The sequence below is a fragment of the Lontra canadensis genome, unplaced genomic scaffold (assembly GCF_010015895.1).
Source record: "Lontra canadensis isolate GAN:19392208 unplaced genomic scaffold, GSC_riverotter_1.0 scaffold12, whole genome shotgun sequence".
Classification (NCBI taxonomy): domain Eukaryota; kingdom Metazoa; phylum Chordata; class Mammalia; order Carnivora; family Mustelidae; genus Lontra; species Lontra canadensis.
The window spans coordinates 5,495,555-5,567,643 of NW_022631006.1; the positions used below are offsets into that span (position 1 = coordinate 5,495,555).

The window sequence follows — 72,089 nt, forward strand, 5'->3', positions numbered from 1 at the left end:
GGAGGCGAAGAAGAAGGAAACCAGAGAGAACAGACAGGTAAGGTCTGTCTTTGCTTGACTGATAGTCATAATTATATCTGACAGCCTGTGTTTTCTAAGTAATAACAGCTTTGATTTTTCCAGAAACCTAGTGATATTATATGTTTACTACCCAGTCCATTAGAGAATTCTCTGCTGCTCTGCCTCCTTCAAGGCAGGAAAAATTCTCCTTTTGGAGGGAGTAGTCTTCTCACATCGAAGGCAATCCCCATCCTCTTAACACCCTCCCGTGGTTCTCTTAGACTGACTACTCCTATAGATTATATGCTCACCAGTGGGTGCATAGTGTCAGGGAGTGCCGCACCAGGCCTCCTTCCCCCACATGAGGGACAAGGAAGCGGAGGCTGCAGAAATGACTCACTCTCTTCTCACTGTTAGGGCTATTTGAGCTCAGGAAGGCTCTGGCTCTTTAGCTACCCTTCCAGACAAAATACATAGTGAATTTCTACCAAGTATGACATTTCTCTGCAGAGAGTCACTCCTTGGCCTGGATCAAATGGAAAACAGCAAGGAAAGCATAATATTAAAAAAATCTCTTTTTCAAGTTTTTATCCCCAGCCCTTGAGCTTCTTGCGGAGTAATTTAATTCATTCTTGAGTCAGGTACTGCTGCTTTGATGCCTTTGTCTTTAGATCCTCTGTTTGTAAATCTCCCCTAAGAATAGATCAAAAATGATGTTTACATCTGTTTCCAGAACTGAGGAAGTAAGGACAGAATAAGACTCTGTGACTACAGTTAACCCCTTCGGTTATTGCGCTGCATGTTACAGGGCTTGGGACTGGACTTAATCTCCTCAGTAGCCACCATGGCTCTCACCGCTCTAAGCCTCAGTGTCCTTAGCTTGGGCCTGTTAGCTCATTTGGCAGTTACATCACATCCGTCAGATGTGTTACACCCTCTCTGTATAAGGTGTGAAGTTGCAGTAGCTAGCGCCAGCCGGGGTTTATAATTCATTGTATGTTTACCCTTTACCGAAAATGCATGCAAATTGATTTTCTCCTCAAGTGGAGAAAAGTCTCAGGAAGCTAAAAAATCATGCACAATGGGAAATCTCGGATTGCTGAATCTCAAGCCCAAAATTGTGTTTTCAGGGAGGCTGAAGCAGACAGAATTGCTTACAAGAGAAGCTGCTAGAATAAGGATTGCAGGAAAAGAGATTTCTTAAGAAGTTTTAACCTAAAATTTATCTCCTTCTAGTGTCCTGATATTTCTCTAAGTTCTTGGTTTTTGCCATTTTCTCCGCTCTCCCTAGTTCTCAGGATACTCTTCTTTTCTAGTAAGAAGATAGTTCAAATCCCTTACAACTGTGGTTTGACCGTGAAACTGAACACTTGAACCTGAAATAAATTTATGTTTGATCCGTGATTTCTGGTGGGCTTAGGAGCTGTTCTTCCTCCCGTTGAAGAGCTGTTCGTTTGTTCACTCCTTCGTGTGTACATGCAGACATAAACCAGCGCTTTGTATGTCGATGTATAACACACAAGACAGCGTGGAACATGACGAGGACACTGTTGGTCTTGCAGTGGGGAGCACAAACCCTCTGGTGATTAAGCTTTCTTATATCCAGCTAAAGATATAACAGCCCAAGACCACCCATGGTGCACCTGAACCCCTCATAGTCATTGACTTGAAAAGTAGAATAGCCTGTAAAAAATTAAATATAATAAAAAATAAAAACTACATGTTTTACAATTTAAAAAAAGAAAGAAAGAACCAGGCAAAGAAGCTTAAAATTAGAAAGGATTACGTTTTAGAAATACCAATTAGATGTCATATTGACATGTGACATTGAAGTTGCATGTTCCAAAAGTAATGCCGTTTCCTTGTTGGTAATTTGCAAACATTGGAAACCTGGTAGAACTTTCTGCAAAGTTGATGCAGTTGGTGGGAGGTGGGGGGGTTGGTCGCTGGCTCTATTGATGTATAAGCTGTTAATACTCTCCATATAGTGCTCTACCTTCACACTTGGGCTTTTAAGCAGCCTTCTTAAGGAATGCTTGATGGGGGATGTTCTTATTCCCCTCCTTCTCCTGAAGGATTTCTCCAAATTTCTGTGCAAGAAGTTTCACATACAAATAGTCCCTTTTTCAGTATCCCTCTGGAAAAATTTCACGGGCTTTTGATCTCTTGGTCCTCCTTTTCCTTCTCCAGTTTGGAGGGGAGAATGTGATGTAAGGTACAGGCCCTGGAATTGATGATACCAAATAAGGAATCTTCGTGTGGAAACTTCTTTGTGATTTTCCCTACTGTAGACTAAGGGAGTCTGCCTTTAAGAACAAACCTCACAGCCCTTGTGCACTGATTCTCCCCTATCTTCCCCTTTAGGGTTAGTAGAGCAGGGACTGTTAAAGGCCATCCTACCTTCTTCCCCAGGGCTTGGTGCTCAAGACTGAATGTAACTGTTTTTGCTGTGATGGTTGTTTATTTGGATGAAAAATGCCTTCCTAGAAGCAGGCGGATTCAAGAATACTCTTTCAGGCCTGTTTGGGTCCTGTCAGGAATCTGGCCAGAGAGCCCTCAGGACCTTAGATAAGGAGGAGAGGCATCGGGCCCCAAAGACCAGCTTGGCGATTTCATGAATTGGTCTGGTTGGAGCCTGTGGAGTCTGAACATTTACCATGTCCTAAATGGGAACACACTCTGGGAAGTCAATGATCAACCCTGTGTAGAGCGCGCCATGCTCCATTTCCCACTAACTATAGCAATGATGGCGTTCCCTTGTTCTGAAAATATTTGAGGGAACAATCTCTATATTCTTGCTTCTCAGCTTTGTAAACATTCCGCTGTCTCACCAGATACTACTACAGATGCAGCCTCAGACCTGATACTCATTTCTCTGTAGGTACTGTGAAATCCACCTAAAACAATCATATATTAGAGTTTTGGGAGAACATTAAAGAAACCAGTTCCAGGTAATCATTTCTCACGTTGGTCTGTGAGCCCAGTTCTTTACCACATCAGCATCCAGGAGGTGTGCTCAATTTTGCTTTTACTTCTGGAACCACATTTCAGAGGATTTCTCCCTCTCTCTCTCTCTCTCTCTTTTTTACCTTCATGTCAGCCACCTCTGACAAAGAGCCGCCCTGATAAAATTCTGTGTGGACATCACTTTTATTCCTTGCTTCAAATTGTTTCTCACCAACAGTTTTGTTGAAATCCACATGTCTGGCCATTGGACCCCAGCAGAGCAGAGAGCTAAAGCATACCACGAGACACCAACTTTGACCTAACCATAAGGTCATGGTAAGAATATGATGAAGTTTTAAGGTATTTTTGGTATCAAGTTGTGGTAAGCTCTGCATTTTAACTACCTAGCCTCAATATCAAGCCATATTGTAGATACGATTTGTTCTTCAGCACCCTTTTTTTAAAAATAGTAATGATCACATAAAAATGTGAGATGATTCAGTTGGAATTTAATTTCTTTAATAAGAAATGTGTGTACACATTGGGGAAGGTATGTGCTGTGGTGAGTGCTGTGAAGTGTAAACCTGGCAATTCACAGATCTGTACCCCTGGGGCTAATAATACATTATATATTAATTTTTTTAAATTTTAAAATTTTTAAAAATTAAAAAAAATAAAGAAGAAATGTGTGTGTGAATGTTAGTGAATATACGAAAATACCTAGGAAAAATGAAATGGTAGAGGATATTGGTGATGAGGAATAATTTTATATGATGATTATTTGTTTCTTTTAAAATAATATTTTAAGACTGAAACTAGGTATTTTTTATCTTAAGCAAAATTGATTTTCCTGTTTGGAAAGACTGACAAGTGATGCTGTGTGAATAATGAGATTGCAGGGGAAGGCTATAACTCCTTAAAAAGTCTTTCAACCATTAGACCTTGAAATGGAAGATCAGCCTGTTAATCACTGGCAGACCAGGTCCCTTCTGCTGGTTTGCATAATATGCAAGCAACTTGCATTTCTGTCTTTCTTTCCTTATCAGGATTTGTCCCTTCCTCCACCAATTCCGGACTTACCATAAGACCAGGTTGGATCTAAGAAAGTGCTTTGCTGTTGTCTGGCTTGTTGGTTTCCAGTTAAATAGAATTTTCTGATTGGGAAGAAGCAAGGCTGGTGGTGTCTACCCTTTGACTGTAGCTAAGTGTTCTTATTTTGTATTTGAACAATCTTTCATGGAGGTCCCTCTTTTTTTCTTCCAAAAACCTTTTTTATGTCATTAGTTCATGAGGGAAAGATACTTAACCACCTGAATAATGATGGTAATGATATTCTAGACATGGTAATTCCTATCACTGCTTCTTAACTATAGCTGAGAGGTAAACAAAGTCTACACGAAGGCTAATGAGGAGGTGCGCCCCCATGAGAACCACACTTTTTTTTTTTATCAGAGTTGGTAGCAAAAGGACCTGGGTTTGGTTGGCCCCATGCTACTGTTTTCCTCTGATACCAACAGAAAACAATGGGTAATGGGATAAATGAAAAAGTGGTATTAGACCCAGATAGCTCCAAGACATGCCTTACTCAGTGAGTCCCAATGCCTATGACACGGTGCTCTTAGAGAAGCCATTCCCAGGTAAGTTTTATAATTATATCTAGGGAACATCTGTATTGTGATTGGCTTTAGCACCTGTCCACACTTGCTTATCACTACTTTACCTTCAAGTGGACCTCATATGCCAGACTTTCCGCTGACAACTCTCTAATTTGGAATTCGTAGCATTTATGTGTTAATTATATATTTTCTATTCCTTTTTAATGTAGGCAGAGCCATGTATCTATTTATGGCTTTAATATGCTCTATTCCTCATTAACTTCAGTGAAAAACCAAGTTTATTTAAAGGGAAATACTAAGGGAATAACAGTTCATGATATTGTCAAAATCACAACAGCATTATCATTATTAGAACAAAAAATTCAGTTAGCCCTTATTTAATGAGCTTCCCACATGCAATAAAACGTGGCATTTGACATTGCAGCAAAAAGCTTCAGTGAAAAGAGCAGTGAACCCTAAGCTCATTTGGTAAGTTGCAGTTTTCTCATTTATGAACAGCATTACTTTGGCAAGTCTGTGCTTTCCATGCCTCAGTTTGCTTATCTGTAAGTACAGTGATGATAACAGTAATGCTGCCTCTGTCACAGACCTGTGGTCAAGTACAAGAGAAAAAATCAGAAACTGTATTTTTAAAAGGTTTTCAAGAAATTTAATTGCCAGAGGGCACCTAAAAGGCTGGGTCGGTTAAGCATCAGACTGTTGATTTCAGCTTAGGTCATGATCTAGACCAAGCTCCATGATGGACTCTGTGCTCAGTGGGGAGTGTGCTTGGGACTCTCTCTCTCTCTCCTTCTGTCCCTTCCCCCACTCGCACATTTGTGCACATTCCCTCTCTCTCTTTCTGTAAAATAAATCTTAAAAAAAAAAAAAAACTTTAATTGCTGGAGAAAATGTCACTTGTTATTATGTCAATTTCTAGGATCCTACCTCACAAACTGGTAGGAGGGAGCTTGCAAGATCCACGTGGGGATTTATCTACCTCTTACATGTTTTAGGACTCGATAGTCATGATAGCAATTTGGGTTTTATTCTTTTCAAATATTCCAGAGGAGCAAATTTTGAGTACTTTATCCAGGTTTGAAATGAACCTGTTTCGCAAGGAGCAAAGTTCAGTGAAAGAAATAACATGGTGAGGGAAGTTTCTGTAGAAAAACGATTACCCAAGTTTTTTTCTATGGGGTTTTGACATGCAAACTGAAATCTGAATGGTGGATAAGAGACAATCATAAAAAAAAAAGAAAAAAAATGAAGGAAGGAGTATTTATATAAAGGAACAGCATTTGCGAAGGATAGAAGGGGGTTGCTATTTCCTGGAGCAAAAGATGGCAGGAGCCTGGTAGACAGAAGGGAGAATGGAATGGGATGGGAACAGAGAGGTACTCAAGAGCCAGATCATCTAGGGCTTTGCAGGTCATGGTAAGGGCCTTGGGTTTTATTCTAAGCATTAGGATGCCATTAAGAAGGTTTTAAAAGATGGTTCATGGAGCACTGGGTGTGGTGCATAAACAATGGATTCTGGTACACTGAAAAGAAATTTAAAAAATAAAAAATTTTAAAAAAAATAAAAGATGGTTCAGTCTTCGGTATTAACTTTGAATGGCTGGGCTGCTCAGAAAAAGCAGCGTGGGAGATATCATAGAAGTCTGGGCGAGGGCGCATCGTCTGTCAGCTGGAATGTGGCTGCTCCATGAAGCCTGCCTGACTTCCCCCAACTCTGCCCTGGTCCTCAAAGCCCCCTCCTTCCCCAACACCTCACTCAGATGACTCCTGCCATGCATGAGCGCTGTTCTGGATCATTCTGAATAGCCCCACCCCCCACCGCCCAAGTTCTTGACTTAGAACCATATCTTATTCAGTCTTTGAATTGCCCATAAAACTGACTTTCGTGTTTCCCATCTAATAAATGTCCCAGAAATATTTTTGAAATAAGTTAATACACTAGCAGTGATTTCAGCACTCCCTGCGTTCTAGAATCACCTAGGGAAGATGAAAATGTGGATGCCAGGCCACACCTCCAGAGATTCTAACTCATGTGGTTTGGTGTATTTGTTGTAAAAACTCCCAGATGATTCTGGTGTGCAGTTGGAGGGGAGACCCAGGGAACCAGGCTGGTTCTGAGTGGTCTTAGCTGGGAGTACCATGCTTACCCTGCCTCCTTTAAATGCCTGTATGTTTCCCTTGGCATCATGAACATTAAAGGCATGACAGAAATGCCCTGGTTATCTGCCCTTTAAAGTTATTCAAAATAGTGACTACAGAGTCTTGTATTGACGGAGTTGGACAGAGAGCACTCCAATATTACCGATGCAGGGTATGCTATCAATCAGCTGGCCTTTGGAGGGAGAAGAAAGATTCCTGATTTTCACTGAACGTCAGAATTTGAGTGACATATTTTTTTTTTATCAGCTTTGGACCCCAGAAGCACCAAAACACCAAAGGGGATAAAACAGGGCTCCTTCAAGCACAGAACTCAGAAAGTCTGGCAATGGTGTGTTTCTGCGGTTGTTTTGGATTTCAAGAAGGGGAAAGTCTTTATTTAACTCTATATAATGTGTATATAATAATATAATTTTAAGGCACCTGCTTCAAAATAGAAACTGGGATGTTGGAGATAATAACAATAAACAAAAATTAAACCAAACCGGGCTCGGTGCCCAGGAAAACTACCGAGATTCCAAGAACTGGGCAAAGAATAAGCAAGCAGAGAGAATGAGTCGGGCATGTCTGAGCTGTAAGTGCCTCGTGGAAAATGACCACTGACCGCTCTGCGGCGCGGTTCTTGTTAGCAGGTCTGTGGGGCATTTGCATGTGGGTGAGGTTCCTGCCCTTCTCGTTTCAGTGACAGACTTCCAGGGAACTTGCTTTGCTAAAATGTCAATCCTAAACATGCCAGTAATTACAGTGATGCTGCATTGTGTTCGAGTTTTTATAATGCTATGAACCACTTGGAAATAAGTGGACCAGAAGTAAAAATAAGCGTTCATAACGACTTTAAAGCTAAAAGGAAAGCCTTCATGTTTCCCAGGATGCCTCAGTGTCATGTAATTTACATAAACAAAGGAGGAAATCCTCTTTGTGTGTTTAGGGGTGTGTGTCTAATACAGGAACCCATGTTTTCCTGTTATTGAAAAGAATTCTTTAATCTTTTCAGCACATTTTAGGACCTGCCTGTATTCCAGGTATGTTGTTTCCTCTACCATGAAAACAGAAGAGCAGGGCATGGGTGTCAGAGAAACCTATTAGATCTCCTAAGAGACACCTGAAATAAATGCATTAAGTTAAATGGCTAGACAGAGCCCTGTGCAGACTGATACTGTTGCCTGAATTTAGTTCGGAGAATGGTTATTCCTAAGAGGACTTAACAGACTTACACACGGAGCCGTGAGCCAGACAGGCTGCATGTGAATAGGAGACTATAAAATTTCCACTGATCGCAGGTGTTAAGGAGATGATGACTTTTTAACCATGAAAGTAAACGCAATTGGTATGAGATGTTCAGAAGCTTTTAGCCAAATATAGCTGACATAGTAAGTAATAAACCTAAGCATTATTTGAAATTATGTTTTAAATGTTTGCTAAATTCTGGTTTGGAGCAAAGGGAGAAAAGTGTCATAAAAAGAGGTCTTTAGTCTTGGAAGCACAGGGCTCTCAGCGGAGGCAAAGGCAAGGCACCCACATCTCATTCTGCTCTAGGTCCCTGCGTTCCTGCTCTAACGACCTGAAACTGCCCTAAATTCTCCTGTGTGTGAGGGAGAGTCTTCTTACCAGCAACCATGACTGGAGTAGATAGATGCTTTCTGTCCTTCATCCCTCAAGGATTCTTTTTGCCATCTGTTGAATATCACATGGTCATCTGGAAATGTAGGACCTGCGGGGTTTCTGGAAACAAAGAATGTGCCACCTACGCACAAGCTTATTGGGATCACATTCATTACAAGTAGTACTTTCCACTTTTTCTAATTCCCTTGGTAGCATCCTTTCTGTGAAGTTTTACAACTCCTACAGCAAGGCCTCAGGAGGTTTCAGGAAAGCCCTTTGAAAACCCTTAATTACCGCCCCGCCCTGGAGGCTCTAAGTCTTGAAGTAAACAGATGTAGAAACATCCAGAGTGACTCTCTCCTAGTGGCTGGCACTTGGCCTCTGTCTGAGAGGCGACAGTGTCCATCCTCAGCAAAGGAAGAACTGAGTAAGGCTGGGAGAAGGAGCTGTCTCGGCCCTGCAGGTGTGGGGACCTCAGAAATTTGGGAGGGGGGCGGTGTGGGAATGCCAAATATAGTCAGAAACAGATGCACACTAGGTTGAAACTGGACCATAGTTTAAAGCCAAATCATCATTTTTAAGTGAGGCATTACTCCGTATCTTACCAGTGAAGCCTGATACATTTACACTGTCCTATCCCCTTCGAAATACGCGTTGCAGTTTCCGAGGGCAGCCAGTAACCTCTGCTTCCTTTCAAATGCAGCTTTCCCCAGTACCTCTACCCAATGCCCACCAACCCAGTGTGTTGCTTTCCCTGCAGCTGGTCATCGTGCCCTTGTGGCCTCCTTTAAAAGTGCTTGGTGTTCCTCGGTTGAGTTGTGTTTAGTCTGAAGGAATGAGGACATAAATGAAGCAGCCTTCGCAATTATAATTATATTGTAACTGCATGAGAGTGGAGAATATCACTATTTCTTTTGCGTTCACCCCTCATCAAAGACACACATGTTCATATTCTGTGTGTGTATGTGTGTGTGTGTACACACACGTAGGTGTAATGAGAAAACCAGTCTGCGTGCCCACTGATGGGAGTGGTCTTTTCTTGGCAGTGACCAACAAGAAACCCACCCAGGCGTCCATCACGAAGGTCAAACAGTTTGAAGGCTCCACGTCGTTCGTGCGGAGGTCCCAGTGGATGCTCGAGCAGCTTCGCCAGGTTAATGGCATCGATCCTAATCGGGTGAGTGAATGCCCCGTGTTGAGCAAAGGTGTTCTCCTCACACGGTGACTCTCTCGCTGGCCGTGGCAGTGGTGGTGGTTGTCTGAGTCATATCTAACAAAGCTGTTTCTCTGTCTCGGGGATGTGGCTAAGACTTTCGGATTTCTGCGTCCTCGTGGGGCACTACAGGTCTTTTCATCATGTTTGATGCAGAAACGTAAGGGGACGCATATGAAGAAATAAATGCTGTCTGCTGTATGCTTATCAGCCAAGTGCAAAGGGCAGAGTTCAGATACCACGTCCATGGTTATTAATATGAAAAACCATGTTTATCAAAGCTGCATTTATCTTCTCATAACACCAGTAATGAGGTGTGTTTTTTTTTTCACCGAAACAACAAATAGATGGCACCTTACAAATTAAGTATTTGGATTTAACATGAGAAACACTTTAAGGTAGAATTATTTATTTAAGTACTTTGCCTTTTGCTCACACACACTCACTATACAAAACCTCAATAATGAGGAAAAATAAAATATGAATTGTAACTATGTGCTAAAATAATAAGGGAGAATCTTTTCCTTACCGTGCTAAAATAATAAGGAGCAAGATCAATTGATAGGGCTGAGAACCTGAAGGAATCCTTTTGCAGGTCATTGGGAAGGCAGCATGTAGTCTAAATTCTGACAGATGCATGTGTGGTACGCGGAGGGGGCTTTTGTGATACTAGCCTGGGGACATCTTTAAATACTCTTAAGATTTGGGAGTTTGCTTGATAAACAGAGGAAAGGAAGATGGACCTTCTTTCCACACATCTAGGCGCAAATAAAGGTGAGCCTTGTGATTAAGAGCCAAGTTTTGAAAGGTGTTTTTGCCTTTACTAGTCTTTTGTCAGGAGTGAGCTGAAGGCAGCCGTTTTTATGGATTGAGATCAGTAGTTATCTCACTGTCTTTTCCAGGATTCTGCAGAGTTTGACTTGTTGTTTGAAAATGCATTTGACCAGTGGGTAGCCAGCACAGCCTCTGAAAAGTGCACCTTCTTCCAGATCCTCCACCACACCTGCCAGAGGTACCTCACGGACAGGAAGCCGGAGTTCATTAACTGCCAGTCCAAAATCATGGGAGGTGAGTGGGCACGTGTAGGGCTCTGCTCAGCCTGTCTCCTCAGACTCACTTTTATATAAAAACTTAGGTGTTCTACAGCATAATTAAAGACCGAAAAAAAGAATCAGGATGCTCAGAGCTAGGCAGCATGAGAACCATTCTAGGGAGCTCTTCACGTGCTAAACCCAGACACAGTGGTGTGTTTCACTCTTTACCAAAAGCCAGTCTCTTTAGAAGAATCAGCCACTTAGCTAAGATGACTTATACTAGGAGAACTAACCTGCCCCGTTATTGGGAAAATCTTTCAGTTTGGTTTCTTTACCACCATTCCTGTAATTTCATTGCAGAACACTGTTTTCTAGGCTGTTTTTTTCCTATGAGTTCTCAAGGTATTTTACAAATATTAACCTACAAACTCTTACAGATGTAGTCCCCTTTCTTTCAAATAGCAGCTAGCATTCCGTTTATCCCTTGGATGGCATACAGAGCAGAGTGAGGCTGAGCTCTCTAAGCCAGCCTTGAGGGGTGAGGACCAGTGTTGGCAACTTAAGGAGAAACATTTAGAGGGTGCCTAACACATTTCTTTTAGGTGGCATTTCTTTTTAGGGAATCAAAACTGAGCTAAAAATGTTTTTAAGAAGGCTTGCCAATCACTCTGTGAGTTGAGGAAGAGCATTTCTATGATTGCTCTTTTCACTGACCTATTCTCCTGGTTTGAGGGGGAAAAAAAATTATGCACCAACTTGGTTTTAATCAAATGTCAAATGAAGGTCACATTATAGACATTTCATCTTCTCCTTGGCCTGTACATGTCTTTCGTATGAACACGGCACGGAAGCCATTGTTCCCCACTAGCCCCTGACATACATGGTGCCATTTTGCCACTAGTCTGCTAGATGTCATTAGAGAAGACACTAGCCAGCGCTTTGTTGTTATCTCCCAATGTGTTGGTGTTCCTCTTGAATGGGAGGTTGCTTGCATCCTAAGAACCTAGAAAGGTCTTCCTTAGGCGTCGATGCAGTATTTTATTATAGCTTCTCCATTTATCCTCGAAAAATGTAGTAGTGCATACTGTGTTCCAGTGGCCACATCCTGCACACAAAAGTAAAAACTATTAGACAAGGGCGCCTGGGTGGCTCAGTGGGTTAAGCCTCTGCCTTCGGCTCAGGTCGTGATCCCACGGTCCTGGGATCGAGCCCTGCATCGGGTTCTCTGCTCAGCAGCGAGCCTGCTTCCCTCTCTTTCTCTGCCTGCCTCTCTGCCTGCTTGTGATCTCTCTTTCTTTGTCAAATAAATAAAATCTTAAAAAAAAAAAAAAACTATTAGACGTAGATGTTGAAAGGAATGAGATCATCTAACACTGACCTCCTACTGTTGAGAAAATAGAGTGAGCTACTGCTTGCTATCCTGTCTGTGCCCCTGGCGTGCCTCACACGGACCCCACGTGCAAAGCCCAGCTGTAGCAGACCTGGCAGGTCAGTACACACCAGGCTCAGGACCACAGAGGACGGAGTATTTCAGTGACTGCAAAATGGGCCAGGAAATCCCAGCTTTCCCTCATTCTTCATTAGGTTAGGTTTGTCTCTGCTATTCTAGAATCAGACTTGCTTCTTGATCTCAGGGTCCTCCCAGAATGTTTTTCCACTGGTTTCCGTATGGTCTGTAGCCTCCACGGAGAGTATGTAAGCAGAGTCTCATCTTAAAATAAGGTAACATTATGAGTTTGAAATGTCTGTTGCCCTTGGAGAGGGACTCCCCTCATGCCTTCCCCTTTTGCATGTGCTGTCCTGAGAGCAGAGTGGCCAGAAACAGAAGCAGTGTCATGGGAATTGGCACATTTCCTCAGAAGGGGAACATGAGGCGGAAGCAGGAAGGCCACAGCCTCACTCCCTCCACTCTTCCGGAAGGAGAAAGAACAAGTCTTGTCCTTCCTGCTAAGATTGAGGACAGCTTTGGTAACTCCTCCTTCTCTCCTCTCACTGGGAGGTCCCTCTTCTCTCTGGCCTCTGAAGCTCACTGCCTTTCCTGCATTCATTCATTCAGTCTTCCTTCATCATCTGGTTATGCAACAAAGAAGTACTAAGTACCTGCTGTGTGCTGATCATCGTCCTACGGCCTGGATATGGGGAATCATTCTGTGTTTGGTTCCTTAATAGACTCCAGTTTCACTACTGGAGTTCCAGATTGTTGGGTCCCCCACAGAGCCTTACTCTGTGCTCTTCGTTCCCTTCTTGAACGTCCTCAGACCTTCCCACAAAGCCCCGCCCAGCTGCTGCTTTCAGTCCCTGACCCAGCCCTTCAGAGGTTTTCCAGTGCCGTATGTAAATTGTGCAGAGCAGAGACAGGAATCCGTATACCTAATGTTAAATTGCTAGTACAAGCTAAAGACTGATTTCCCCTAGTAAGAAAAAGAGTAAGTTAATGAGACTAAGACCCAGAATGGGCCCTACCTTTTGTGATCGCACGCGTGTCTCTCGTGTTCCCGAGACCTCACTTTTCGCTGGTGTGACATGTGGAGATTGGCTTAGAGATCTGAAATCCGCTTCAGCTTTAATATTTTGAGAATCTCTAATGCCTAAGTTGTGTAGATGAATCACTTCCTAATTTAAGAGTCAACTAAAAGACTTAGCACAATTAAATATAGGCTGGCCTCGGACTCCTCCAAAAGGCAAAAAAGTTTGAACTAAGCACGCTGTAATTTGTTGGCGGCATATGTCCTTAATGAGCACAGCCTGTCTATTTAAACACTTGCTGATCCTTGATAACAGTTGTACCAACACACCCTAGTTCATTAGCGTGCTGATCGGTCTTCCTTTTTGCTGCTTACCACAATTCAGTCTTCAAATTGGGTAGTGCTTGGGTTACAACATTCTGACCCCTTCAACTTTGGGGGCACCTACCCCATCCTCAGCAGATGAAAGCTGTTTCACATTTCACAGTATCTTTTGGTCTGTCCTCAGAATCTGGGCCACACATCCTAGACATGAATTTTCTCTGAACTGAGAAATGTCATAGATTTTGTGGTTTTAAAGAACTAATGTTCATGTTGGTATGCTTCCTGAAGACCAGATTCTTTACATATGTTGTTTCATTTAACCTTTACTACAGTCCTTGGAAATACAATTTATTATCTCCATTTTACAGGGAAGGAAATAGGATTGGAGAGATCATTAAATAGCTTGCCAGGCAGCTAGCAAGTGGCAGAGATGAGATTCAAACACGGGCCCTCTCTACTCTGAAAGCATCTTCGTCAGGACCACTGAGCGCCACTGAGAGTGTCTTTGCTATAAATGGTACCCCCTGAGGTTGTGCAAAAATTTGGGGGAAAAAACTAGCCAGCAGGTCCCTAGGTTTTAAAATAGGGAAATAGGGCACCTGGGTGGCTCAGTGGGTTAAAGCCTCTGCCTTCGGCTCAGGTCATGATCCCAGGGTCCTGGGATCGAGCCCCGCATTGGGCTCTCTGCTCAGCGGGAAGCCTGCTTCCCTTCCTCTCTCTCTGCCTACTTGTGATCTCTGTCTGTCAAATAAATAAGTCTTTAAAAAACAAAAAAACGGGGGGGGGGTGGAATAAGGGAAGGAGGCCAGAGACTAGAGGGGCTTTTGATTTTTTCCCTGGTCTTATTGTAGGTATTTTATTAAGACAGTAAGTCTTAAGCATTGGGCGGGGCAAAGGGGTAGTCCTAAGAATGATGGAGTGATCAGGGACCTTTAAAATTATCTTGCTCTTTATTGTTTTTGTTTTTGTTCATCTGAATTTCAACATATTAAAGAGATGAACTACTTTGGTGGCTGGGGGAGATGATGGAGACCTGGCCATGCCCTGGGCCTCCCATGTCTGCATCGGGCCCAACCCTGTCATCAGGAAAACTAAGGCCCAATGATTTTGAATAACTTTACCAAGATCCGAGTCCTGGAAGCAAGTCTGCCTGACTTCCACCGAACCACACTTTCTTTAATACCAGTTCAGACAGGATCATCATTTAAATACCTACAATCCCAGGCAGTTCTCCCCTTGTATTCATTGACTGTATATACCCCCCCATGACCATGCTTTTCTTTCTTTGGCACGCTTGAGTTCCCTCCTGCAAACATGGTATTCTATCTCCAGAGGACAGACTGGGAAGCTTTGATCTTCTGATGCTGGTTACAGAATTCCGGAGACACACGTAAGATCTGTAGGGCCAAGGAAAGGCCCTCATAACCAGAAAGAGGTTGGGAGTCTCTAAGCAAGGGGAGGCATGGTTTCCTCTCCAGCCTCTGTCAGTGTCTTAGCAGCCATCTTCTCTTCCCTTGGATGGTGGGAAGACCAGGAAGCTAGAGCCAAGTCCTCCTGCCTTGGTCATTCCTAACTTCCACTCCTCCTCTCATTTAATTCATTAAAGGTCATTCACCTTTCAAAAATACGAAGCCATCCATTTAGTTGCTGGGTCTGTAAGGTACCGAGCAATGTAGAATTAACCAGACTGAAGGCAGAGGCAAGGAGCCAGTCTGTCTACTGAAAAGTGGTGTGGCATCATGAATGACAGGAGCCCTGAAAGCGAATTCTCAGGTTCATCTCTGAGAGGGTAGATGTCTGTTTACTGTAAGCAGAGGTGATGATAAACTGTTGTATGTGTGATGACACATTTGCACTTCAAAGATGCCTCCAAGGAGTTAATCGTATGTGTAGAACTTGAGACTCCAGAAGAGAGGCTTGCTTTCAACCAGTTCGTTTTGGAGAAACACAGTCTACCCCCAAATAGTAGTATCAGTTTAGCCAACAGGCATGTCGTATGAAGTCACAGCCCCAAGGGGAACTTTTTTGCATTGCTTTCTTTGTTTTTCTTCATAAAATGTGAGCAAATCCCACATGGCTGTCCATGGCTAGCTTATTGACACTGACCTTTCATAGTGATTACTGTTGGCCCATTATTCTTAGCACAGTGCCGTGGACTATGGGACTCACCAGTGGTACTGACAACTTCTGTGTTAGAACCGCAGCGTAGGTTCTTTGCAAACCTGTTTTCTTCTTCAATAAGTGTTGTAAATTATTTTGCAGGGAAACAAATGATTTCTTCTTCAAGGCAAGCTTCTGTACAAACTGAAGCAGGTCCTAGCATTTTTTTTAACTCGGCCCAAACACCCTTGGCTAACTCGTTGAATTACATCTTGCTCTTTTACCTGTTTTATCTGGGTCCTCCTTGCGTGGACCCACCTGTACTGTTTGCTGCCCACCCGTGTACATGTCCTCATTGATTGCAGAAGCATCAACGGCACCGTCTACCTGTCAGACACTGAGCTAGCTGCAGAGATCCAACAACAAAGGAGATATCTTTACTGACTTGGCTTACTTTTCTGGGGAGACAACAGGTGTAAACAGACATAAAGCAATTCAGTAACACCAAGGTGATTGCTAAGCTGTGTTGTAAAGGATGGTTAGCACTGGCCAGACAGACAGGGGCAGGGCGAAATGAGCTCCTTTATTGCCATAGTTAATCCACTCAGCTTCATTCCAGTGCTAGCTATATTCAGAATTCGGAATGTGGCAGATTGTTTTTCCACAAAACAGGCTATTTTGGAGTGCCATATATTTTCATCACTACCAAAGGAAATTTTTTAAGCGTTGCCATTCTACTCACAACCCTTCGAGTGATGGTATCGAGCCCAGACTTCTGAGCTCTGTTAGAATTACAAGGACACGAATGTCTCCGACGTGTCCTTCGAAGCAGACTGGCCCTCCTTTGCCCTGCTGATTGGTATGCTAAAGGAGAGACCTAATGGCTTTACACTGGATTCCCCTGGGATGGAATAGAATCTCAGGGTTTGAAGCATGACCTTGCTTTGGACTTTTCTTCTAAGCAATTCAGGGTCATCCCTGGGTGAAGTGTGCAAATATTTCACCTTGTGAGTGCTCCAGGCATGAGCACGAGTAAGGTGAAGTAGCAACATCTAAAAAGAGGCAGTGTGTGTGTCCTAACAGGGTTCTAATGGTGGGGGAGGGAGCGGAAAGGTGATCAGTATGGCTGTTCTTAATCCCAATACATTAATATACTACTTTAAGGGTATCTGCAACATCTGCCGAATTTTTTATATCTTCTCTGTATTGTCTTGTTTTCTGTCAGTGAATAATGGCTTTGTGGGATGCGAACCTTACACTCTGACCCATGCTCCAGCCAGGGGTGCATGACAATGAACTGCTTATTCCTCAAGAATAGATTCATGTGTAATTTTGCCCCACTGCTCAAACCGTAATATATTTGGGGATGCACACACATACACGCATGTATTAGAGATAATTCATGGACCACATTAACTTGTGTTAAAACCACCATATGGCTGCTGCTTGATGCCAACACCTACCTAGATGTGGGACAGAGGAGACGGCCAGGATGCTTAGTTGACCCACTATTGTGGGAGAGCTGTAAAGTGTTCCTTACAGTCCTTTAAATCAAGTGGAATCCATGTCGTGGGTCCTCTAGTGCCTCTTCTTGTCACTCTTGAGGAAATACAGAAGAACAAACTTCCATTATCTTCCACCATGGCACAAACAAGGATAATGATGTGTAGGAAGCGTGCCCAAGATGCTACAGCTAATAAGGGATGGAGCTAGCCCCGCAGTCAAGGCCTGGCCCTTGCTCCCCATCCACTCAGTGAAGGCCAGGACTTCCAAGTTCACTTAATAAGCACATCTTTTCCCTACATTGATTCCTCTAAGCAGAAGAGGAGATAGCACTAATTTAACAAGATATTCATAAGGATGAAATTTATAATACTGTTTGAAAGTTCTCTATAAATGACTGTTAATTATATATCAATCCTGTACAAACACAGATTTATCATCCAGTCTCCCATTATTCTAGCCTCTTCATTTTCCTAGACAGCGTGATAGTTCATGAAACACTTGGCTTATAGAAACTCTTGGAGAGAGTAAGAAACTGAGAATAGAAACAAACAAACAAAAAAATGCATCAATAAAAATAACAGTACAAGTGTTTAACTTATATAGTTGGGAAAGCCCAGCTAGGGTTTTCTGTTTGTTTGTTTTCATTCTGAGGATCCTACCACTGTAGCTACTGCATCAGACAGGTCTGGTGCTTATGGTGCTGCAGGAATTACTGACATAACCATCTGACACTGGCCAACTACCATCAGGAGCAGGACATTCTAACAGAAGCTCTGAGAGGCTCCTGGATCTGAATCTCATGTAGTGACTGTTTCAATTTAGGACATGACCGGTTGTTATGTTGGGTGGTTTATGTGCTTTCTCGTATTTTCCAAGTGGGTCATTCAACCTCATCTTGTTCCCAGGAGGTAAATGAAAAGCAGTTGCTTTTATTTTAAGTGAGAACATTGGAGTAACCAAGGACTACTGCTTTAGGTTCCATTCAATCTGTGCATAATACAAATGACTAGTAACTAAAGAAAAACTGGGTCACAGATGTGATTTTCTCATTTTCATTGCTCTTTGGCTGTAAGCTACACTGAAGCACACAGTGAACCAGCTGGTGGGCTGGGGTCTGCTATCCTGAGCCAGGAGTGACTTCATGCATTCAATGCTTTTGAATCATGCATCTCCATCAAAACCTTGAAACAAACCAGGGGCACATATGGGTACTTCCAAGGTATCATTTATTGGCTTGACAAGGATCGTGAATGTATTTTGTCTATCCCATGGTTAAATAACCTGCAATGGATGAGAGCCATTCCTACTTTCAGAATCAACCAGAGGACGTAACTGCACAACTTGACCCAGTGACACAGTGATAGAGATCAGACTCCATTCACTTATCCCTGGCTTTGGTGGCATCACTCGGCCCTGTAACTTCCTCTAAGCTACCTACCTTACATTCAGCCTCTGTATGCTTTCCTGTATCATAGAGATTAGCACAGACCTTGACAGAATGGTGTGAGGATTAGAGGGAATTTTAAAATATTCAGTCAGGGATGCCTGGGTGGCTCAGTCGGTTAAGCGTCCAACTCTTGATTTTGGCTTGCGGGTCATGATCTCAGGGTCATGGAATCCAGCCCCGCTTCGGGCTCCATGCTGAGTGTGGAGCCTGCTTAAGATTCTCTCCCTCTGTCCCCAACCCCACCCCTGCCACTCTTGCATGCTCTTTCTCAAAAGTAAATGAATAATATACTCAATCAAATGGGACTTTTTGCAAAGAGCCAGTACATGTCCAAATATTCTATTTGAAAAAAAACTTGGAAATTATAACTTTTGTGTTCATAATATTACATGATTTCTCTCATCATATTTATCAAAAGAACTTTCTGGGGTGCCTGGGTGGCTCAGTTGGTTAAGCAGCTGACTCTTGCTTTCAGCTCAGGTCATGATCTCAGGGTCATGGGATCGAGCCCCACATTGGGCTCTGTGCTCAGCAAGGGGTCTGCTTGAGATTCTCTCCCTCTGCCCCTCTCCCCACTTGCATGTGCACAAGTATGTACCCTCTCTTTCTCTCTCAAATCTTTTCTTTAAAAATTAAGCACTTTCTTATGAAAGAAGCAAGAAAATTTTCTCACGCTTTCCTAATCCATGTTGGCCATAAGAATTGCCAAAAAATAGTAATTTCTTTGTTTCAAGTGGGAATGAACTGAGCTCTATTATAGACATTTCAAATGACTGGAATGCTGAGTTGTTTGCTATGGCTTATTGAATGCTGAACGTGCTGCATTTCATGTCTGACATTTATAGAGCATGTATGTTACTGCTGACTTACCAAAACAACGATGTTTAAAATAGCAAGTGAGGCTGTGCCAGAGATCAGGGCAAGTAGTTGACATCTTCTTGTAGGAAAGAAAAAAACTGTGTTTTCTGAACTTTATAAGAGAATAGAAATATTCTTTTTCCACCAACAGATCTTCAGCCTAAAATATTTCTTTGAGTCCAGTTCTCTTTCCCCTGCCAAAAATGGGGATACATGAATCAGAAGTAAAAGTGTTTAATAGTGTTAGACATGAAGTGGTATTTCTGACACAGACCTAAAAAATGTGCTGCGTGATGCCCATATTTCAGATTTACAGACAAGTCCAGGTTTTAAGAGAATTTGGGAGACATAAGTTTGCCAGTCAATTTTCTATGTAAGGACATTTTTTTTCAATTTTCATATCCATTATCACCATAATTTCATTTTTAAAAAGTTTAACACTAAAGGACTAAAGGGACATAATCTCTAGAAATAAAGGGCTGTTCCTTAAATTGGAAACATTTACCTTGATGAAAAACTTAGCACATTGTTCTTATTTATCTTAGTTCATGTAGACCAATAAAAACTCCATCAGCTGACATTTAAAAGTTGTTGCCCTGCTGGAACATAGAAATATCGAGAACTAAAACTAACATGGAATTTTAGCAAAGAGAAGCTGAAGAGCAGTAACTGGCCCTAAGAATGATCGTTTCTTGTTTTGTCAAATTTACCCTTGCTTCTGGGGAAACCACTCAGAGCACATACCTTGTGGACAGGACCTCAGAACGTCATCTTCAGGGTTGAAGGCCAGGGTCCTATTCCTTTCCTGGAATGGAGGTAAAGAACTTGTGCATAGTACCTGAGAGAAAACTGCACAGGAGTGTGACCTTTCTCAAACCTTCAGTGAAGAGGTAAATGAAATGGCTTTCTTTTCCCCTACACTGTATCCTAAGCTTCTAAGAAATTCTGCCTTATATCTGATCCTTCTGGTAAAACTAAATCACTAGATTTAGCGAAGGTAGTTATTTGAAGTGTGGACGCTGATGTAGAGCAGTTAGAGATTTAAGACCATACATTCCTCACTCTTCCATTTGGAATATGCCTACCCAGGATTGGAGTCCTTAGATGTTCACTGCAGCAGGTAAGAACATTAGCGTTCCCTGATTAGGAAACAAAAATAGAGGATGCTCAGTCAAGTTTGAATTTCAGATAAACAATGGATAATTTCTTAGTAGAAGTATGTCCCAAATATTGCATGGGTGTCCTATATTTTATCTGGCAACTTTCATGGGTATATACCCTCCCAGTTTCTGGCCACCATAACAAATATGGAAAACAGAATACGTTTATTTCTGTGAAACACATAAACTTGATAATGGCCAAATAACTATTTACAACTTCAAGACAGTTTGAGCCAGAGATCTTTCTCAAAGGCATTATATTAGGCTAGCCATCCAAAGATACAAACAGAGAAAAATCTGAGCAGACTGCTAAAGAAGGACTGTTAGAAAAACTTAGAGATCTGTGATTTACTGTGGCTATTCTTCATAGAATAAATGCTATAGTAAGCATAGAAATTCCACTAAAGCGCTCTTATCACAGAACATGCATTCCTGGTTAATTTTGCCTAGGGAAGAAAGCTCAGTCATCAGTGTGCATGTCTTTGGCTTGGTTTTGAGGAGTTAGTTTACTGACAAGAATAAAAGGAGGCTGCCATAGACTCTTGGAGGCACCCAACAGAACAAAGGCTCCCATTTATGGAGGAAGATTTGAGAAGCTCTACTGTCTCAAGAGTTAGAAGTAGAATAAAGAAGTGTAACAGGGCACGTGGATGGCACAGTCGGTTAAGCATCCAACTCTTGGTTTCAACTCAGGTCATGATTTAGGGTCCTGAGATAGAGCCTATGGTCAGCTCCGAGTCTGCCTGGGATTCTTGGCGTTGTGACTCCCTATCTCCCTGTCCCTCCTCCACCCCTTCCCTCAGTCACTCACATGTGTTCCCTTTCTCTCTTGTTCTTGCTCTTTCGAATAAATTTTTTTTTTTTTATTTTGAAAAGGAAGTATAACAGGAAGCTGCCACTTCAGAGATTTGGCCTCCTCTCTGACTGGCCTATGGTTTTCTTAGTAATAATGGACATGACCAGTCTGAGATCCCTTGACAAACCCTGTGGCTTGCCTCCAAGCTCTGCCTCACCTTTATCCATCCTGCTGACCATCTGCAACCCCTCTCTTTTTGTCAGGTAAACAAGCGTGCAAAGTAACCCTGGCTTAGCTGTTGGTTGGTTTGGTTTTTGTTCTAGTTCTACAGGAGTATGGCCTCCAGAGGTGATGCTGCTGCAGGTTCAGTGAACCATTCAGTGGGTGATACCTGTGAACATGGAAAACAGTCTGTTTCAATATTTCCTCACTCTGAGAGCACATAAAGCATAAACATTTCAGTTGCAACATATGAGTGACAGTAAAGCAAGAAAATAAGTGTGTCATTACTTGGGGGCAAAGATACATGTTTTAAGAAAAAGAAAAATGAAGGCAAGTCTTTATTGGCTTAGGGATTTATTCCCTTTAACAAATTTTGGAGGGGTTAAATTGTGAGATAACACATTTTGTGTGTGTGTGTGTGTGCACATGAATGCACATGTGCACACATGCTTTTCAGATTTGATGGATACCATCAGTCGGAAAGCAACTATTTGTTTCTCTTTTATTTAAATTAGTGGCCCGTACCAAAAAGGCAGTAGTAAGAAAGACTTAGACTATTTTTGAGTTTAGATGTCTGAGCAGAAACTGATTTTTTAATACTTTGAGAAAATCTAAATGTAATTATCATAATTACTTGTAGTGCTCTGCCCCATAGGAAAGAACTTTCAAATGGAATCAGTATCTTCCTCATTGAACCTGACTGAGAACATTCAAAGCCAGGATCATCTTTACCCTCTTGTAACAAGGAGGATTAAACTGGACAGAATATGATGGATGAAAGTCAGGGGCATTCTGTGAGTCACATATAAATACTGCACAAGATCTAATCTCCTTTTGATTGTTTATATATTATATATTATTCTCTCCATCAGTGTTTCAGTCTGTCCTATGGACCTTATTTTCACAGTTGGTTGATTTTATTGATCATCTTCCCAGGTCCCATTATAAGAGGTTGAGACTTATGGGGGGCAGGGGGGGAAAATGTGTTTTTCACAAGGTCAGAGTAGATCACACATCTGTGATAAAAGCCAAGGGCTTATCCTGCTAGTGGTTTCTACAAATGTTAAGGTTTTTTAGACATTAGGTAAAGGGGGAGAAAAATGACTTTTACAATTATTTTATGTGTCAGTATACTATCTTGTGTATTTTCTCTAAGCCTTTGACTTGTAAACTTGAATGAGATAGAATATATCATAATTTTTTAAAGGCCTACATCATTTAAAAGCAAATGTTTATCTCAGAGTTCATGTGTATTTTAATTTTTCTAGCCGCAGTGCGTTTACCCTCTTGGTCATTTGTATTCGTTTCCCACCGATGCTGTTAGCAAATGACCACAAACTTAGTGACTTAAAATAACACAAGTGTATTACCTTCTAATTCTGGAGGTCAGAAGCCTAGAATGGGTCCGTAGTGCTGTGTTCCTTCTGGAGGCCCTAGGGAAGAATTTTCTTGCCTTCCTCCCCCTTCTAGAGGGTGATTCTGTGCCATGGTGTGTAGCCCTTCTCTGATCTTCAAAACTCCCAGCGTAGCATCTTCATGCCACTCTCTAGCTCTTACACTCTCACCTCAGGCTTATAAGAACCCTGGTAGTTTTATTGGGTCCACCCAGATAACCCAGGATAATCATCACATCTAAATATCCTTAACTCAATCATATCTGCAAAGTCTCTTTCACTATGTAAGGTGAACATTCACAATTCCCAGGAATTCGGATGTAGGCATCTTCAAGAAGCCATTGTTCTACCTGCCACATCGTTTTCCTAAACAATTCTAAAAGCTCTGATGTACACTCTTATGTAATACTGTCCTTTCATTTTTTTCCTTTCATGATACAGTTTTCAATACTTCCTATCAACTGTATTGTACTAACCTATTATGATTTGAGACATTAAATGTCTTATAATTTAAAATTTAGAACACCTGAACATTTTATGAAGACCCAGGCCATAAGTGGCTGTAAGGGCTTTCCAGGTGCTACATTACCAAGAAGTTTCTCACTTTACCAGCTGGGATATTTATACCTTGGCCCTTTCTCTTTCCTTAAGGAATTTGTTTAGCCTTAGTAGTTACGTGGGTTCTTTACAAGTTTCTAGGAAGTCTTACTATTTAAAGCCTTTGCTGATGAAGATATTGTAGGTCATTTGATTTTGTTTAAAATCTTCCTTTTCCTCGATATTTTCCTTCCTGTCTCCTCAGAAAAAAATGATTCTAATGCCCTACCTGTAAATAACTTTGTGGTCATCCTCTTAAGAGACTGACAGTTCCTTTTTTAGCTTTGATGTAAAATGTCAAGGTCGGGTTTATTCAACATGTACTCATTACAGACAAGTTCAAATTACCTGATCGGATTTCTTTCTTTAATTCAGCATACATTTAGGAGTGATTCAACATGAGCTCCTGAAATATAACTACCATGTTGATTCAACACTTTTCCTGTGTTTCTTAGGGAATATATACTTCTTTTCCTATTGTGGTATTTCTTCAGCCTTGGTATGATACACACTAAAACACACTAAACAGAAAATGACTTTGCACAGATCTGGGTTTGAATTTCTGGTCTGTGGACAAGTCCTTAAACTGTAAACTTGACTTCCTCTTCTTAAACAGAATTATGGAGTAATGCTTACTCCATAGGGTTGTTGTAAAGATTAAATAAACTCACACAAAATATCTAACGTGGTGTATAGGGAGCACTGTGGGATTTAGCAGTAGCTGTTACAATTAACAATTATATTAATATATTATAATTAATATTTTCTTTTAATCCTACCTTCCTGTTGTCCTGCCTTCCATCCTATTAAGGGAAATTCTTATGGGATCTGCATTTTAGTCAGACACGAGAAGGGAGTGAAAATATAGAGTATCCCTTACATCAGGTGTGGTAGAGGTGCGTTCTCTGTTTTGTGTTTGCATTTTTCTTATCTTGGGGGTGGGCAGGGAAGCCAGCTAATGATGATAACATTGATAGTCCCTATATTGGGTTCCTACTATATGCCAGGCAATTTTTTTCATTCACATTACCCCTAAAGAGTAATTATTGTTATCCTCATTTTACAAATGAAGAAACTAGATGTCAGAGAGGTTACAGAGAGGCAAGGAAACTTGCCCAAAGCCCCATATGTAACAAAGGGAAATCAAGACTTGAATCTAGGGACTAGCTCTCAAATCATATCCCATTAGAAAGAGAAAAGTAGAAAATCTCTTCAAAGCAGCTATCACTGATGCGTTTTTTTTTTTTTTTCTCTAAAAGTTCCAAGTGTTCCTCCAACAAAATTAGATTCTGTTTTCACTTTTTGGCAATTACTGTAATGTTTGACATTGGGCAATGTTGTATTTTCAGTATAACATTTCAATTAGGTATTTGTTGCTCTATCACAGTTAAGTTATTTTCCAGTCAAGTGTTTAACAGTTAAGTTCACTCTCGCAGTGTTATCCTTTCGTATATAATGTTTCAGATTGTATTTTCTTTTCCTCTAGGAATATATCTTTGAAATTATACTTCAAAAGGAAAATGCAGTATGATTGTTGAGACTTAAGTTATACATAAGTGTTCAGAAATACATATGTTATATAAAGTATGACACACTTATAATCAACTCTTATTCATAACAAATACTTGTTCTTCAACTCTTGCGTGATAAACACTTACAGACCAGCAACCTGCATGGGTAATTAAGATGGAGTCCTGGGTAAGGCAGTCTTCAACAATAAAATATGTATAAATCTTCTTTGGGAAATAAAAGACTTGGAAGTAGGTCATAAAGCTTTTCTTCAATGATGATTAAGAAAATAATTCCAGAACTATGATTCCCTTCTTTTAAATATCTCATACTTCTTAGCTTCATCCCTTAAAAGCTGAAATGCACGTATAAACAAACAGCTGGATTTCTCTCTGATTAAGATTAGATTTAAAAACTGCAGAAGTTTTAAGTTTAAATACAGATACTAATAGATGGCACCACTGAATTGCTGCTGCTTCTCAATCCATTTTTTTCCCTGTTTAAAAAAAAAAAAATTGGAACTAATCATTTGAGGTCACTTACTTTCAATTAGCCAGGCATAGGTAAATAAGAGAATCTGTCAGTAAAACATAATCAGCTTTTTCTTTGCTTGCTGGTGAAAACAAAGGGAAAGACAAATATTATCACTGCTGAACATTGTAGAATTTTTGGATTGTTACACTGATAAAAATGAATGTTTTAAAAATAGAATATTGGCACAGTTTGACATTTTAAGTTCACATTTTGAGGCTCCTTTGGCACCATCACATACAAAATAGAAGAGATTAAAAAGAAATAGCCACTTTCAGAAAAAAAAGAAGATAAGTATATGCATAAACCAGAAATAAACAGAATCACAAAGTTAGCAGGAACGAAGCTGCTGGTGTCCTGGGCTACAAGTCAGGAGAGAGATAGTTTGGATTCAATGCTGTAATTGTGACTAACTACCCCACACAAAGTAGGAGATTAGAGGCACATTCACAGCTTGGAACTGAGGCTTCTCTGCCCAAGCAAGAAGTCTACAAATAAGGTGTGACCAACTGCTCCCTGGAACAGAGGGTATTAGGATCTGCATTCCTGGAGAGGCAAGAGAGAGCAGATGGTAGTCTCCCACCCAGGACCTGCAGCCAGCTGCCCACTAGCTTGGGACTGGCTCCATGATATCCAGAATAGCACCCAGGACAGAAGATTCAGACCATCATATTAAGTCCTGGTTGCCTCAGGGGTCTTTTGGGGAAGTAGTAAAACTGTATGTGGGGAGTAGGGGCCAAGGCAGTGAGATGAGAAGAAATTAAAATTTCCCACTTGAGAAGAATATACACACCAAAGTTCTACAGTATATGATAAGACCAAAAAAACAAAGTAGTTGGGAGTTGAATTCATTCTGAATGAAATGAAAATAACAGAACAATTCAAAAATGACTTTAAAAATAACTATATTTATGATAGTCAAAAGAAAAAGGAAAGAATCCGAAAAAAAAAAACAAGATGTTATAAGACAAAACCAAAACTATATGAAAAGATGAGGTAATAGGGGAAAAAATACCTTTGGAAATGAAAAAATAGTGTCTTTGAAATACATTCAATTGATAGAATAAACTCTAGACTGAGCATAGTCAAGGACAGAATTAATGAATTGGAAGATAATGAGAAATTCACCCATATTACAGTACAGAGAGAGGAAGAATATAAAGGAGCAGTTGTACGTGGAAGATAGACTGAAAGACTTGAAGACTCAGATTGAGAACGCTACCAAGTGCCTGAAAATTAAAGCTATAACTAGACAAAAATGTGATGAAGCAGCAAAAATGTGGGGACAAAGAGAAAATCTTAAAAGATACTAACAGTAAAATCTCCTATAAAGGAAGGACAAACCGACAACTTGTCATCAGCAACAAGAGATGCCAGAAGTCATCAAATGAATTTCCAGAAATAATGGTCAATCTAGAATTCCGTATCCAGCTAGACTATAACACAGTAGCAAGAGAAAAAGAGATTTTTTTCAAACAAAGATTATTGGCCACCTCCCAGCCATTGCTGAAAGTGCTACCAAATGCTACACTGCAACATGAAGCAAAAGGACCCCAAAGGGGAAGAGTAGGTTATAAGAAACAACAGCAATCACAAATGGGATAAAAATACATTGCCACACTTAACTGCCTAATGATTATTTTAAGATTACCTTGGATGTTTCCTTAAATTGGAGCTAAAATTCTAGACATAATTAACTACATGCTGTGTGTTCAGTGGGTAGTTATACTGTTGTCTATTCTGTGAATGAACTAATTCAACTTTGTTAGGGGGAAAACATCATAGTTGCACCTGTTAGATTTCTGGTTTTAATTTGATAGAATACAAATTGGATTTTCCTCCCTTCTTGTGAATATAATTCAAAATCTAACAGCAGAATGTAGGAACACAAACTATCTCTGATGAGATGAGTAGCTCTCTCTAATAACAAACCCCTGTATGTGGGGAAGGGCTGACAAACACTGTAAATGTCAAGGTAGATCCCGAGAGAGTTCTCATAGCTGTAGTCTCAGACAAAGCCTGAAGCCAGCAGAATGAAATGATCCAAAATGTATACCAATAATCCCTTCTTGAAGCAATGAGCAAATGCCAAGAAAGCTCCGGGAGTTTGATGGATTCAGTTTGGCATGATGCCTAGAAAAACAAGCAGAGAGTTGAACAAAGAATCACACAGTCAAAGCCATGTTTGCAGGAATCAATCTGTTGATGGGGGAAGAAAGAAACAGATTCTTCACAACCCTGTGGTACAGATCTTGTTTGGGAGAAGCAACGGCTTAAGAGGCCTCTGTCACACACACATAGCCCTGAGTCATAAAAAGAATGCATGCCACCCACTAGTCTGGAACATAAGCCTGTTCCCTCCTCAGTAAGGTGAACCTCCTGCAAATGTCTGCTCAGTAAGTGATCACCTTGTTTTCCAAAAGGTAATCCCAACCGACCAGCACAGGTCATTGCTTTACTTACTAGGTATGTGTCCTTGCCCAATTCATAAACTTCCTAAGCCGTGGTTTTCATTTTTATAAAATAACATAATAGTTTTCCCCATATAACTCTGTGGGTAGAATTAAATAACCATACAGTTAAAATGCCACCATGCTATTCAGCACATGGTAAAGAGCCTAGCAGGCCAAGTGTATATCTGGGAGGTGGAATTCTCAGGGCTGAGCATTGACTTGCCTTCCTTTTCCTCTTCCTCTCTGAAGAATGGTGATTAAGATCATGGATTTAAGAGCAAGAATGCCTGGGTTTGAATCCTATGTCTTTCGCCTACTAGCCTTGCGATCTTGACCAAATTGTTTATCTGGCCCTCAGGTATCCCTTCTGTGAAGTGTGGATAATAATAGTACCTACCTCACAAAGTTCTTATGAGTATTAAATCCGTTAGTTCTTGTAGAACATTTTGAATATTCTGGCACAGAGGAAATACTCAGTATGCATTAACTATTAGCACTTTCATTTTTCAAGAATTACGACTCGCACCATAGATATGGTTACTGTACTTCTTAAGTTTTTAAGAATAGTCGCCTTCTCGGGAAATAGGATTCTTTAAACATAGGATCAAACATTGACTTTGGTGGGGGGCAATGGGGAGCAGGGTTTAAACCCTATTGCTGGATTGTGTATTCCAAATTGTGGCTTATTTAGATCATGAAGAAAAATTTTTAAATAATAATGGTTATTATTTAAAGTAGACCAACACCATGGTCGAATAAATTTGTTGTGTGCAGGTACCAGGTAGTTGTGATAACTTATTAGTTATGACCCTAGAGCAGAGGTCCACAAACTGCAGCCCTCGGGCCATATCCATTTTTTTAAATAAAGTTTTAGTGAAACACAACCACTCTCATTCTTTTATACTTTGCCTAAGGCTGCTTTTGTGCTACAAAGTCAGAGTTGAGTAGCTTTGTCAGAGACATTATGGCTCAAAAAGCCTAAAATATTTATTATTTGCTCCTTTCCAGAAACAGTTTGCTGACTCCTGCCCTAGAGTGATAGTTTCCTGTAAGTCTCTAACTGATGAGAAGCAGCATTTTTAGGTACATATAATATAGGCTTTCATGTACTTTAAAAATATACAGTGTAATATAATTGGAAATGAGTAATGATTTGCTGCCCATCTTGCATTAATGTTGTGATTATATAAAAAGCTATTAACCTACAATGAGATGATGAGGAATCCCACTCCTTTCCCTTAGTGTAGGAAATGGTAGATTTAGGGCTTGCTGCTGATTCTTTTGTAAAGGGATGCTGTCTAGGCCAAGGGGTCTAAAATTAGAGAACAGAACAGAAGGAGGGCCGACAGGGATAGACAATGCAACTTTCCCTCATAATCACAGAGCTCAAGTCCCCAGGGGGTTGCTTGGCCAGGTGCCCAGTTGAGAAGAGAGATATCTGTAATGTTTTCAGTCTTTATTTCCAAGGCCTGTTGGACTTGGATGATCAGGACTATCTTTTTCTTGTTAGATTTTTTTTGTTGTTTCATCATCTTTGGACTGACTTTTCACCTCAGCCTATAGAAAGCATCAGTTCTTAAATCTGTTGGGAATGTTAAAATGGGAAAGAAGTAGTAGGAACTAAGGGAGGGCATGTGAGTTGTTCATGCATGTGTTTACGCTCAAACTCACTTATTCCCCCTCAGTACACTTCTAGGAGGAATTAGATGCTAGCTACTTAATAATAAGACATAGAGGGTCCCTCAAGGATACTGGCCTTTTTCTTTTACCTTCAGTTTTTAGTAACTTTACTTTCTAAAAATCCATCCTACAGATAAGTTTTTCTTACATCTTCACATCTTTAAAAATGACGACACAAAGACAAAAGCTTTTCTTGATACAGGTTTAGTCAGGCAAATTCAGCTTTTATCTTTTTCTTTTAAGATTTTACTTATTTATTTGAAAGACAGAGATAGCGAGAGAGAGCCTGAATAGGGAGGAGAGGGAGAAGCAAACTCCCCACTGAACAAGGAAACCAACACAGGGCTCAATCCCAGGACCTCGAGATCATGACTTGAGCCAAAGGCAGACACTTACCCAACTGAGGCACCCAGGTGCCCCACCAAATTCAGCTTTTAAAGAGTTAAGGTCAAGCAGGACAGATTGGTACTTGGCCACTGCCAAGCAGCAGTGCTGCTGACCTCCAGCAGCATTGGGTGATCTTCTCAAGTCTTCTCCCAAGGATGGAGTCCATGAGGACAGCCACTGAGAGAGACGGATGAAGATGACAGACCACTACAACATGGAGCTCCTAGTGACACTCCCTGAGGAAGGCACCTCCTTGGTTGTCATTTGCCAGAGAGTGATGGCAAAAGAATAGATGTCCTCTGGGCATTAGGATCTCTGTTTTCAAGAGTTGTGGGGCTCAATGGGTGTGTTTGCCATGTGGGTGCTAAGGAGGAGTCTGGAAACACAGCAGATTTCCAGCTTCTTGGAACAGCCAAACTCACCAGTTTTGCAAACATCCAGCTCAATTCCATGACTACAAACCACAACAAATATGTGTGATCCTCATTTAAAAGCCAGTAAAGCTCTCAGCTGGGAAATTGAATCCAGATCTTTGATCAGAATTTAACAAGAAGGAAAAGATTATTTTTGGTTTCCAAACTCCAAGAGATATTAGCTGTTGGTCTTCCTCCCTAGTTCCTATTTCCAGACACTCTCAATCCACTGGCTCATCTCTAACACCTGCACTCCTTAGAGATAACCCAGTCTTTCCGGCAGACCCTACTGAGGGTAGGGAAGTCCAGGGTAAAGATGCCCATGGACAGCTGGTCACATTAGAGCAGTAGCCTAGACCTCTTCAATTAATAGCAATATGTTTCCTACTTATTTGTTAGTACTTAATTTTACAGATAATTTCTGTGCTAGCCCTCCCTGAGATGAGCACAAGTCCCAGTGGAGAGCTCTGGGTGACTGTGCTGGTAGGGACTCTACTTGGACTCAGCCCCGAAGTCCTGGGGACTGACACTTGGAATCTGTTCACACAGCTCCTCCTGCCCACCACTCCCAAAGCCACAGAATAACCTTTTTTTTGCTTTTTCTTGCTTTTAACTAACATATATGTGTGAGAGAATTCACATGTGATTACGCCATTAGAAGGTATAGTTAGTGATAAAATGTCAGACTTGACGTAATGGATATGCATCTGTTCCTGACTTAAACTAAGAAAGGTAGTAGTCTAGTTTCCTAGAAAAGCATAAATTTCAGTGATTTTTTGCATAAAACTTTTTAATTATTCAAATTTATAAGGCTCTGGTGACCTCTCAGATTTAGGTAGTTCTCAGGCTGCTTTTTATCTTTAGGAATACTAAATTTATGGTGGGGGCCATCTGGGTAGCTCAGTCGGTTAAGTATCCAACTTTTGATTTCAGCTCAGGTCGTGATCTCAGGGTCCTGGGATTGAGCTCCACATCTGGCTCCATGCTGGGTGTGGAACTGCTTAAGATTCTTTCTTGCCCTCTCCCTGCCCCGCGCATGTGTTCTCTCTCTCTCTCTCTTCTCTCTCAAAAAAATTTTTAAAAAAAAGAAAGAAAAAGTACCAATTTTTTTATGTTCTCCAGAGCTTTAGGATTTTTTCCTATTTTACAGCTTCCCTGCTGTTTCAACTCCTTGTTTTAGATCATTTGTGTCAAGAGATTTTTATTCAAAGTAAGCAAAGCATTCAATTACCTAAAAAGGGATAGAAAAAATTGCAATGCCATATATTCCCTGTAACCTTTAATAATTATGTCCATATCAGCTAACATATGAATTAAAATATGCATGTTCTTGATATCTTCTAATCCACAAAAGGAAATGATTACTACATTTTGTCAAACTAATGCCAATATGATGACGTGTTAAAACATTCAGCTTTGCAGCTGCAAGTCAGTAAGCCATATAAGGTAAAGCTTTAATTATAGCTTCTTCCTGCAGTGAAAGTGCTTAATTAGACTCGTAAGATTTGACTTGAAGCTAGATTTTTTTTTTCTGAAGATTTAAAGAATTAAGAAAAATACTTTTCTCCATTCATCTTTCCTTTTCACTTATTGACCTTTCTCCATACTTCCCACCCTACTTCCCTATTGCAGAAACTAATATAAGGAAACCTTAGCGTGTCTGTTAACAGATACCCTTTTGACTGGGTATTGATTTTCACTTCTGAGTTGTGAGTTTTCAGATGTTATTGATCTTTGTTATTTTGAGCACATCTTCAGTGCAAAATAAATATTTCAAGTTTACAGAGCCCCTTTCTGTACTGAATTGAATGGTACCACTATTAAAGACATGTTACCAATAATCTTATTAAAGATCATTAAGGACCAAAGTCTAGATATGACTTCGTACATATATTCAAGGATGTCACTCACTAAAGGGTGTGCAAGGGCATTGCTGCAGGCTTTCTCTGGTGACAGTGAAGAGAGGGGTGACAGTCAGTGTCCCACTTCTCTGCTCATGTTTCTAGACCCCCTAAAGGTCACGGTGATTGCAATATATGGTCTCACTTGTGCAATACAATATTTCTTACCTAACTGCCATTTTTTATAACTTAACAGCAGGTACACTTTTAGTTAGGAGGCAAGTAGAAAATGGGTATTTGCATCCACGCTGTACAAGAGAGAAAATAACACTAGGGGTAACGTTACTGAGAGCAGCTACAGTTACATGTTCAAAGCAGAAAATGAGATTTTAATAACAGTATTTATGTTAGTATATTAATCTGTAAAGTCTTTGCTTTTACATTTTAAACCATAAGTTAGGTTTGTTAATACTTATTTTTCAATAGCATCCCCTTTTTTGTTCTTAGTGTAGAACTGGAAATAAAAGAACTTTCTAAAAATAGAAGTTAGTGTTTTTTAATTAGATAATGGTATGGACTGCATGCTGGTATCCCCCATGACCCCCATGCTGAAACCTCAAACTCCAGTGGGATTAGCTGAGGAAGCGGGGACTTTGGGAGGTATTAGATCATAAGAATAGAGACTTTGTGATGGGAGTAGTGTCCCTCTCAGAAGAGAGTTTTCTTCCTCTCTCTGCTCTCTGCCATGTGAGGACATAGCAAAAGAAGACCATTTGCATCCCAAGGAGCAAACTCTCACCAGAACCCAACCAGACCGACACCCTGATTCAGGATTCCCAACCTCCAGAACTCTGAGAAATCAATTTCTGTTGTTTAGCCACCCAGTTTATGGTATTGTTGTCATAGCCCCCTGAGCTAAAACAAATACTCTGTTTATCTTTCTTCTAGAACAGTATTGAAAACTCTTAAAGTGGCTGACTTCATTCAGTATGTGCTTATGAAATGCATTTATGAATTCCACTCCTTCCACCTTCATACACAAAAATAATATCATTGATTTGATTTATTTTAGTTTAATAAAACACTTTCAAGGACTTCTAAATCTGGGTACTTTCCTCAGAATGGGTTGCATATGTGAACATCACCCCTTTTATTAGAACAACACTCAGTTTTGCTGCAAAAACAAACATACCTCAATCTCAGTGGCTTAACAAATAAGACACTATTTCTCCAGCAAAGTCTGTGAATTCAGTGCTTCTCTAGGGCAGTTTCTAACTGGTGACTCAGAGACCCAATTTGCTTGTATTTTATTGATCCACCATCTCAAAAGGCACCTTCTGGAGTGAAATTCCATAGGGGAAAAGAGAGCTGGAAGGCCACCCAGGGGCTTCTCATTAATTTAGCCCAGAAGTGACACTCGTTGCTTCTGCTTATAGCCCACTGACCCTATTACCAAACTAACTGCAAGGAAGGCTGGAAGATAGATACTTTCTATGTATCCCGGAAGAAGAAAAATGAAACATGGTTTTGTGAACACCTATCATTACTTCTGCTAAACCCTTTGTTCCTATCACGGAGGAAAACTCTCAAGAATCATTTTTTGAATTTCATAATTTCAAACCAGGTACATTGAACTTGATCTTTGATCAAGACGGCTTTTTCTCTTTAGAAATCCATGGTACGTTTTCTGCAAATAAGCGATCTTGAGCCCTTTTCCCTTACCCTAAGCTAAGATGCTCCCTTAGCTTTTTTATTCCAATCTTTATCATTGCAGCTGGGATGTTTGTCAACTTTTCCTGGAATATTTACAATAGTCTAATCACTGGTCACCTTCCTTTCATCAGTCCCACCTCAACCTCATCATCATTTCTTTAGCACCATGTTGTTTGTCCCCCCCTATAAATTCCAAGGAGCATTAGCATCTGTATTATTCACTTACATAAGAGTCACATACCTTAAAAGTGTCCAGATTATTCATTTCTTAATAAATAAGGTCCTGAGGTGTGTGGGTGGCTCAGATGGTTAAATGCCTGCCTTCAGCTCAGGTCATGATCCTGGGGTCCTGGAATCAAGCCCCACATCAGGCTCATGGCTCAGTGGGGAGCCTCCTTCTCCCTCTCCCTCTCCCTTTGCCTCTCCCCCAGTTCGTTCTCTATCTCTCTCTCTCAAATGAATAAATAAAATCTTTTAAAAATATAATATTATTGATAAGACTTTCTTTAACTTAGCTTCCCTAATAGAACTATAAGGACTTCTCTTCTTAAAGCCTTCTCAAGAAGTCTATTATTTTGAGATTTGCTATGTGGGAATAAAATGTGGTTTTGAGGGGAAAAAATTAATTAATTAAAAAAAAAATATATATATATGGATCCTTCCATAACAAGGATTGTATATGGCTTATAATGCCAGTTGAAAAACCCAATGAATGAAATACAGAATATTTTTAAACTGACAGAACTCTTCATATTTTATATGTGATTCTGTTAACATTTCTAGGGATGAAATATACTAAAAGTTTATTCTTCTAAAAGTTTTCAATGCTTAATCCCTTTTAAAAGTGTGGTATTTAAACAGAGGAGGTGTGGAAAACATGCCTTCCTTCATATCCTAAATAGAGTAAACAGAGGAAGAAGCAAAATCTGTTTTGGTTATCACTCACTTCATGTGCCATCTCTTTCCCACCAGAATCATCAAAATAATTTTGGAAATAGTGCTATTTCTATAGAAAGTATATTTTTCCACATTAATTAAACATCCTGAACTTGCATTTTAGGCATGTTTATGTCTTTGACAGAATTTTTTTAATCCCCAACAATTTAGAAAGATACTGTGTAATTGAAATTTTATTTCAATATGTCCAGAAGTTGATCCTTTCCATGTGCTGATCAGAATAGCACAACCCAAGATGAATGCTAGTGCAAATAAGGTTTTAGGCATAAATCATGACTTCATCACATCTTTATAAAATTAAAAACATCTTCCATTCTTTATCAATTTACTATTCCTTCAGCAAGCATCTATTAAGCACCCACTCTCATGCCTGGAGATGCTGAAAAATACAGGAACTTCCTCTGTGATCAAAAAGCTCCCAGTTTAGTGAGGTACACAAATAAGTAGACAAATAACTTTGGTGCCTTAAAATAAATGCTTCATTAGAGAAATGCAAATGGTGCTATGGGAAGCATAAGAGTGAATACCTCATCCAGCCTCAGGGCATCATTACCCAGTTACCGGAGGAGAAACTCTGGCTTAGTTATCAAGCTGTTGGATAGGAGGAGACATCAAGTAGAAGAAAACAGCGTGTGAATGCCATTCTCATATCCTGTGTATAATGTAGCAACATGAGGCTGGGACAAATGCAAATCCACTCTGGGTACACTTCATCTCACAAGGTGTACCATTCAGAAACTCTCATGGTACTGAAGAGAATAGTGATTTTGTAGTCCACTAGACTTGAATTTCAAATCAAAATTCTGTAATGGACTAGCAGTATAATCCTAGGTGAGTTTCTGGATTTCATCAGTTTTAGGAGAGGAATAATAGTATGTATCTTAAGGGTATACATTAGGATGGATAGAAGAGTAGATATAAAGCATTTAGCACAGTTCCTGGCACATAGTAGGCTCTTAGCAAATTGTAGCCCCTGATGATAATAGTTGCATTTATAACCTTGATAATGGACATCCAGGCCTACAGTTGATTGCGCTTTCTTTCCTTCTGTTTGTATCTGGTTAATATGAATTGAAGATGTTTGTGTTTCATAATATCGTTGCATGGTAATGGATGGGGACTATATTATTGTGGTGAGTGTTGAGTAATATATAGAACTGTCAAATCACTATGTTGTATACCTGAAACTACAATAACATTTGTGTGTCAAATATACTTCAGTAAAAAAAAAAGATGCAGTGTGGATCAGCTCCTCTCTATGTAATTGGTAGTAATTTGATTTGGTTGATGATAATTGTAGTGGATTTAATGACCAAGTGGCACTTCTCAGGTTATCCTTCTTAGAAAGTAAAATATGTCATAGGAATTCATTAGTAATCAACCAAAATACATTAAGATTATAGAGTGACTAATGAATAGTCAGGAAACCCATTGGGACTTCACGTCAATTTCAGAATTACGTGTGATACCACAGAGATGGTAAAAAATTCCGCTATGACTATCAGCCTGCACAGAAATTGCCCTTGACATGAATTACCATAGCTGCTCATTCATCACCAATCTGTCTGTGAGGTAAGAGTCTCAGTTTTACATTCACCAAATTAAGACAAATTACATGACTCTCAAGTCTGAGCAGGTACCAGCATGGGACAGAACCAGAAAGAAAAGCTGTAGTCCAATGAACTGTGTGCTGAATTCTGTTGCTTTTGATGACAGTGTCTGAAGCGTAACTGACACTGACTTTATTCTCTTTATTATCTCCTAAATAATAGGATTTAACTATAGCAATAATGACCGAGTCTAAAGTGACCTCGGTGACTATAACAGATTTTTGTTATATTTAGCATATTTCACCTGGAATTTAGCAGCAATATTATCCTTTTCTGTGGAAGTTCATCTATCTCATTTCTCCTGCTCAAGACAAGAAGTCTCCTGCACCTCTCCGGATGCTAGTCACATTGCCACTTCACAGACGAAACTGTCAGACAGAAGAGCATTCAGTAATTGAAAGTCTTCTTCGCAATCCTTTAGTCTTTCTACACCCCATCAGCTGGCCATGTAAGATATCCCTGGTAGTATGTATACACTTTTCTGTGAAGGCTATGATTTTTCCCTTGGATTTTATTATTGTGAACTAATAAAAGTTGAGAAATGTCATGTGCTGAAGTGACAGACTGGTGTATGTGTGCATACTCGCTGAGGTGAATTTCTCCAGAATGTAAGGGTAACGCTTTCCAGTGTAGATTGTTTTAAAGAGATCAGTTACGAGATTCTTAGTTTCTACGTGTGTTTCTTAAACGGTAAAGACAGTTAAAACCTCACTGAGCTCCAAGTCCACAAAAGTGACTTCCAGGGCCAGCTGTGCTATCACTGGGATGTAACATTAGGCAATTCCTTTCACTTGACCCTCCGACCACACTTTTCTTTCCAGGGAATTAGAGGATCCCTAAGTTGTTTTCCAATATAAGGCAATGGGATATTTGCATGTTTTATGTGAGGAAGTTATGCTAAATTCCCAAAGAGCCTAATCACTTAACAATAGGTTTGAGACGCAGTTTGAATTAGAAGTAAAACATCTCTAAGGACCAATTTGGGCTGGACACACACTAATGTAGCACATATGTTTTCTTAAAGAGCACTATAAATTCATTTTTGCTAACTGTGAAGGATATTCAATCTCAGACCTCATTCTTTACTCTTAGAGCCTCAAAACATTCTTTTATTGTCTTAACTCAAAATCATTTAATTTTCCATCCCATGTTAATAAATTAACCTTGGTGCGCTCTTTCTCCTTGATGAGCTTTCTCCATATTTTCCACCTTTTATATTCTTATTTCCTATTTATAACAATGTGTTTGTTTTCATACAGTACCTCTATCTAGCCACATAATACATATGGTATATGGGTCTGGTACTCTCCTCAGCACCAAGTATAGAAATGGGGAGGAGACAGTCAAGGATATGTAAGAAATTAAAATTCTCCTTGATTAAACAGACCGTTGAGTCAGTAATTATAATGTGTTAATATAAGAATAGAGACATGAACAAAGTGCTAGGGAAGCATGGAGTAGGGAGCACAACTTCTTTTGAATCTTAATGAAGTCCAACTTATCTACTCTTGTTGCTTGTGATTTCAGTGTCACATCTAAGAAACCATTGCCTAATCTAAGGTCATAATTTATGCCTGTGTTTTCTCTAAGAGATTTATAGTTTAGCTCTTGTGTTTAGGTCTTTGATCCATTTTGAATTTAAATTGTATGGTGTGAGGTAGGGTCTAACGTCATTCTTTCACATGTGGACATCCAGTTGTCCCAGTCCCAACAGATGAAGACTCTTCTTTTCCCAGTGAATAATCTTGGGATCCTTGGAGCCACCTTTCTGATGTATTGGCCTGACTTAATTTCCACTGTGCCAAATTCGCCTTGGTTTTTCTGCTCTCGGGCCATCTCACCTCAGTGTCCTTTGCAGGAACCTTTATGTTTAGTTTAGGCTATAGGTAGAATCTGCAAACCCTTTTCCTTTCTCTCTTTAACATTTCTCCTAAGGTAAGCTTACCCATTGCCATTCTCTCTCTATGCCGATGACTGAGAAATTTTATCTCCATCCCAGACTTCTCTGCAGAACTTCATGCTGAAATACCTGTTTGCCTTATTGACTTCCCTTGGATGTCTCACAGGCCACTTAAGCATAACCCTCTCCAAAATGAAATACTTGATTCTCATGTCTGCCCACCCTCAAATGAAGTTTGTTCTTCTGACAGATTTTTCTGTCTTGTAAATTGCACCGCCATTTGCCCTTGTGTTCAAGTCAAAAGCCTGGGATTAGCTCGCTCTTCTTCCTTTTCCTTCATCTCCTATATTCAGACATCGGTATAGATCTTAAATCCTTCCACTTCTCTCATCTCTGCTGACATCATTCTAGTACAAGCCACCATTATCTTTTACTTGGGTTACTGCAGTAGCTTCTCAACTGCTCATTCTCTTTTCCCTCTTGCTTCTGTTCCCAAACAACAGCCAGAGTAAGAATTTCAAAAATGATCTCAGTCCAGGTGATTCTTATTTAAAAATGCTGCAGTGGTGGAGCATCTGGCTGGCTAGTTGGTTAAGCATCCAACTCTTGGGTTTGGTTCAGGTCATGATCTCAGGGTCTTAGGATGGAGCCCCGTTTTAGGCTCCACATTCAGCATGGAATCTGTTTGTCCCTCTCCCTCTGCTCCTCCCCTCCTCTTTGAGAGCTCTCTCAAAAAAGTAAATAAAATCGTCAAAAAATTTTAAAAAGATGCTTCAGTGACTTCTAGTTGCACCTGCTTCTCCCTCTAGTCTCTTCTCACTCCACCCTCCCCCTTCTGTAGCCACACATTTGATTCCCAGGGACAGAAGTTTTTTCCTCTTTCCTTTTTTCCTTTTTCCTCTTTCCTCTTTCCTTTCCTCTTTCCAAAGAAGCCTTTGCACATGGACTTTGCCCCACCTTGTCTCTTCACACCCCAGCTTAAACATTGCCTCCTTAGACATATCTCCCCACTGATGCTGAGTCAGTCCCCCTCCCCTTGATTTCACTAGCATAGCACATCATTTGGTAACTGCCCAGCAATTTTTAAATTGTGTGTGTGTACACATAACATAGATACCTTATATACATATTGTTTGAACCTATACAGAACCTATACATAATCTGCCTCTTGTTTCTAGATGGATAAGCTCTTTGCCTGGCATAGGGTCAGGATTGGGTAGGTGGCTGCATGGGGGACAGTACATGTCTGCTACTCTGTTCCCTGCCTGCTGCTGTGCCTGTTGCAAAAAAAATAGGTGGCAAGAAAACATTTCAGTGAATAAACAAAGCAGCAGAAAATCTGGGAAAGGTGGAGTGACCTCTGATGAGTATGAATTACTAGTTGGTTAGGGAGGAAAAAGCATCACAGGTTGAGTAACCAGAGGGTACAAAGGCCTGTGCCTATTCCTGGAATCAGAACCATAAATTAAGCATCCAACTACAGTCAACATTTTTTTGTATTTCAGCTTCATTTTTATACATTTTATATGAATATTAATAAGTTATGGTTTCCACAAAGTTATATGAAAGTATTATAATTATATCATCCTCATTGTTAAAAGTTTCATTACTGTTGATGTTCCAAATGTCACAACTTGTCCAATAGGACCTGCTTTATTTATTTATTTATATTTTTTCAGCACCTGCTCTGAACTTTTTTTTTTTTTAGTGCTAACCCTACCATCTTTGAAGGTATCCTTGTTATCTGGCAATGCTTCAAGCCTATCCAAGTTTTCTTTGCCCCAAGGCATGAAATCCACTATATTGCAAATAACTTGGCTTTCTTCTACAAGAAAACAGTGTTAGACATGAAAATCTAAGTGCTGGGTTTGCATTTGAGTACAAATGTTGCATGCTAGTGTTTGGACACCCTTATGGACAGAGCTAGACATGATGTTCCTTAGTAAGCTTTTTATTCACATTGATTTTTTTTTCCAAACTCATTTATGATATATTCTACTTTACCTATAGTAAAAAACTGATAAAACTTTAATGAATTTCTAAAATCTGTCAAGAAACAATGAGGCAATGGATAGAAATTGGACTCTGGGAGTGGCAGATGCCAAGTGAATGGCTTGGCACAGGATCAGGAGGGCCCCTCTTGAGTTGATAGTATTGTACTATGATAGTATGTACTATCAATCTTGTACTATCAACTTTAGTTGATAGTATTGTACTATGGATGAGCCCACAAAGCATCACAGCAAGGAGGGGGTGTGATCAGATCAGTAACAAGCAAAGAGGATGATGTGTTAGAAAACTGACAGACCAATGGTCGCAAAACCACCCAGGCTACTACATGGTCCAGTAAGGCCTGGTGGGGACTGGAATAGAGTGGAGAGCTGAGCGGAGAGCCCTTGCTGAGGTAAACGCCCTGGGCTGCATGGACACTTGTGTGTGGGATGTGACAGAAGGTTGGACTTAAAGGTGATTGAGCATAGGATACTGGGTGGACAGAAGGGCCAGGAACTAATACAGTGAATTCAGGAGGAGAAGGTCAGATGGAGTGTGGGAAGGCAAAGAATGGGCTGATTTAAGGTAGAATTTGAGAAGCAGCATGTATAGACAGTATCTGGCCCGTGTTTATTCAACATTAAATATGTTGAATGAATCAGATATTACCAATAACAGTGTGTGTTAAGCTCATACTGCATTACTAACACTATGCTAAGTATATATTAAATTTTCACAACAGACTCTAGGAAAAATAAGCACTCTTTTTATCACCACTGTGCCAATGAGAAAAGATAGGCCCATTGAGACTAAGTAATTTACCTGAGGCCACAGAGCTAGTACCTTCTTCCCTCATAACCCCTATCCAAGCAAGGAACACAACTCACAGGGAGTAATTGGTGTGGGGGCTGGAGGGCATTAAGAAATAGTCTGGTATAGAAGCCCAGAGAAAGAGCAGCTTGTAAAAAGTAGTAGTCAGTCACCTTGTGGTGCAGTGGCCAAGTGGAGGAAACTTAAAATAGGCAGTGGACTTGGTAGGCTATTGAACAAGTGAGCGGTGTTAGGACAGTTAGCTGGAAGCCACTTTTCTGGAAGTCCTTGGTGATTGGGAAGTACATGGCTGACAGTAGGCTAGATTGTTCCTTCAAGGACATTCATGGTGGACGAATAGTGGAAGAAAGGCAAGCTAGAGACCCTTTAGTGCCAGATACCTTAAGTTTCTCTCTTCAGTAGTGGTTAAAGTTCGCAGTCTACTACATGCCAGACACAGTTCTAAGTGCCCCCTTTGTACATGACCTCATTTATTCCTCACAGCAACCCTATAAGGTAGATAATAGACCAACCCCCATGACAGGTAAGGAAACAGACTGAAGCACAGAGGGTAAGTTATTAGTTCAAGGTCACCCAGGAAGTAAGCAGCAGATTCCACATGTTGAAAAGAATTCGTTTCGCCAGTAGCACTGTAGAGGGTTTTCAGATTGTGTCTATCAGGACTTGAAATTGTAGTTATCCAAGTAAAAGACACTGGCTTCCAACTCTAACAAAAGCAGTCCGCTATAGATCCTAGCTGGTTTATTGCCATAGGTAGCAAAGACAGAATGAACATACTCCATTTTATCAAATTTAGAGCCACTTTAGGTTGTTTTTTTTTTTAACCTCAGAACAAGGATTCCCTCTTTGAAGTTACATTCCAGCCACTTTTCTGAGAGCCTGATATTCTCTGAATAAAACTGAACGAAAAGAATTTGTTCTTAAAATCATTCCCCTGATGCCCTATAACTCTTATAAGGGCATGTTCATAAGGACCAAATTTATTTTGTCGTTGTTTCAAGTTTTTATTTAAATTCTGGTTAGTTAACATATAGTGTAAGAGTAGTTTCAGGAGTTAGAATTTAGTGATTCATCACTTACATACAACACACAGCAAGTGCCCTCCTTAATCCCTATAAGGACCACGTTTGAATGAATATTTAAAGGACTGGTGAATTTCTCTACATATCTTGAGTTTAAGGGCTAAAAGGAACTTGAATAAAACCCTAGGTATTTGACTCTTGCCATTGGGAATGTTGGAATAAAGCACTGGGAAGAGACTGTGAGCTTCTAGCCATCACTCCAAAGGACAGGGAGAGGGCATTGGGCTTTCTCCTGGGTCCTTAGCTATGGGTCATGACTGTGATTTGGGCACAGGCCAGGGTTCTACTAAATGACCTTTACATCTCCAACAGAAGAGATTCACCTGATAAAAGGATCCATTCTTGTTCCTTTAGTAATGCCAGTAATAGATAACTCCAAGGTCTCCTTCAGGTAGGCTTTTGAGTTTATGGGTTTACAAAGTATTCTTGAGCACTGAGTCCATTTTTCTTTGTCATCCAGCTGCAGGCAACAAACAAGTTTCATGGTCCCTGAAATTAGCCACCAACTTGAGACAAAAGATAATTCTGGAACTGCCATTCAGCGTGCTATATCTGTTCTGCTCTCTCTATAAAGCACGCCTTTTTAACGTAATTACATGACTTGTCTATCTGTTACGGAATTGATGAAGACAGCCTGGATTTATTTTTCCTCCTTTAACTTAGGAGTCAATATAGTTTATCGTTGCATTTCCCAAAGCAGATTCTGCATGAAAATAATCTATGCAAAAGGACCCTGTGAATAAGTATCTTTCAGAAATTCTGCTGGCAGATCTCTTCTGCTCCCTCCCTACCTCCTCCTGATTCACAATTTACATTAGCATATTAAAGGTTTTCCAAAGTTCTGCAATAAAGGAACCAGCTAAATCGGCACTTCATAAAGTCATTTTTACCATAGAGTGGAGTTTTCTATGTGCATTCTTTTAAACCACAGAACCACTTTGGGAAATGCTGACATAGTCATCAAAAGCTTTGGGATCAACTCTCAGCTTCTACGTATTTGACTTTTTTAGCTTCCCTATATAAGCGAGCTCATGCAGTTTGTTTCTTTCTGTGTCTCGCTTGCCCAGGCCGGGAGATGAGGGAAACAGAGAGATATTGGTCCCCGGATACAAAAGTGAAGCTCTATAGGATAGATAAGTCTAGAGAGCTAATGCACAGCACGATGACCATAGTTAATAATGCTGTATTGAATACTAGAAATTTGCTAAAAGTGGATTGCAGGCGCTCTCACCAAAAAAGAAGAAAAAAATCTGAGGTGGATATGTTAATTAGCTTGACTGTAGTGATCATTTCATTGTGTATATCAGATTGTCATATTGTGTACTTGAAATATATATACAATTCTTTAAAATATTTTTTTTTCAAGTTTTGGGGTCGAGATCTGGGTGATCTTGGGTAAGCTACTCCACCTCCCTGAGCTGTAAAATAGAAAATATTCTGTTGAGGACCTTGACAGTTAACCACAGCACCCACACATAGGAGACATTCAGTGAATGGTAGCTGTTGCTGTGAGTGACTGATAGGTTCTCGCATCTTTGCCCAGCATGGGTTAAGGACTCTTCCTTTTAGCAAGGTTTTACATAAAGTAGCCTGAATTTGTAACAGAACTTGTCTGATTAGTCATTTCCACAAAATACAAATGAAATTTAACCTTTGGAAAAATCTCCATTAGGGGATCCTAGAAGGTGGCCCAACATTGAGATGCAGCAGTGTGGTTAGTATTGATTAGTCAATGTAAAGAGAAGGAGCTTCGTAATTTACCCGAGCTCACAGATAATTAATGGAGTCTGTGAATTAAGAACCAACTTGTTTCACTGGGTAGGCCTTTGCATTTAATTACTCTGTTTGGAGAAGTTAATATCATCATTATTATTTAAATTATGTTCATTTCTAAACCGTTTAGCACCAGTCACAATCCTAAACTGAAGCTCCTAGGAAGCATCACGGTCAGGTAAGGTCAATTACTGCAAGTGGGGATGGAGGTGCGCCCTCCTCTCAGGAAGGAGAGTCCCTCAGTGGTTCAAGGTGGCTTTAGATCTGAGAAGGGACCTGGCAACCTAGTTTCCACGTGACTTTTCTTTTGCTGATACGTCCTCTAGTGGTAAAGACCCTGAGCTGTGAAGACTGGAAACAAAACAAAGGAAAGGAAAAGTCATCTTGGGTGAATCCCATAGAATTGTGACCATGAGACTTCATTTGAATGTCACTAATACTGGACCAGACTTGAGTGTTCTCTATGTCCAGTCATGAAAATAACTTTGCTAAAAAATAGTTATACCATAGCAAGAATAGAATAGGGACTATTTAAGCTACTCAGTGAATAAATTATTACTATAACACTGTGGACAGACACTATGAGGGTAACCAGAGTTCCTCGCCTATTAACAGATTTAATATAATAGAGCTCCCTGACAATTTTTGTGAGTTTATTGTATCCATGTTATATTTTTTTTCTATAATTGGTTTTCCTTTAAGTTAGTTTGGATCCATGGTGCATTATTGTACAGTTCTTCCTCCCTAGGTAAATTGACTATAGAGTAGAAGTAGTCCAAGCAAAACTATTAAAACTATTCCTTTTTAAAATAAAAAAAAAAAAGATTTTATTTACTTTTATTTTAGAGAGAGAGTGGGAGGCGGGGCAGAGAGAAAGGGAGACAAGCAGAATCCATGCTGAGTAGGGAGCCTGACATGGGGCTTGATCCCAGGATCCTGAGATCATGACCAGAGCTGAAACTAGGAGTTGGATGCTCAACTGACTGAGCCACCCAGGCACCCCCCAAACAATTCAGTTTTAAAACAGTGCTTTGAGGGGCACCTGGGTGGCTCAGTGGTTTAAGCCTCTGCCTTCGGCTCAGGTCATGGTCTCAGGGTCCTGGGATCGAGCCCCGCATCGGGCTCTCCGCTTGGCGGGGAGCCTGCTTCCCCCTCTCTCTCTGCCTGCCTCTTTGCCTACTGTGACTCCTCTCTCTCTCTCTGTCAAATAAATAAATATTAGAAAAATAAATAAATAAATAAATAAATAAAACAGTGCTTTGAGATGAGCAAGTTTACTCGGAACTGAGTATAGATTGTTATATATTTATTGATCACTTGTTTTTTTAGGTGATTTTCCTGCTTTTTTTCCAAACAAGATGAGTATTTTACATTTCAAATATACATATCTATATATATCATCTTTACAGATACAGATATAAAAATATAGATAGATATGGATATAGATATTTGGTAGAGGAGGTAGCTGGTGAAAATTCTTGAAGTTGCTTCTTTCCTAGCTATTGAATGAGGAATTTTGATTACCAAGATACAACATGAATTCTAGGAAATTAGGTTGGTATTTGAGCTGTTGGTGTGTTCTGTATGCTTTTGAAAATCTTTCCCCTCCTCTTTCTCTTCTGTTGTTGCTTTTCAATACAACTTGTTTTTTTTCCCTTGTTTTCCTGTACACTGAAATTCATTTTAATTGTGTTTTCAAACAATGACTGAATGCAGTGTTACTGCTTTATCTCAAAGTTACAGCTTTTAAAGTCTACTCAATCACTTCACATAGAAGATGCCAACATAAAAAAAAGAGAGAGATGCCAGCATATATCTATTTTTTAAAAGCACATATTGAGTGGAATTGATGTAAATGCAACAACAATAAAGTAAGACTGGTCTCTACTCTCCAGAGACTATAATTCAAAAGGTGGTTGACTTTCTTTGCTGGGGTTGACAGGCTCTTCTCAGACTACTTGAATACATTTGAGTATTAATACACTTCCTGTCTATTTAGAGAGAATTATTGTTCTATCTGCCTTGGGAGACTATTCTATTTCTAGATTTAACTCAACACAACATGATGGGCCCCAACTTTTGAGTAAAGCATGCCTTGATACAGTGAGTTTGTGCTCAGCTGCCTCTCTGAGCAATACTCTGAGCTAGGCACCACAGGTATACAAAGATATCTAAGAAGTGTCTTCTGTAAGCCTCAAGACACTTAGCCCCACAAGAGGATAGACAAGAGAGAGACACGCGATAGAACTGGGTGGGATTGTGCCATTTTTCCCAAGTTCCTAGAGGGCAGATGTGGTCTGAGGGAGGTGGAGAGGCTCATGTCCACTGACCACCTACAGGACTTGGCATATCTCTTCGCCTTCATTTCCACAACAGCCACACCAGCTGGATGGCATGACCCTCATTTGACCAATGAGAAAACTGAAGATCAGAGAAGTTAAATCTCTCCCTCAAAGTCATTCTGCCATTTTTGTCAATATAACCGTGCCTGGTACATAGTATGCTCTTCTGTGAATGGTGTTGAAAGTTGAGTGAATCTTTCAGGGAAGCAATTTTCCTCATGCATCGAGGGCCTCAAAAAAAGTGTATGTTCTTTGAATCAACAATTTCATTTCTAGGAATTGTCAGAGATGTGGATAAAGATCGTGTCTTTATGTGTGTATGTGTGTAAATGCAATAAGGTAACTGCCACCTCATTTCAAAAAGCAAAACTTTTGGAAACACACCCAGTATTCACAGGGAAAGAGTCAAATAAATTAGAGAATACAACAGTATTTTTGAAGAATTTTTTTTATGACATGGTGTGGTGTCCACAATACAATGTGGACTAAATGTATGTGGTGTGGTCTCTGCCGTGTTTTAGAAAAGCATATACAGAAAAATTACTAGAATAAAATGTAAATATCAATTGTTCTTATCTCTAAGCAATTGACTATTACAGATTTTATCACTTTTTTATAGTAACATATATTCTAAATTTTCTACAGTAAGTTTTTTTAACTTCTAATGAGAGGATATTTTGTTTTGTATTGTGATTTTTAAGGGATGAATGAGGAACTACTGCCCTGAGGTCTTCTTCCACCCAGTTAATACAGATTTTGTCATTAATCTCATATAGGAAAATTCCCATGGAGAACCCATTTAACACAATGAGGAAGAGAACTGACTCTAGAGGTGGGCTTCCTGGATTCAAAATTTAGCTGTGCTATTTCTTTACTGCGTGATCCTTGGCACATTGCTAAGCCTCTCTCTTGATGTTGATGCTCCCATTGATAGAAGTGGGACCGTGTAATGCCCATCACGTAAGGTGGTTGTGAGAGGCAGGCTTAGTAAGTGCCTAAAACATAGCAAGTGTTCAGGAAACTGTTATTTTTACATTGGATTTATTTATTAAGCTGTTTAATGTCGGTTATTTTTATAACTTACAGTTTGTTTTAAGGCTAGTAACAACATTCTTTATCAACTTCTCCCCTTGCCTTTTACTATAGCAAATGCATTCCCCTTTTTACATTTTGGGGTTTTTTTGTTTTGTTTTTGTTTTTTAAGATTTATTTATTTACTTAAGGGAGAGAGAGAGAAAGAGCACGAGCAGGAGGGGCAAAGGGAGAGGGAGAAAGAATTTGAAGCAGACTCCAAGCAGAGCACAGAGCCTGACATGGGGCCCAGTCTCACAACCCTGAGATCATGACCTGAACCAAAATTAAGAGTCTGTCACTTAACCAGCTGTGCCACCCAGGCACCCCTACATTTTGTTTTTTATTTAACTCCACTGAATTCCTGGCACAATTGCTAAACGAGATAGTTAACTCCATTAGACACAAACTAACCCCTTAGTCACTTGGCAAGTTTAGAATTTCAGTAACTTGTCAGATCTTGTGACAGCATCAGTTATATGTCCAACCCACTGCCAAGCCATGAAGAAATCATAGAAAGGATGATACATACCTCCTACCTCTCAACCAACATTTATGATCTGCTTTGTGCCATGGATCAGGAATACAGAAATGAAAAAGACATGGTCCCTGCCCTCAAGAAGTTTACCCTAGATAACAACATTACATGCATGAAGTCAATGCACCATTATAGGATTTTTTTTTTTAGATTTTTATTTATTTTAGAGTGTATGTGCATGGGGAGGGACAGAAGGAGAAGGAGGGAGAGACCTCAAGCAGATTTCCCACGGAGCATGGAGCCCAGTGAGGGACTCAATCTCATAACCCCGAGCTCATGACCTAGGCCAAAATCAAGAGTCAGTTGCTTAAAACTGAGCCACCCAGGCACCCTGTAGGTGCACCATTTGAAATAGACACAAGATAATGTGTGTGTTAGCAGCAGCCAGGCTATAGGGTGAGCTAGACATGACAAGGTTCCCTAAGAGGGAGTTTGAAGGGTATTGATGGAGCCACTTTGGGAAGGCTAAGATGAGAAGCAGGGTTCCAGGCAGAGATAACAATGTAAAGGCATATAAGTAAAAGAAACCTGACACATCTGTACAAATATAGGTAATTTTGTAAGGCGTAAGAGATGAGCTGAGAGAAAGGCAAGGCAGAAGTCTCGATTTAAAAAAAAAAAAAAAAGTCTCAATTTTATCTTTTGAGTGGGGAGATGGTAACAGATTCACCTTTTTAAAAGTTTAGTATGAAAGTGTGGAAGATGAACCCAAAAAAAAGGTGTGGAGACAGCTAGACAAAAGGCTATTGCTAGAACTCTGAGAGCAGGAGGAACTAGGTCAATGCAGAAACAGTGAAGATGTTGAAGAGAACAAAGTAGAGAACTATGTAAAAGGAGAGCTTTAGCTCTACAGGGTAAAAGGGAGGATATAGACTGGACCACCAGATTTCTGAATTGAGGAACTGGGCAGATAGTGTGGGTTGTTCACTGAGCTGGGGACCCCAAAGGAAAAGCAGGCATGAAGGGAAAAGACAGAGGGGTCAGGTTTAGACATAATGAATTCCAGGTGACCTTGGGTCACTGCAGTTGTCAAGTAAGAAAACATACAGGTCCAGACCTTAGCAGCACAACCTAGTGAAAGATGGAATTCAGTCGTGCCGGGAGTTGAGTAAATTGATCTATGGAGAGTCTATAGATGAGAGAGAGAAGAGGGCCAAGGATAGAAGCCCGGAACTGCAGCTTTAGCAAGATCTCAGAGAGAAGGAAGTAAGCAAGCAAGAGACCTGAGTAAAGAGGAGGAAGATTCAAGATTTAGGGAATGGCCAATATAATGAAATGGTGACCTTGGGGAATTTATCATCTACTGGTGAAGAAATGAGGTAGAAAAGTTGCCTATGAATTTCCTTGAGTAAGTGCCTACGAAGGATATAGACAGGTCTTACAGAGTTGAGGGGAAGGAGGGTGTGGAGTTGACCTGAAGCTTGACAAAGATGATAAGACTTCATTCACTGAGCCTGAAATTGATTAGAATTGAAACCAAGAGAGAGAGGTCATTTCTACCAAGGCCCTGGGATATGTTCAAATCCATCCTCATGTCTGAAAATAACTGGAGGTAGGTTTTCTATTGATTGTGGTAATCAGTGTCATCTTTGAATACTGAAGACAGCATTTGGTTCTCTCTTAGTGATAATGCCCATTGGCTAAACAGTATCCTATAAAACTGGATGCAGTGTTACCTGATATCTTGTACAAGATTCAGGAAGTCATGACAAGAAACAATTTGACTTATTCCAAAAACACAGAGGTGTCTAACCTGGAGGACATGAGGGTCAATTTCGATGGGAAAAGACAAGTCCTAGTTACATACCCTTCTAATTTTATGGTAGCTTATTCTAAAATCCCTTCGTTTAATACAGCTATTCCTGGCTGTGAAGTCGCAGATTCCCTGCCCCATATTTTCCCTAGCCTCTGGTGGCTAAGCTGTGGGTATGTGAAAGGAAGCATGAAAGGGAGAAAATTTTAGTGTGTTCCGCCCACTCCTTTGCCCCTTCCAGTCCTTTCCATCTTCCCATTCCATCCCACTGGCCTCTTTCTTCCCAAGACCACTTGACTTAGAATACGGCATGGGCACTAACTCTTCATTGACCAAGAGGAATACCTTAAGGACAGAAATAGTCAGGCATTACCTTGGGAAACAACCTGTCAAATCTGTCTCCGCTAGTCTGCTCACAATTCTGTCTTCTTGTCTTGCTTCCCACAACCTACACCATACCTGCAAAGAGAAAGCTACAGAATAAAGAAAAGTCATTGGAAAATCAGGTTCCAGTGCTGCCCATGCCACTTCCTTAGGGATATGATCTTGCGCAAGCCACTTAACCTTAACTAGTCTCAGTCTTCTCAGAAGAACTTGTGTGACAGTCAAATGAGATATTTGTCAAGGTGCTTAAGATTGCAAAATGCTATCCACATCTTAGGGAATGGTCTAACGTGGGCTATCATCATAGTCATGAACATGATGTGAAAGAAGAGTGGGGCCAAGATTTCTCCTCCTCCTCCATCTGTTCTTAAGACCTAGACCTTCCATTCCAATCCTTATATTCAACCAGTTCCTCCAGAGCCTCATCTCTGTTAGTTTCTATTAATCTGTGTTGATTTATCTTGGCTCATGCAGTGCTTAACACAACTGAGGAATACAACTAAGTTACCCCCATTCTCCTCCCCTTAGCACATAGTAGAAGCCCTTAAAATCTATTCCTAGAGAAGAAAAATGGGAAACAATTTACAAGTCCTTTGTAGGCACCAGGCACTTTCTTTGCCTGAGATTCTGTTCCACAAACCACAGACTTGTCCCACAGAGGAGAAATTAAGAAGCCTTTACAAGCTGAAACCAAGGGAAATTACATTTCTATTAAAAGCTGTCTATGGCTAGGTGCATCCATCTCAAGTACAAAGTTAAATGATGTAATAAACTTATTCAAAGACGTAAGGCTAATACCTAAAATGCTATTAACTATCTTTCACTCAATGTTAACAAAATACAGCTATAAATTTTCTTGGGTTGTAATTTTGCAAGTTGCTTGTTCTCAGTGGGTTATGCATCCACTGTTGAATTCTGTATTTCCATCCTGGCAAATGGGATGTCAGGGATACACAATCCTTTGAAATGTGGTGGTTTTCAATATTCTCGTGAATCTGGAAATGCTCAGTTCCTTCTAAGGCTGGTTTCTGTCACCATTTTCTACCTCCTGGCTAAGTGCAGTTTTGAGGCCCCATATTTCATAAACTGGAGATCAGAGCCAAGAAAGCCCAGCCAACCAAGCCATGGCTCAAGATTCAAGGTTGGGGGCTGGCACATCTCCTCTGAACTCTGAGACCGATTCACAGCTTCTCATAAGAAGCCATGCTTCTAAGGATGACAGGGTAAAATGGAAGGGAAGAGTTAAAAGAAATACAGAGCATTCTCTCAGAAAAGGTTCTGCTCCCCTTTTCTGGTGGGATTTCACTTAAACCTCAGGTGAAGAGGATATGTCCGTAAGACCCAAATATATCTCATTGAACTTGCCTAATTGTATAAATTTGTCAGGATTTCCATTTGCTTTTGCAAGCCCAGTCCTAAATCCAAATAGCATGTCCCTTGGACCCTCACCAGACACAATGGCAGGAGAATGGTCGTGAGGGCTACGTTAATGAAAGGGATGTGAGAGAGCCATCGGCATTTGCCCGAGTCCTGCAGGCTGTGGGTCCTCTTCCTACACATGCGCAGTTCAACAAGCTCCCAAGAAATGTTGACGGATTCCTAGGTACCCGAGGCTTCTCTGGAGGGAACCCCCTTGCCCTTGCAGGTGCCCAGCCCTCACAGGATCTGTTGCCAGAGGTCAGCCCCAGCAGCCTCTCATGCTCTTGCTATGCTTCTTCAGGAAACAGCATCCTCCATTCGGCAGCAGACAGCGTGACCAGCGCCGTACAGAAAGCCAGCCAGGCCTTGAATGAGCGCGGGGAGCGGTTAGGCCGAGCAGAAGAGAAGACGGAAGACATGAAGAACAGCGCCCAGCAGTTCGCGGAGACTGCACACAAGGTGGGTCCCACAGGGGCGCGGAGGTCTCCACTCTGGAAGCTCAGGGAGCTTTGGCTCCAAGAAACTTTTTTAGGTGCATTTCCCATAGTGGAAGATATAAAATCAAGCCCTCCCCGCCCCCCAATACATCCTGCTGCTTAGTAAGTACCAGAATCATAAAATATTTCTTCATGTACCCATTTCTTCATTTCTTTCCTTGCTAATGTCTCTCTCTGACAATGGATCTGGATCTTTCGGAAATGCCGACCATACTTAGTTCCTGCCCAGGATTTTAGGGCTCAAGTTTCAGGGAAGAGAATGGGGGTGGAAGAAGTCAGATCCACGAATATCCCTCCCCCAGTGGCCAATGCTTGAAAAAGGACTTGGGTCTGTCATTGTGTACTTTTCCTTGCCATCCTTTTCCGGTCACGGTCATGAGCCCAGCATCCTGTGTTCTTATCTCTTCGCTGTATAAAAAGCAAGTTCTAGTCCCCCACACCCAGGGTACCTCAGGGCTGCTTGCCCCTCTGCAAGAGGGCTTGGATCTCGAAGCCTGCCCTGACTCGTGCAGAGCTGCCCACAGGGCTCCTACATGCTCTGAATCCGGGTCATGGCATTTCCCACGTGACCACAGGCACACACGTGCATTTTCACACGCTCCCGAAGAATGTGCCTTTCAGCAGGGGAAAGGGTAGTTTTTATTGGCAGCCAGCTCTGAGGCAGTCGCAAACCAACAGAAAGAGCGGCCCTGTTAGGTGATAAAGAGGATTTACGACTGATCTTGTGCTTCAGGTCAGAGGGCAGTTGTCTGGCTAGGGATTGGAATTTAGGTTTCCAGGAACAACCCCTGCTGATAACTGTTGGCATCTCCGAATCACAATCCGGCCTTCCAGATAGGCTTTTCAGGTGACCTTTGGGGAAAAAGTTAACTTACTTCAACAGAAAATCCCAGCTCTGCTGAAGAAGCGAGAATAGAACCACCTGAAAAGTGACAAGAAAGGTCCCCTAGCTGAGGCTAGCTGGCCTCGCCCAGGGGCTCATTCCCAGGGCGAACTCTGGATCCAAACCCCGAGGGGATGCTTCCTGCCTTCCTGTCCTGCTCCTGTTACCCAGATCTGTCTCCTTGTGTCATCAGCTCTCTGTCCTGCTGGGGTCTTATCACACCCCTGCCTCCAGGGCCCATGTGGGCTTCCCTGGAGAAGACCTGGCCAGATCTGGCTGAAAACGCAGTTGGCCCTGCTCGAGGGCAGACCCTTGCTCACCGCATGTCACGGAAAGAGGGATCTCAGACTTAAGATTTCCATAAGGTACATATTTAAGTTTCTTTCTCCAGCCTTTGTGAGACAGAAATAAGGATGAGATGGGAACACTAGAATTCCCACCCTGGCTTCATTTATAACCACAGCAAATGTTGTGATTGGCGGAGGGGCGGTAGTGGAAGTCTGGAGAAACATTCAAAGTGTTGATTTGGGGAAGGGAAGGCTAAAGGGAGTTATTTTTTAATTATCTTCAAGTCTTGGGGGGGTGGGTAATAGTACAGGCAGTTTGAACCTTGCCATACAAAATAGAGCATTCAGCAGTGCACTGATAAGATTCTGCTAAAACCAGACTTTAGGTGAATGATGAGATCCTGAGCTGGGTTACCAAGGAAGTCTGTGAAATCGTTCTTCCTAAGGCGGAGTAGACAATACCTGGAAGTCACCCATGTGGGCGTCCCCCTCGGAGGTGGTTGTACAAACACTGGGGTGGTTAACCTGACCAGATGGCCATGATTCTTGGCCCCAGTTGCCCTGTTTCCCTGATGTTGTGGCCAAGTGTGCTGGGTGCATGGGAAGGCAGTCTGGCGTGGTTAGCATCTTGTGTTTGATTTACCATCCCAGTGACCTTGGGCAAGTGCCTAATTTCTCTAAGCCCCAGTTTCCTCATCAGTAAAATAAGGATAATTAATAACAGTTGCCGTCTCCTAGGGCATTGAGAGAATTGAATGAATTCAAACCTATAAATCTATGATCACAATACCTGACATATACAAGTCTGAATTAATACTGGCGATAATAATTTCCATGAAAATGATTCTTTTGAACCTGCCTTATACCATCCTACAACGAGCACTGTAGGAGGATGGAGAAATGTGATTGAGGACCCCAACAAAGGGATGGGGAGGGCTTGGAGATGAAGATTTTGTGCCCCCCAAAGTGGGGTGGGCAGGGCTTCTACTAAATTCAATACTTTCTAAACACAGAACAATCCTTGAAACAGGGCCTGTCAGAGAAGAAACTGATTAGGCCACCAGAGGCAAGGGGCCTCTGGCCTTGACCTGTAGGAGGATTGGTGCCAGCCAGCAGCCTATTTCCAGGAGAGATGGAGGATAGAGGGGGCAGTCTGCCCTGGTTTTGGCTTCCCTGCCTGTGGGTGTTCTAAGAGGGAGGTGAAGGGGTTGCTGGTGTCTATTAGGGCGTGTGAGGGAGCAGGAGCTAGACACTGTCCTGGCCAGACGTGGTTTTCTAAAATATGCTTGTGAAGCACCAGCATTGGCAGCATTCCTCACAAGGAGAGTGACCTCTTTAGTTAAGGTGTGGCTTTTTCCCAGGGACTAGGACTCCAGATCTAAACCCACTGGCATGGCCCGACCATGAAGGTGTCATTTCCCCAGCCAAGCCTCCACCAGACCTGCTGGTGAGGACAGCGTTCAGAGGCAGAAGCCAACTTTCCACCCCCTCCCCAGACAAGCAGCTGTGTTGATTCATAGTGGGCTGTGTTTCCGGGCTAAGACAGGGGGTATGTGCCAGCACCCTTCGCAGACCACAGCAAAACCAGGGGATGGCTCCTCCGTGTTCCCCAATTGACTATGGCACACTTTCCTACACTGCAGTCAAAAGGATCTTTCTGACTTTTCCCAGGACTCCTGCAATGACCCAGGTACATCAGTGAGTGGACCACCTTCACACAGCCCCACCACCAAGATACCTGGGTGCTCATCTCCAGGAGAGCAGATAGAAAGTGTTCTTGCACCCCCTCTCCCCCAGCTCTATTCGGCCTCCTTGAGAAAGCGTGGTTCCTTCCTGAGCTGTGGGCTTGGCCCCGTCTCAGCCCTTAGGGAAGTACAGCGCAGCCCCAGAGCAGACCTGCTCACTCTCCACTGCCCCAGAAAACTCAGTGCTGCCGTGTATGCCGTGCTCGGACACCCGCCCCAGGCAGTGAGCCCGCAGGCGAAGGCAGCACCCACACCCAGGCAGCCTCAGATGACAGTTCTCAGAGGAAGGAGCACTGAGCTGCCCTGTTCTGTACAAGCTCGAGCTTGCAGGGGGAGAGGGGAGTAAGTGGCATTTCTCTCACCAGCAGGGAGCGGCTGCCTCTGTCCCCACTATAGTCACCCACTTCCTTTGGGTCCCTGAACCAGAAGGGACCTCAAGAGTCCAGGCCTCTTAAAATTCCCCCCATATGAGTAACAATTTATTACTGTTTAGAGGGAGTAATTTACACAGCTTTGAAAGAGAAAGCTTTCCGTGAGATAGTAAGAAAACAAAATACACCCGAAGGAAATTTTTATCTCCTCTTCTGTAAGAACTCTGACATCTAAACTGATCCATAAGCATTTGAGTTACAGAGGATATTTATAAACATGACAAGATGGAGGTATGGAGCAGTTCTGAGTCTAGGGCTCAAGGTCATGCAGCAAATTTGGAGAAGAGGAGCAGCAACACCCTGCCTTCCATATTCCAAAACTTCTCACTCCCAGAGAATTTTAAAAAACAACAGCAAAAACAAAAACACCTTAGGTAGCGTGGAAATGATGCCACTTTCTGCAAAGATACTTTAAATATTAAGGATCCAGTCCCATCATATTTCTGCGATGCTGAGCTGGCCAGGGCCCCACCTGGCAGGGGCTCCATTCAGGGGCATCCAAGACCCACGGTAGCAGTAACCAGGGCCCGGTGCGAGCAGTGGTACAGTTATTGTTGAAAATTAATGACTGTGGGTGAATTGGCATGAGCCCATTAGCTGAAGGTTAACAGCTCCGTGAATAACAGGACAGCAGCGCTGATCAAATATTTATGTTGGGTATTCATTATGTACAACACTTAACAGCTCTGTGTTGATTGGAATGGTCCACGTTGCTGAATAATGTATTAAAACTGGAGACAGAGCAAGAAGTGGAGTCCCTACAGCGGAGGGACTGTGGAAGACAGGGCCCTGGAACAGGTCAGACACCTCACATGTCTGTGGACCATAAACTCTCCAAGGTCAGGAGTCCTTAGCCACTTCCACCTTTCTGAGTACTTAGCCCAGCAGCATCGGGAGCACGCTCACACACACCGTCCGACGGCTGACAGTCCTGGTGTCTGCCCCGCAGAGGGTCTGCAGAGGTCTCACTGAGGCTGCCTTCCCCAGGCAGAGGCACGGGGAGCTCTTCCAGGAGAGCTGAGTTTAGCAGCCCGAGGGCTAGGTCCACACGTCCCCCTCCATCCCATGCTGACCTGGCTTGGTGCAAGGTGCAAGCAAGCAGTGTCTGCTGCTCTCGCAGGTGGTCTGAGGTGGCAGCCGCAGGGTTATGACTTTGTTCTTGAAGACATCAAGGAAAGGGAAGGTGGACCCGAAGGCCCTGGGTTATACAGGAGAGATGGGTCATTGACACTGCCCAGAAGATGGCCACTGCCACTGTGTGGAATCAGAGGGCTCCCTGGAGCATTCTTTAAGGACCAAGAACTTGGTCGTGAAGCAGACAAGGCTTTCTACAGAGCTGTTGCCCATAGAGAACCACCAGCTGTTTGCTCCAAACCATTCTGAGTGGCAGAACCTGTCTCCTACTCCCAGTCCCAATCCCCTCCCTAATGCCAGAGGCTGGACACGTGAGGAATTACAGTTCAGGCTCAGCCCTGCCTTCAGGGTCATCTCAGGGTATGGGCTCCTTGGAAAGGATGTAAGAAAAGCAAAGTCAGATTTAACTTAACGTTCCGTACCTGCCTGTGTTGCCTTCAGTATATCATCATGGGCTCTAGCTGGGCTTGGGAAGTTACTGAATGACACAGTGGTATTAGCGTTCCCATCATAAAGGTCAAACATTTCAGCAAGCCAACTCTTTCTCGAATACCAGCAGGAGGAGTGGTAAATGGAGGTCTGGTTTCAGTCTCTTGTTCAGCATCTCGTCAGTAACACCGCTTCATCGTCAAGAGCTTTTGAACTTGGTTGGAGGTCCAGGCTGGATTAATGAGTGGATTAATGCCAATTGTTCTTCTACAGTTGATTTTTAATACTTAATAAGATATCAGTAAATACTTATATTTGAGGAGTGTTGGTCTTTCTGAATAACTAGTAACCCAGCAACCCAGAGACCTGGGTTCTACTCCTACCTGTTCCTAGGTCAGTCCCTCCTTCTGCCTGTGCCCTTGGCTGCCCCTTCAGTGGAGGGCGGGCAAGCCGCATAGTGCACTCCCCCTGCAGGACACAGAACACCAAGGAAACCACTGTTAAGGAGGAATAACAGAGGCAGTGCTCTGTGGGCTCTTCGAGAAAATGTTGCACATCCACTAGATGCCACTGGGAATAATATGGCAATCCACCACAGCGAGTAAAACCTCGATGCTGCCTCTCATCATGGATTTGGGGAGGGGAGCAGCGTGGGAGTTCTCCCCAGTGCTAACAATGCTTAACTTTGCCATCCCTCTTTCTCCTTAGCTTGCCATGAAGCACAAGTGTTGAGACACTCCCTATCGCGGCAATGACCCTCTCGAGAGAAATGGAAGAGTTTGCTCAGCAGTTTTTACAAGAATTCCAGACCTCTGCTTTTTTTTTTTTTCTCCAGTATACGGACATTTAGGTTTTTTTGCTTTTCCTTTTCAGACGTTAATATGAAAGAAGAGACATAGTGTTTATACATTTCACTAAGGATTATGCTAAGAAATGCTGCAGTGGCATCAGCTTCATTTGGTTTTTTTATTTTTTTTAACTGTATAGACATAAGTCTTCTTATGTGTCTTCTCTAATTTTTTTTTTTTTCAGTACTTTGGATATGGAATTTGGACCAAATGTTATGCTGAGCTGGGTCTAAACTGGCAACATGTTGTTGTCTTTTTTTCTTGACATTAAACCAGAGAGGCGCCTGGCTGGCTCAGTCAGTAGAGGACACCACTCTTGATCTTGGGGTCGTGAGTTCAAGCCCCACTTTGGGTGTAGAGATTTACTTTGGAAAAAAAAAAAAATGTGATATTAAGCCAGAAGACCTTTTCATGTGGTGACATCAGATGTTCTTGTTCCTGGTTGGAAATCAAGCAGTGACTTTGTCACTTTGTCATTGCTTCTCTCAGTCTCCAAGCCACTCTTAATTTGAAGGTTAAGATTCCGTATCTTGAAACACCAGTCTGTATTATGGCAAACAATTGAATTTATCAGGGGAAACAGCAGTCTTAGATGTTGCTTTTTCTGTCGTAATCTTTTGCATGAGCCATCACCAGCATTCCAAAAAAAAAAAAAAAAAAAATCAGAATGACAGATAGAAATCTACTTTCTGAGCTGCAGTTTAAATACTTCCAGTACTTGTTTCTGTGCTGATTATTTGCAGTTATCATAGGAAGGGGAAAAACTTGAGATCAAAGACATAAAGAAAAGCCTATTTAAAAACCTCTGTGCATTCATGAATGTCTCTTTCTTTTGTCATTGCCCCAAATTATGGCAGCCAATATTGAAAAGAGCTTGGGATTTTTATCAAGAATTGATTTGTCCAGATAAAGGTCTGTGTAAATGATAATGTGAAAAGATACTACAGTTAAAATCTTTTCTATTTGCAACGTCATGCCTATTTTAGAAACACCCTCACCATATCCTTGGGAAATGGCCTTCAGTTTCTTGGTATCTGATTTTTGGAGGCTCTGATGTTGTTACTTGCTGTCTATTTAATGTAATTCAAAGTGCAGGTGTCTTGACAAATTATATTTCATGGCCATTGCAACTTGCAAGGGCTGACATGAAACATGGCCGTGAAGCCTTTACATAACTGTAGTCAGACCGAATAAAGTCGGTACCCACACCTCCTGGTTCTGCGTTATTCCAGAGAATGCCAGGTTCAGAGTCTGGGAGTTTTCTTGGAGGGTTAAATACTAAACATAAAAGCTGTGCTTTGTCTCTGTGAAACAAGGAGGCAAGCCGCATATCCCAGACACAGACCCAGCCTCCCACTGTAGCGCATTGGTTTTTAAGCTGCGTGAATCTTTAGGACCCCTTTCGGATCCTCCTACCCATTGCGCCGACTGAGTCCGTGCTTTTTAGCCTCCTACAGAGCAGCACAAGATGACTTGGGGATTATTTATGCTGATTTAGATAGCTTAATGTCTCCTGATAAAGCATTCCCTGGGAGACAAAAGTTGGGCTATAGGGGAAAAAATTATCTTAGTACCTGTCAAAAGGGAGATGCAGTTTGCTGGAGACAAATTTCTGAATCCTCTTAGGAAGATGGTCCAGTTCAAGAAAATGCTCTGTGAAATTAATATGGTGAACTATGTAAGTTTACTATAATATTTTGAACTTTTCTTTCAATGTCTAAAAAGGTCAAAGAAGCAAGGAACTTGCTGTCTGAGGAGTACCATTAGAAGCATTTCTAATTTCTAAGAAAATCCCAAAATATCACTTGAAATGGGTTTTGTTTGTAGACCTCCATTCAGAAAACACACATGCCCATGGATATATTCATCTTCTGAAATTGGATTCCAGAGAGCGATAGTTGGTATGAATAATTGGAAGGGTAAATCTTAAGCCTCCCAACAACCGGCCAAACTCAGAAATAAAATTGTTGCCAACTATCTAACAAGGGTGTTTGCAGAGCTGCTTCTAAAGTAGCAGAGGAGGAGGTCATAAGTATACTGTGAAATATGAGCTTCTTGCTCCCTGACAGAATTGTGATAGCTACTCTTCATGAAATGTAAGCATTCTACATCATGCCCTCTTGCTTCACTCTCTGTTTATCCTTTTAGACTTCAGTCTTAGTGGAAATAGCTTGGTTTAGAAGAACACCTCTATTAGCTCCTTCTCTTGATTCACTTTCAGGGCCCAGCAATGCCCTTGACCTCCCTGGGGTCTACACCCTATCGAGGCCAGAACAACAAGCCCCCCCTGCCTTTCCTGTACCTCCTGACCTCTTGCAGAGCTGCCCTGTGATGACACATGTGAAGTTCTTTGCTATCCTTTCGCAGAAGGTGCTGCGATACAAAACATTAATACAGTCTAACCTAGAGCAAATTGCTAAAATGTCACATTCTTTGGGACCAATTCATTGGGTGAAGCTGCTAGAAGACAGTAAATTTGTTTGTTTCACTTCTGCACTTCATTATGAGTTTTTGGAATACTCTATCTCTGTGAAGGACTTCCTCAATTGTACCAACAACACATAGAGAAAAGAAGCTTCCCAGTATTACCATTTCTTCCTGGAACATAGCTGTAGTAGTCCTCACCTAGTATTAGATAATCTGCGTACAGGATGTATACAGTTATTCAGGTTAATGTTTCATATTAAAGAATGTATTTGTAAAATGTAACAAGATCAGTAGTTAACTTTTTTTAAGCTCTGAAAAAATAAAGATTGTGTTAGACTTACAATTACAGTGAAATCTGTCTTAATACTACTACTTTTGTGGCTAACAAAGGTTGTGTATTTATGTAAAAATATTTACAGAATGCCCTCGATAAGGGATAATAAAGATAGGTTTTGCTTTTCATTTTTAGAATAGTAACACCGCTGCTGTCTGTTGTACAGTTATTAATTCTTCAGAAGTTTCTCTAGGATGTCAAATATAATTTTTATTTCTTTCAGAGACAAGTAATACCTGCTTTATGATTCGTGATTATAGTTAACTCTAATTTTGTCATTAAATATTTTAACTCTGTGATGAAAGTTTGTTTCTTGCAATTATTTGTCAAGTCTGTAACACACAACCCAAAAGGCAGGCGTCCTCATGCTTTTGATGCTGGTGGGAAGATCTTGTGAGCCTCCGGAAGACCGAAGGGCCTAATGACAGCATTTCCATATATGTGTTCTAATGGGAAAACTTGAAACATAAAAAAGACAAATGAGCTAACCTTCATTTAGACAATGAGCTGCTATCCAGCAAGAAGGATCTTTTTGTTTGTTTTTTGGTTTTGGTTTTTCTTCTTCTCATGGGCAAAGGACTTAAGCCGATGAACAATTCCCTTTCTGCTGATACTGCTGATGCACTCAACTCAAATACTCATGACACCATGTGCCCTCATTCAGCAGACTAGTTTCATGCCCTGTTAAGTTGGAAAGAAGACTTGATGAAATTATGTCGATTTACTTTTATGGAAGTAACTACTGCATCGCCTGTTTGTTTTCAAGGGCAGTGACTTGGGTGATACAGTACAGAGCAGCCCCGGGTTGGCGGGAACATGTGCTTTTAAGGCAGGCAGGACCCTGATGTGTTTCCTGGGTGGAAGGGCAAGACTGCAGTCTCTAGTTTTCAGAGAAGAGAGGACAGAGAGATGGCCAGAGGAAGAAAGCAGCCTGAAGTTAATTATGTAGGGAAAGGCACCCGTTTTTGCAAACTAATTATAAACCCATTGCCTTCCAGAGATGACTTTTTTTTTCTTAAAAATTTGTATTTGTTAGCAATCATACCACAACTAATTCTCAATTTGAGGGGAAGGATTAATATGCTAAGTGTTTAAAAAAAAAAAAATCAGTCGTGCCTTCCCCCCCTTGCTGTCAGCAAGGATGTGCTTAGGAAAGCTATTGACCCATCGTAATCATCATTTGCCTAAACAAAGAGATTGAGGGTGGAAGTGGGGGAGGTAGAAGAGTGGAGAGAAAATACCAGAAATAAATTCAAACAGAAATGCAAGTGTTTGAGTGTTATTTCTGTTGATACCCATTCAGTGTGCCTCTTCCTCTGGCACAGGTAACCCTGGGTGGCAGCTGGACAGATGTCCACACACGCACAGACGTCCGCGCACACGCACACATATCCACACAACTGGCAGCAGGAAGAGAGCCGAGCTGTGCTCTTAGATGCCCCTGAAGCCGCTTCCTGACACCTTCTTGCCTTTCTGGACATGGCTAGGCAGGTGACAGTATTAACAGGGGTCATTAAAACCAGAAAATGCCTCAGGTGGGCCATTATCAGAGTATGAGAAATGTAAAGACTTAAGACACATGGGAGAAGAAGACATCCTACCCACAGGGCAAATCAAAAAAGTAGAAATGGGAGTGCACTAACAGCCCTCTTGTACCAAGGTGGTACAGAAGATTTTTCTTTGATTTACTTTTTTGAATATCCAGGAATTAAATATAAAATGATTTTGCATAGCCAGAGTCAGCCTGACGCAAAATTAATCTTCATTTTTACCTTCCCACCAACCTTTCTCCCCTCTGTGCCCTTCCACCTTGCTGTCCAACCCTGTTTAAAGCCTGGTTCAGCTAACGGCTCCTACATTGTTACAGACCATAAAGGGCTGGTTCCCAGTGGCTTCCAGCATTCTCCTTCCTGGCTGCATGATAGTTATTAGGGAGTTCTTAGAAATGCACACATTCTTCTCCCAAGCTCAACTTCTTGGTATCCCTGGTCATCCTATCTTTTGCAAAGAAAAACAGTTAACTTCAGCAAGCTCTGGATGGTAGGACATCTGGCTTCCCCAGATGCTTACTAGGTTTAAACCAGCCAATTAAAGCTGTCAAGGAAATTAAATATACTATTCATTTCAGCTCAGTAACTGTTGTAATGTAACCTCCAGCCTTGACCCCCATTATATTTTCTCCCTGGAGCCCCATCTGGAACCTCAAGATGTCCTGAGTCATGTTTTCACTTCCCACCCCTGAAGTTTTGTGTCACATTTTTTCTTTTTGCTGATGAGTCATGGTCCTGGGGGCAGGGGGTGCATTTGTGGCCCATCCCACCATGCACTGGTGGATGTAGGCTAGGGAGGCAAAGCTCTCTTGCCTCCCTTGGTTCCACGGGAACCAGCGGACAGAACTAAGAGATTCTGAGTCAGTGGCTGCTGTGCACCACCATTGTTCTCACGTTGTCTTAGACATTTCATCTGCTAATGATTCTCAGGTGAAGTGATTTTTTTTTTTTTAAGAACATTTTTTTCCCCTTATCTTTCTTTGTGTGTTCAACCAGCCCAAAGATGGCCACTTAAATGGAGTCTGGCCCCATCACACACCCATATTTAGATGTGTCAGAGGCTGGACAAGAATCACCAGTCCTTCAAATCCCTGGTGTCACTTGTCAACATTAGATATGAGCCTTTGCCCTATGACATTGTATCCCAATTGCTTTGCCACTCATTTGTCAGATGACATAGAAGAAAAATGAGGCCCATAAATTCTCAGCTTTATCCAGAGATCTTAAACATGGCTTGAACAATTCACAATTTCTAAAGAAAGCTCCTGTTCTATGCTCTGACCATGTGCACCAAATACTCTGTGTCCTTATAATACCACATCCTCGGTGAGTAAAGCCTGAAGCTTCCTGTTGGTTTTCCTTAAAACTGATCCTTTTTTTTACTACCCTGGGAAGGCAAATCTGGTTCCTACCTTTTTTTTTTTTAAAGATTTTATTTATTTGATAGAGAGAAAGAGATCACAAGTAGGCAGAGAGGCAGGAAGAGAGAAAGGGGGGAAGCAGGCTCCCTGCTGAGCAGAGAGCCTGATGTGGGGCTCCATCCCAGAATGCTGGGATCATAACCTGAGCTGAAGGCAGAGGCTTAACTCCCTGAGCCACCCAGGCGCCCCTGGTTCCTACTTTTGAACATGCTTTTTTCATAGTGCAGTGGCGAACTTCAGGGAGTGTTCCAGACCTGCAATTACAGTGGCCAGTCCTGGTCGCCGCATTTACATTGGCCTGAAACTGTCCACTATTGGGCGGGGTCTCGGCTTTTGGGCAGAAACTGTGGGGAAAAAGAATACGTGACTCCTATCCACAGCTTTTACTGGTGCGGACATGGGCAGGGCGCCCCCTTGTGGTGGTTTCCTAGAGGCAGCATTGCATTGTGGTTATGAAGTGATCCCAGGAAGGCCTGCCTGCCCTGTTTCAAATTCCAACTCCAGTCCTAGTACATGGGTGGTCTCAGGCAAGATACTGATTCTTTCTGCACCCGTTTTCTTAGTTTTAAAATGGAAGGGACGGTCTACTTCCCAGGTTATTAGAAGGATTAAATGAAATCACAAATGTAAAGCCTTTAGCCCCATACCTGGCCCATAAGGGCACCAGGTGTGCCAATCAGCTGAGCGGCAGGCTTCTTCTCTGTGATGGATCCAAAATCAAGTAGCAAAACTTACAGGCTTGTCGTGCCCGTCAGACTGCACTGCTGGCTAGAAGAATGGATAAGTTTTCCTTAAGTCTATGTTGACAGGACACACAGGCCCGCATTTTCTAGGACTCTTTGGCCATTTTATGATCCATGGACATAGAACCCTTGACATTTCATATACCCAGCTGAGGCTCATGGCCCAAATGCAAACTCCATTTTCTGGAGAAAATTTCCAAAAAGACTAAATTCATAAGAGACAAGAGTGAGATAAATTGGCCCTATAGTCTATGCCCTCAACTATAGGAATGGAAATTGTTTTGTGGCCTCAGAGATTATGGGATGTGTCCTTGGGACAGTAATTCATGCTCCTTTTTTAAAAAACTTCAGGAACTCAAACTATTCCTAAATAACTTAAATTAAGAGTATCTTAAAGAGAACCATTTACTCCACAAATGGAACCTGGGCCTAGAGTGAAAATAGCCCTAAGAGAGAAAAGGAAGTAATTCATACCTCAGTGTAGCATGCCTTTTTGGGAAGCATTTTTAGGCACTCAGCTGAAAGAAGAAGGACCCAGAAAAACTGATGTCAGCGTACTGTTGTCACAGTGCTGTTACTTATGAGGTCCAAGTAAATCCAACCCTATTGGGAACTAAGCCATTGGTAAAGGACCATCCAGACAAGAAGGACCTGGCTGGATACAACAGCCAGGAAATCCCCCAACCAAATCCCAAACTCTACCCCTGTAACAACTGCACTAGGAATTATTTTTTAACAAACAGCAAGCCACAGAAATTTCTTTTTTAAAAGTAAATTAGAATCCTTCCTGGCAGAGAGCCTCTTGGCTTTGTCATTAGCTCTTCGTCCTCAGGCAAATTACATCATTTTTCTGTATCTAGTTCTTCATGTTTCAAAGGAAAATAATCTACATCCTGCCCGCCTCACAGTGCTGGTGAGTGAAGTGAGGTGTGAAATGTGAAGGAGTTCTGTGAAATACAGAGGCTAAAGAGGTATGTGTCACTCGTTAACACACTGGTCTGCAACTGTCCCCACACAACACCTAAGGGATTGCTTTCTCTACCACCTCCTCTTCCCCTATAGGTCTGACTCTGCATGCTAGATGGTATTATCATGCCCTCTCCCTGCTCTCCCAGGAAAAGGAATCCCCCCCCAGATAGTTTGATGCCACTTACCATCATGGAAAGTAAATCAAAGACCATGGTAAGAGACAGTTCCTGACTGCTCAGGGCAAGGGACACCTGGGCTTCAAAGCAACCCCCAAGGGGAAAGACCCAGGGCATTCCAGGGGCTGAGGGAGAACACTGTGTTGGACAGGTTGGCCTGGAAACCGCTCACCCCAGGACCACAGCTAACACCTGAGTGTTCTGACATCCTGATGACCAACCTCTTCTCCATCCACCTGGGAAGTCTTGTTGACAATGAACAAAACAAAATTTCAGGAACCATTCAGGTCCCTACTGTGTCTGGTTGTCCTAATATAAGATTAACATGGAGAAAGTCACAGAAATAGCTGAGATCTTGGGAATTCAGTGAGTAGATGTGAAGGGAATGGTAATTAGTTATTCAAGAGACAGGACACTGATCTGATAGAAGAATGCGAACTAAGGACATTCTTTTAGACACAAGGAAGACTTGACACTCCTCAGCTCCACTCACTGGGAGCAACATTATTATCCTGACTGGGGGTTGCCAGGAAGCGAGCTCAGTATTTCCCTCTGAGGGTACCACTCCTGGGCAACAGCAGGAGGAAGGCCAGGAAGAAGGCACACCTGACTCTCCTCAAGCCTAATGCTCAGCTGGTCTAAGCCACCTACTCAAGCTTGTGTTCCCCTGGACCTCCCACATTCTCCTTGGTGGGTGAGCCACCACACACACACAGAGAGAGACAGAGAGAGAGAGAGAGAGAGAAGCCAGCCTTCAGGCACATACTAGTCCCCAGTGATGTTGGAGGAGAGAGCTCGAAGACCCACAGGAGGAATGGAGTGTGCACCACTGTTTTTCTACTAGGTCCTCATTCTGGGAGGAATGGTCCACCCCACTGGGACTCCATTCTGTGTTCCCCCTTATTCACCTCCTCCTCCCTGAGGTGGAGTGAGGGCAAATTAAAAGGCAGAAGGAGGCTACTGTGGCAGCATGAGGGCTAGCCATTAACTCCAAAGAATATTACCCTTACAAAATATGAGTGACAGGAAGGGACAATTAGGGGAAAGCACTGTATCTGCTCAAGCTATTCAAACCCGTCCGCTGTTGGGAGGAATGATCCATAGTTGTCCTGCTTTGCCACAGATGAGGGCTTCTCAAAATCCACAAGACTAATTCCACAAGCACGGCCACAAAAGACATTGGCCCAAAGTTTCATTGTAGGCTTTATAACTAAGAGAAGGAAGCCTTGAATGTAGGGCCCAGGTCTGCCCCTGAATTTAGTCAGGACCCAGAATAAACCCACCTCATTTCTCACTGCGCTGTCATTGGCCCAGGCATCTTCCTGTTCCCCCAACATGCCAGGTCCTTGTGCACCTGAAAATCCTCACCTGCTCTGATGGTTCAGATTACTTCCTTCGCCAGCTCTCCACATAGTGCATAATTTCTATCAACTCTCCATTTGCATGTCTCCTCAGAAAGACCTTCCCTGACCACCGCCTCTAGAGGAGAACCCCCCGAATGTGTACTCAGGCCTGTGTTTCTGTCTTTACTGTCTGGCCCACATTCATCTCTGGACCATGGCTATTTCGTTTACCAGACTGCACCAGGACCCACGATTTATTAGGCACACAGGACACTCTCACTACATAAGTAAACCTTTCTTTCCTCAGGGTAAAATCCCTGTGCAAGACACCAAAGGGAGCTCACAGGGGGGGAAAAAAAAAAAAGGAAAAATCCAAGTAGCTAAACATGAAAAGATAGCCTCAATCTTTGAGCAATGCAAATTTTGTAAAAAGTAGCATTCAAAAGCTGATGACAGTCAATAAGCAAATACTATTGAATGGGCGTATAAACTGAGACCACATTTTTGTAGGCAAATTGTCCCCATCTATCAAGATTCAAATGGCTGTGCTTCCCTCCCACGGAGCCCCCTAGGTCCTCTCTCTGTAGCCACCAGCCTCAAGCACCCACTCCACACCCTCCTAGCTATCCCCATTAGGGCAGTTCAATTACAGGAAGTTTCTCCAGCCTCTGGAAGGCAGCAGACAGTAGTCAGGGGCCACTTAAATTCCCTCAAGCAAACGAATGCAATAAACAGTCACTGCCTTTTCTTTGCCTATCTTACATTTGACACTGGCAGGCGTTCCCACTGCCCCATCCAGCTCTGGCAGCAGTGTGTTTTCCTGAACTCTTCGGTCCTTTCCTTCTCTACGGATTCTGAATCTGGAAAGGAAAGAAGGGATCATTGTTTTCTAAACTACAAAATTCTTTATCTGCCATATTGGGCCACACTTTTATTCATCTACGCCGTTATGGATTTATTGCGCCTGGTTCTAAATCCCCCCTTTCCCCCCAGCCCCTGCTTTGTGACGCTGGAGCTGGACCCTCACCATTGCACCTGCTGCTTCTGGATCCCTTAGCAGTTCACTCCTGCTTACTAATTAACAATGGTTTATGTTAAATTTCTCCCATTCCAATAACTGGCATGGTCTCTTCTTCTGCCTGAACCCTGCCTGACATATCATCTCAGGCATCTTGGCACACGGCTCCCAGACCTTCGCCACTCTCCCCAAGTCTCTTGGCAAAATCCTTTACTTCCAGCAAAGGATCTAATTTCCTACTTTGCTAAAGTCAGAATTCTGATGGGGAGATTATCCTGGATTATCCAATGAGCCCAATGTAATCGTAAGGGTCTTTGTAAGAAAGAGGTAGGCGGGTTAGAGTCAGGAAAAGCTGGGTGAGAGGAAAGCAGAGAGATAGCAAGATGTTCGACTACTGGCCTCCAAGGTAGAGGAAGGGACCACAAATCCAGGAACACAAATCCAGGAACACAGCTGGCCCCCAGAAGTTAGAAAAAGCAAGGAGACAGATTCTGCCCTAGAGCTTCCAGAAGGAATGCAGCTTTGCCAACACCTTGGTTTGAGGACTTCTGACCTCTAAAACTGTAAAATAATAAATTTGTATTGGTTCAAGCTGCTAAGTCTGTGGTCATTTGTTACAGAAGCGACAGGAAACCAAAATAGTCCTTAACGCCAAGGTGAGCATTGAAGCTCTGGGGAGGGATCTCCCCCAAGGTGCGGGGGCTCTGTGTCCCTCTGAAACCAGGGACAGTCAATAGATCCTCTCATGCCAAACTTGGTCTTGATCAACAGCATTTACTGAGGCCTGTGGATCTCTCCTGGGGGATGGAAAGAGGAATCCAGACTCCAATCTCAAAGACAGATTCATTAAAAGAGATATAAAATTTCAAGGCAGAATCCACTAGATGCCCAATGGGTGACAAATTCAGCTAGGGCTTTAGACACTCCAGAAGAGGTCCTCATCCTTGCTTGCAGTGAAATACTTCCCCCTCCTATTCGACCTTTCAGTGACAGGCAGGGGACTGTGCCCCCAGTTTGTCCAGGACAGCCAAGTTCATATCTGCTGTCCTGCTTTGACCATGAATCGGGATTCCTCTCATTCCAGAGCACTCAGATTCATGAACAACCACACCGTCACTTGAATGGCAGGGCTTCAGCCAGAAAACCCACTGGACATGCTGCACCATGTTACGAACAGCTTTGAGCCTGAATCTCAACACAAAATAAAAAATGATCGCCAACTTTTTATGCCACCAAAATCCCAGTAGAGAACACTTTCAGTTGATTGTGAGCAAAACAGACATCTCAGTAATCCTTGACATACAGTTCCCAGATTCTCTTCCTGGCACAAAGTAAGGAAACTTAGATTACATTGTCTAATGAGATACAGCGATTTTAATGTATGGCACCTCCTGCAGCTGGAGCAGCCTGGAAGGGTTTTGTTGTTTTGTTTTTCAGCCTTGCTTGTGAGCAGGATGGAAGTAGTGGGTGGAGAGCTGAGGGAGGGGAGAGAGGGAGGAGCTGGAGAGAACGGAGAATATAAGTGAGGTTGAACGGGGAAAACAGTAAATTCTGGGCTGCTTTTGCCATATTTACCAGGCTTACTGAGCAGTCATTTGATTCTGCCCTTGAACCTGATGCTCAAGGTGCTATCCTCTCAAAGACATCTGGGGCTCCAGGGAGGGGTTGGACAGTGGGACTCTACTCAACTCTGTGAGGGACTGTGCTTTGGAGTGCGGAGGTGAGCGAGATGTGTGGGGACTCCGAATCCATCTGTCATGTCAATCCCAGTGTGGGCTGAATCATGTCACTCAAATTGGTCCATAATGGGGTAAAAATTCAAATGCTGTTAAATGAGATCATCAAATCGCAGGGAGCTATTGAGTGTGCTCAAGTTCAGGCCTGCCTTTGGGGGATTGTTGAGGAGATTTCGTGTCTTCTGACTGGCTTATCTTCCAGCCAACTTATTAGCCAGGATTGACACAATATTTAATGCTGTATGTCTTTTGTTGGCTTCTCTGCTCTGTGCTTTTTAAGCTCCCCTTTGCATCCCTCCTTTCCTGGGGTCATGTCACCAGGGATTCCAGAGCTGGCCTCAGGGGGCAAGTGCAGTGACTTCACTCCTGTCTCCCTGGCACATTCTACCCCAACACTTCCATCCCTTCATGCTGGAAGGGCCACCCAGAGGCAACAAAGCCTTTTCTCCCCAGATATTTGTGTAGTTTGGAGAGAGGAAGAGGAAAAAGGAGAAAGGAGGAGAAACATCATGGGGAGAGGAGGCTTGGGGTGAGGAGAACAGGGAGGAGCAGGAGGACATATATGGGGAGTGGGATAGAGTGACCCCAGTGAGAAGAAAGTCCACTAGAAGTTCCTCTTCAGCCACAGCCCCTGTGTCCTGTGTCCCCTCCATGTTTTAAGGTCTCACATCAGCTAAAAACAGGTCTGTGGGAAGTTGTAACACTCACCAAACTCTTGACAGCCGCTATTCTTCACAGAGGCTGTGAACAATTGCCCGCCTGCCAGTGTCTGACTGAAATAATAGCTGTACCTAAAGGATCATTTGGAAGACAGATGGCGGAGGCAATCCCCATTCATCTGCCGGCGGCCATTTCATAATTCTCACTGGCCTGTCAGACCCAGGATGGGAAGGCAGAATGCAGCCTTGCTAATTATTAAATGTTAGAGAGCTGTTGTATTAAAGCCAGTACCTCTGTCCTGCCCCTGTCCTATGCCACCCCAGCCCCACTGTGCCAGCCCTACTTCAAGGTGCTTTTGAGAATGCCTTTCCACCCTTGGGAAAAGCAGGTCCTCAAAGGCTAGAAGCTCTCATATTTTCTAGGTGGGCTTTACTTTTTCACTCCACCCAACTTCCTAAGGAAGTATTGCATCTCCAAAAAAGAAGTTTCTCACCTTCCCTACTGTGTGACCCTTCCATGATCTTACCCATTAGGATTCCATATTTCAGAGTCAGGATGATGTTTCCTATACTAAGCTGCCATTTTCTGCTTAAGGCACCAAACATGTCTGTTAGCATTTTTATACCATGCATTAAGCCCAAGACTTACTCCAATGCAATGACTACAGATGTAGAGAACTTTCGAGCACGGCATATCATGCCAGCCCATTTGAAATCCTTGGCTGTCATTCACAGCGATTTTTGAGAATCTACCATGTGGATGTACGCAGGACTGAGGAAAAATGGGAGGGCCTTCGAGTGAGGGCAGCTTAGTGAACATGGACCTGTGCCATGACACAGTGGCCATGCTCGCTTCCATGCTCTGCAGCCGCCATGTTGGAATTCATCATATCTGAACAAGAGCCCCACATTTTCACATTTGCATGGGGCCCCCTCTGATTGGATTGACAGCTGGTTCTTCTACAATTGCTGGAAAGGGAAAGCATTCACAAGGGCTCAGGAAGCAGTCCTCCCTGAGCCAAAGCCGAGAGGCTGGAAACTCCAGATTTAACAGAGATTAGCCAGTGGAGGAGGGGGAAAGAGGAGTATACACAGCAAGGCAAACACAAATGGCAAATATTATTGGTGCCTGTTTGAGCACTACTCCGGGCATGGTCTGCTTTCGAGGTGTTCAAGACTGGAGATAGACCACACACTGCTGTAAATTCAGCACCACCTGTGATTTCTCTCAGGGAACAATTGGCCGGCATCGATCCTCCACTATGTTACCAATTTCACTATATCCCAATTCTACTGAAATGTCAGCATGAGAAGATGTGTGAGAAATAAGGCTGGAATATACGCGGGAGCCTGTAAAGGGAAGCCTTTGAATGCCAGACTGAGGAATATGGGGAAGCTTTTGAAAAAATTGGTCAGAAGATTGACTATTGCAGCTCTGGCTGCCCCAAGAAAAGAAACATTCTTTCTACACCCATTGGGCCATCTGTTCATAAGGCTTATATCATAACAAATAACTTTCCAGCACCTTCCCCTCATTGCATAGCTCCCTCCCACTATCCCCCTTCCTCACACTGCCTCTCCAACCCCACAAACACACAACACAAAAAGTCCAGCTGTCGTCTCTAATTTGGGCTCTGCTGCTGCCTTGACCTCCCTTAGACTGAGGTCACTGACCACGCTTCGGTCCATTGCACTATGTCCAAATTCACACATCTGACCTCTCCCAAAATGCTTAGGGGAGCAATCCCACCCATGACCCTGTCTGTGGTAGGCAGAATGTGCAAAATGACCATGGTGAGCTCAGCCTTGTATAGTCTCTCCACCTGAGTGTGGGTGGAACCTG

General features: G+C 42.0%; 1 protein-coding gene across 1 annotated transcript; it reads left to right on the plus strand.

The window, feature by feature from the left end:
• Positions 1-7,654: 7,654 nt before the first annotated feature.
• Positions 7,655-57,993, plus strand: STXBP6 (syntaxin binding protein 6). The gene is made up of 5 exons (XM_032856223.1): positions 7,655-7,741; positions 9,368-9,498; positions 10,437-10,602; positions 51,918-52,075; positions 57,731-57,993. The coding sequence occupies exons 2-5, from the start codon at positions 9,454-9,456 to the stop codon at positions 57,752-57,754; spliced, it is 393 nt and encodes a 130-aa protein (XP_032712114.1). The 5' UTR covers positions 7,655-7,741; positions 9,368-9,453; the 3' UTR covers positions 57,755-57,993.
• The last annotated feature ends 14,096 nt before the right edge of the window (positions 57,994-72,089 follow it).

Bases quoted from the DNA above. Each gene is read 5' to 3' on its own strand.
- STXBP6 (XM_032856223.1), top strand. From the start codon at position 9,454: ATGCTCGAGCAGCTTCGCCAGGTTAATGGCATCGATCCTAATCGG. The intron at 10,603-51,917 runs GTGAGTGGGCAC...ATGCTTCTTCAG, and splicing joins CCAGTCCAAAATCATGGGAG to GAAACAGCATCCTCCATTCG. The intron at 52,076-57,730 runs GTGGGTCCCACA...CTTTCTCCTTAG, and splicing joins TCGCGGAGACTGCACACAAG to CTTGCCATGAAGCACAAGTG.